Raw genomic sequence first — 72,089 nt, 5'->3', positions numbered from 1 at the left:
GTAAGGCAACATGCTGAAAGAAATGCTACCATGCTCACTTACCTGAGGGAGTTATTGAAGCTCTACTTAAAGGAACTAAATTATATTTAAATCTTTCTTATTAGAGACCAGTACCTAGAGAGAACTAGGTACTCTGGACCATATGCAAGCTCCCATATGGTCCAGATTCACAGGCATCCCAGTGCTAGCTCCAAATATCAACTTCCATTCTGCTCCCTCTCAGCCCTGGTGACCCTGGTTCAGTGCTGGTCTTGGCTGATGTCTGCGTAGAATTTGACCATTCCTGCCATGTTTTTCCTCCCACACCTCAAATACGTATGGGTTGGTAGTTCATTGACCATTGTCATTTGTCCCTGGTGTGCAGATGAGTGGTAGGAGAAGATGTGACTGGATATGGGATTAATGCTGGTTTGGTGTAAAAGAGTAGATTCAGAGAGCTGGTGCTAGTACAGTAGGATTGCGCCGGATGAGCAACAATGAAACAAGTCATTGACCATATTGGCATGATGTCCACTTGAACTCCTCACATCTTCCAACAGTTCAATCTAACAATGTTGCCTCCTGCTCTCCTATTTTTCTTCACGTGCGCCCTCTCCACCAGCCTTCCCATTATCTTAGAGTCTAAGGGAGAAACACACAAATGCACAACCATTCAGAGAGGATATCAAGTGCCTCATAGCATTCATTACACGATTTTCTGGAGGATTATAGCTTAGTAAAAGAACAGTAACAAACACATATACAACCAGTTAATTGGATAATCGTATTAAGGACACTGCTAGGTGCTCCTTCCTGCTACTGGGTGCAGTTAAAATGGGGCATACTGAATTGCAAAACGACAAGGCTTCGTGTTCTGCCAGCTTTCAGTAGATGTTCACTGTGTGATCTCAGACGTACTCAGCAATATCATACAGCTCAGTATATTCCCCATATGTGCCTGCTTGCCAGAGTTGCCTCGTTGGAGCTCAATTATTATATGTCATACCCAAGGCACTGCTGCACTTGAACATTTGGGAAGAAACCAACTCTTTTCATTCTAAGTAAATGTTACCCTCAGAAGCCTGTTAACATAGTTAACCATCAAGTTGTTCAACCTCAACTTATAAATAGTGCATCTTTACTTGTTAGCAAGTGTAGCATCCATGCCCCCAATATACCCCCATTCGCCTAGGGTGAACCACCGTTGCCCCGCCAATAGTGCAATACTTCGGTGTAAATATGGTGTAATGCCCCCCCAGTACATGCTTGCAACACAAATATCTGACAATACACCAAAGGTGAGTAAATAATTGCAACTTTATAGTTATTTCTTAGTGATGGGTTAGTAGAAACAGATAACCTAAAGGCACCAAATCAGTAAGTTTATCAATTTGTGCGCATAATATTTTAATACGTTGGAGCTCACGCCTCCGGTTCCATCCACATCGACCTTCCGAGCCTTCGGCCACATACCAAACCTCTGATATCCGGTATCTGCCGCCCTGGAACCGCTGTCCATTCCTCACACATCCGTCCTCCTCGCTTGCCTCCCGAAAAAGACTGCGAACTCCCACTCAGCTCACACATACAAGAGACAGCATAACAATTCTCCATTGGTTAGTTCCCCCCTTATCTGCAGTTATAACCCAAACATTCCAGCTACAGAAACCCATTACAGCATTAAGTAACATTACAGAGAAGCCATTTCATTGTAACAATACAGAGAAGCTATTTTGTTAGCCTGAATAGTTAACACCACAGTTAATGGTGCTGAGAGCCCTACACAAGATTTGCATGAATGATAATGCAAGCTTGAGAATGGAATCATACAGTGTCCATCCTAAGCAAGCAGTCAGCATGATGATTGGCCAAACACGTATTGATTGCAGTGGAATACCTAGGCCTCCTGCCCAACTACTGTAGGCTGAGACGTCCCCGCATTCTCCAGTGACTAACGAGGTCAGATCTCACTGATAATGCAAAACCACCTCTTGCTCACTCCAATTTCTCAACTACTCAGTTATTCCCTTTTTCTTCCGGTTGCCTCAGGCAGAAATTTGTTTAAGTTTGGGAATAGTAATGGTAATAACAAGGTAAATTGACAGCAATCAGAGCCAAGGTTTGGGACTTTATTTAATAAAGCATGTTGGAAACTCAGGATTGGAAGGATGAAAAATTATCTTTCTGTCATTCAAATTTTCTTCCCAAGGCATGCCATCTCAGATATCCTTGGACCACTTGTGTCCAGCATGCCAGACATTTGGAAATTGCTGCAGAATATTGTTTCTCTTTAACTCTTCTCAGGCTTCAAGCCAGGTACAGGCATCAATTACAACCGACATTTCGATGACAAACGTTATCGGAGATTATGCTTGGGTATGCCTAGTCCAGTGGTATTTATACCTCTGTATTCTGTCCCTCCTGATTGGTTAGTCCTCAACCAATCAGATTTCCATTCTCTCACCTTGTTTACAATCGAATTCTAGTTCTTACTTAGAGCAAGCCCTTTGTCTTTGTTAAAATTCTTTTCCTCTAGTTCTAATTCAATGATTCCTTTACCAGGCAGTCCCAAAAGCCATTGGCATGGCAAGGTAGTTTTGTGCTGTCGAAGTCAAACTTATGGCCATTGCGAATGCAGTGTTCTGCTACTGCCAATCTCTCCAGGAAACCCAAACAAATACACCTTCTGTGCTCCGCCGTGCGTCACGCATGGCTGATATACGCTGCTTCACATTCACAGAGAATCCTGCAAACGCCAGTCATCCTGAGTCCCAGGTCAACTTTGACCCGCATAAGGTGTGACTTGAGCTTCCTTGTAAGTTTGTGGATAGTATTAATCCAGTATTTCTTCAAGATCCTGGCCATCCTTTCAGAAACTGTGGAAATATGGGGAAGACAGGCAGCAGCGATATACTCCTATTGTTTTTGTTGTTAGGTTTCCTGATTCTTCGTCAGCTCTTTTGAAGGGCCCAATTGATTTCCTTCACCTTGTAGCCATTCTGTACGAAGGTCACGTGTAATCATCTTATTTCCTCGGGGAGACTCTCCAGGCCCAAAATAATTTTTGCACGGTTAGTCAAAATAGAAGGAACTGTTCTACATTGGGAAGTGTGATGGTAGCTGTTATTGTTGAGGTGTAAGTCTGTGTGAGTGGGTTTCCGATAGACGCCATGTCCAAAGCTGTGGTCCAGTTTCTGTCATATTAGAATGTCCAGGAACAGGAGGCAACCATTCTTCTCCATCTCCATTGTAAATTGAATGCTTGGATGTATGCTGTGCAGATGGGCTTGGAACTGTTGGAGTGCCTGGAGTCCATGAGGCCACGATATGAAGGTGTTATCAACGTATCTGAAGAAGCTTTTGGGGCGTAGGGGCGATGATCCCTGAGCCCTCTTCTCAAAGTCCACTATGTAGAAATTAGCAATAGTCGGGGACAAGGGTGATCCCACGGCTACTCTGTCCATTTGTTCATAGTAGTTCCCCTTATGAAGGAAGTACATCGATGCAAGGGTGTGTTCAAAAATATCAGTGGCACCTTTATCAAATCTTGACCCAGAGAGACCAAGCTGTCCTTAATGGGAACTCTCATGAACAGGGACACCACATCAAAACTGACCATTATGTCCTCCAGGTTCAGCTGGCTGTTGGTTATCATTTTAATGAAGTCAGTCGAATTTGTGAAGTGATGCGCACAGCCCCCAACAAAGGGTTATAATGGTCATTAAATGCTTAGCAACATAGTAAATCGGAGTATCTGTCCCACTGATGATAGATTCATTGTTTCTACTTATTAATTACGACACTTAATGAGATAATTTACCCTTTGGGATCCATGCCACCTCCAAGTAGAGCAATCCTATTAGTCCCATTCCCTCACTCTTAATATCCCTTTGCCCTCTGACTCCTTCCCTCTCACCTGTTCATCAAATCCTATTTGGTTTGTTTACACTTCGCTCCTGTAAGGATAACTTTAGCCTGGGGTGTAGGATGAAGCCAGCCCTTCCAAAGAGAGTTCATGCCATTATGGGAAAATGTGTAAACTCTATGCAGAGATAGGATGTTCCCAGTTACAAATGAAATACTTATCTCCAAGAGATGGATATCTTCGTATCTATTTCATTGTTCTTAGAAACTGCATCAGCCATTGAACAAGTAATGTCACAACAACAAACACCCGTTTCTATCTGTGTACTCAAGAAATACATCGCTGAAGTAAAAAGAACAATTCTCAGAGTTCAGTAGTTTAAAACCAGGTATTAAGACAAAGACGAACAATTATACTGTGCTGCTTAATTATCTCACAGGCAGTATACGAACTTCACACTGCCTGCTCATAATATTGATAATCTCCAGCTACACCTTACACCAATTGTTCTGCGATTGCTCTAGTTTCAATTACATCATAAAAACAAGGTTGAAACAGGCACAGGCAACTGTTTTGTGAGTGATTCTAGTCTAAAAAAATTCCAAAGAATGAGTCAACATGGGAGAAAGGCATCTCTACGTTTTGCAGATTGTGCACTGGATGTCTGAGACACAGGGATCCAAATTATAAAAGGAGTCATGGAACCACAAAATGTCAGAATGCCCTGTAGACCAAAGATCAAAAGATAGTGGGAATTAAAAATGATGCCAAGATCTTAAGACCTCTTGATCGAATGCAACAAGAAATTCTGTGACTTCACACATCTTCAAAAGCCATCTGTCATCAAGCACACTGCAATTCTGAGATGCAGCTCAGCTCATTGTACTCCCATCATTCAGCTACTAGCAATTAATCAGGACTCACAGGTTTTCGTACTGAGCAGTATGGTAGTATATTGGTTAGTGTGAAGCTTTACAGTACCAACACGGGTTTCCTCCCAGAGCTCTGGTTTTCTCCCACATTCCAAGGATGTATGGACAGGGTTAGGATTAGTAAGTTGTGGGCATACTGTTTGCCATATGGGACCCTTGCAGGCTGCCGAGCACAAACCTCGCTGATTTGATTTGATGCAAATAACTCATTTCACTGTACGTTTGATGAATATATAATAAATGAAAGCTCTTTACCGTTTTAAGATCATCTTTACCTTCACACACCTAGCGCTGCTGCAAGCCTCACTCCTGTATTCAGATCGTACACACACTGTTGGCAACAGCCATGTCATCTAGGATGCATGGAACTCTTCCTTCTCTCTTGCAGGACAAGCTGGTACAAAATAGGAGACAGGATGAAATAACTAGCGGTTCCAACATTTGTCCAATTGCTATGAAAGAGACAATGTTGACCATTATTGCAACAGTTATTGATGAAGCAATAGTCAAAGACAGGCCATAATTCTTTGAAAGTAATAATATTTTCTTACCTAATCCAGCTCATTTTCCATCTACCCCTCAATTTCTACTCCATCAGTACAAACAGAAGCTGAAACAAGAGGGTCCAGTACAGTTTGCTTTGTGTTGGTAAAATGGCCCACATTCAAAGAATCAGCATTCAGCCTAGGTACGTACATCATTACCATCATAGACTTGATCAACAAGGTGTGGAAAGATTGTACCAAAGACAATGACCTGGGTGTTCCCAAACTGGACACCATGCATGAACCAGGAGATCCACTCTGTACTGAAGTCCAGGACTGAGTCATTCAAAACAGGTGACCCTGACCTTTACAAGAAATCAAGATGGAACCTCCATAAAGCTATTAGAAAAGCCTACAAAGAGTGGTGGATACAGCTCAGCTCATCACATAAACAGCCCTTCCCACCACTGAACACATCAACAAAGAGCATTGCCACAAGCATTGCATCCATTATCAAGGACCCCCACCATCCAGGCCATGCTCTCTTCTCGTTGCTACCATCAGGAAAGTGGTACAGGGGCCTTAGGTCACACACCACCAGGCTCAGGAACATTTATTCTCCTTAAAACATCAGCCTCTGGAAACTGAGTGGACAACTTCACTCACCACATCAATGAACTGATCACTGATCACAACCTATGCACTCACCTTCAAGGACTCTACAACTCAATTTTTCAGTATTAAATATTTAGTTCAGGGGGCTCCCCCCCCCCCCAGTTTGTCTTTCTTTGCACTTCTGTTACATGTCAGTCTTTGTGTACAGTTTTTCAATTGTTCTTTGTTCTAATGTGAATGCTTGCAAGAAAATTAATCTTAAGGTAGCATTTGGTAACACATATGAACTATAAGAATCAATTTACTTTGAACTTTGAACTATCAGGGATGTCAGGAGACAATACCAACCCGGACCAGGCATCTGTTGAGATCAGGCAGCATCACTGACAGCTCTGCACTCTGGGCCTCGCAACCCAGGTTGTTCCTGGCTGTGTCCTGAGGTTCTGGGCAGATCAGCTGGCAGGGATATTTGCAGGCATTTTTAATCTATTCCTGCTTCTATATGAGGTTCTCACCTGTTTTAAGAAGACCTATAACATTCTGGTACCTAAGAAAAAAAAGGTAACAAGCCTTAATGACAACTCCCAGTGGTTCTGACATCCACCACCACAAAGTTCTTCTAAAAGCCGGTCACGGCACATATTAACTCCAGCCACCCAGACAACCTTTACACATTGCAATTCACCGAACAGTGAAACCGGTTACAGCAGAAGCCCCCGTGCCCCCCCCCCCCACCCCCCAGATCTACACTCTTCAACAGAGTGTCTGCGTAGAGAAGACCCCTACATCAGGAGTTTATTAACTACAGGTCCACCTTCAGTACTATAATCCAAGCAAACTCATCTCCAGATCAACTCCTCACTTTACAACTGAATTCTTGAGTTTCTAAACACAGACAGTAAGACAGGCAGCAACATTTCCACTATAATTATTCCCAACACTGGTGCCCAACAAGACTGTGTCTTCAGCTGCCTACCCTACTCCCTAAGCACTTCTGACTATGTGGTCAGACCATGCTCTTACTCAAGATGATACCACTGTCATCTTGGTGATAGGAGATAGAGAGCCTAGTGTAATGTTTCCCAAACTTTTTTAGCCCAACACCCCCCTAAGGTACTTTCATGCTTGCCAACACTTCTCTTAGGCACAATATACTTTCTGTTGTCCTCATACGCTAACATGAGAAAAATTATTCTGCTTTGAATTTTTATTTGTCTTTAAACCTAGCTTGCACAATACCTGTGCAGGGTACAGCAACTTAGATATCAATGTGATCCTTGAGCTTGATGGGTTTTAGCAAGAGTTGAAGTATCTGGTTCAAGTTGTGACAGCAAACTCCTTAAGTCCCCATGCATAACAATGTCCAAGCAGATTCTGGGTTTTATGAGAATGTGGTTCACTGGACTGAAGCCCTTTTCCATAAGGTGGGAAGATGGAAATCCAATGAAGACCAATTTGGCTCTTCTCCAAAGACCAGGAAACCTTGTATAATAGTGTAGCCACGAACAACAAAAGCCAACATTTTTGAAAAGCATTTTTGCTTTTTCATCAACTTGAATTTTAATCATTTCTCCTTGCAAACTCTCTTTCTGTTCTACAACCTTGCAAAGAAATGGGTTAGTTAACAAGTCTGGGATTTCCAGGTCATTCAGTGACTGTAGGTATAAACAGCACTAAATAAAAGTGGATACTGCACTTTTTGCCTGGATTAATTTGAAATTCTCACCTTGTAGTTTCATATTTAGAATGGTTTTTTTTGTTATGTGGATCAGATAGGTATGCAACATCTTCATGTAGACCTTCAATCTTGTTTCCCAAGCTCTTGTCAACTTTGAGTAAAGATTCAGCCTCAGTGTCAAGAAGATCAAAGAAACATTTTAAGCTGCAGCCTTTTGATAGCCAACACTCTTCAGTGTGAAGAAGCAAGCATTCAAACTCTTCATCATTCTCTTAGCATAACTGGCAAAATATTCTGCTATTTAATGGATGAGCTTTAGCAGATATTACAAGGGTCATGCTTAAGAAAGTCACTGAATGATGTTTTGGCTGTGAGACGTTGATGATGGATTGCAAACAGACTTGGAATTTCTTTTTTCATAAACATCATCAAACTAGCATGGCGGCCTTTCATATGGTGCTCCATCTTTCGCACAAGAAATCGTGTTCCTAATTGGAATAATTTTATCCTCAATATACATTTTGAGCTTGTTGTAGATTGATTCTCTTGATATTTGATTTGAACTTTTTTCAAAAGAGAATTTCTTCATAAACATTTCAATTTCTGATAAATCATGCATATGCCACTAGCAATGCCTTGTTGTCTCACACAGTTGACTCATCCAGTTGTATCCCAACATCTACTCTTTGTAGCTCTGTGCATAGTTGTTACTCATTTCATCAATATGATGAGCTGCAGAGTGATTGCTCCAAGGAATTGATTTTAAAGTATTGGTATCTATTTTGAGAACAGTGGTGAGCACTTCTGAAACTGCAGGCATCTTTCACCAATTGAATAAGATTTTCCACACTTTACTGTCATTTGGGAACTGTTATAAGAAGCAATGAGACCACTATCAAGGTCATTTTTAGCTTTTTTGGCAAATGATTAGTGTGCAATGCTTTTCAAATGCTTCTTTCATCTTCTGGAACTGAGTAATACTGCAAGTAGCCTTTTCAGGGTGTCTTTTACAAAGGTGCTCCTGCAATCTTGATGGTTTCATGACTTCATTGGACAGTACAGTAATATAAACAAGACACATGGGACTTTGCTGATCTGACGGGGATAGAATAAAACCATACTCTTTGTATGTAACATTGTTTTGATGCACTTTCTATGGTTTCTGTTTCTTAACAAGATTAGAATTCAAGGCTACACTGCCTTCAGAAATTTAGAGATTGCACTGTACACATTTATCCATAATTAATAGGGCTAAATTAAAATAAAAAATTAACGCAACCTGGGAATGCCTATCGGATGTTGATGACGGCAACAAGTTGATACGGTCAGTCAGGTCTTGTGCCTCAAGTTAGGGTGCCCCTTACACCCCTCCCAGCACCCTTTAATGACTTCTATTTTCCCCTAGTGCCCCTTAGGTCACGTAACTGCCCCCACTGGAAATCACTGGCCTCAAACTCCTGATGAAATATAGCCACTGCCTTGACTTGTTTATAGCTGCATTGATATGTTGGGACCAGGTTAGATCCTCAGAGATACTAACCAAGGAATTTGAAATTACTCACTCTCTCCACTTCTGATTCCTCTATGAGGACTGGTTTGTGCTCCCTCATCTTGCCCTTCCTGAAGATCACAATCAGCTTTTTGGTCTTACTGACAAAGAGTGCCAGGTTTTTGCTGCGACACTACTCCACTGTCTGGTATATCTCACTCCTGTACATGCCTTCGTCTCAGCAAATTTATAGATGGCATTTGAGCTATGCCTAGCCATACAATCATGGATATAGAGAGAGTAGAGCAGTTGACTAAGCGCACATCCCTGGTCATCAGTGAGGAGGAGATTTTATTGACAGTCCGCACAGATTGTGGTCTTTTGGTTAGGAAGTTGCGGATACAATGCAGAGGGAGGTACGGGGGCCCAGGATCTGTAGCTTGTTGATCTGGTTTGTAGAAATGATGGTGCTAAATGCTGAGATGTAGTCAATGAACAGCATAGGTGTTCGTATTGTCCAGGTGATCTAAGACCATGTGTAGAGCCATTGAGGTTGCATTTGCCATAGATCTATTCTGGTGTAGGCACATTGCAGGGGGCCCAGGTCCTTGCTGAGGCAGGAGCTGACTCTAGTCATGACCAACCTCTCAAAGCATTTCATCACCATAGATGTGTGAGTGCTACTGGGCAATAGTCATTAAGGCAGGTCACACTACTCTTCTTAGGCACTTGTATAATTATTGTCTTTTCGAAGCAAGTGGGAACTTCCACCTCTAGCAGTGAGAGGTTGAAGATATCCTTGAATACACCCACCAGTTGGTTGGCACATTTTCTGAGCCTTACCAGGTACTCCATTGGGGCCTTCCACCTTGTGAGAGTTTGCCCTCCTTCCTTTTTCAATATTTTTATTAATTTCTTACATAAAAGAATACAGAGTACAGTAAGATATATCATATATAAGATATATAATATATATTGATTAAAATATATTGAAATCACAGATGAAGTGCAATTACCCCATACCCATATAGATTAAATTTAAACATAAAATTGAAAAAAAGTAATTTTATTATACAAAATATCTAAACCCACTACCAGACTTTTAGCTGTTTAGTTAAAAAAAAGGAAAAAAATCTTTAACATATAGTAAAACACATTATTAGCCAACATCTGTGCTTAACAGCAAACCAAAGATTTTGAAGGTAATTCAAAAAAGGTCCCCACAATGTTAAAAAATCTTGTGTAGGTTCAGAAATTGAACAGCGAATCTTATCTAAATTTAAGCAGGACATAACATCATGTAACCAATGAGTATGAGTAGGCGGAGTGGCATCCTTCCACTTAAGCAACAATGCCCTCTTGGCTATAAGGGAAATAAAGACCAAAATATGCAAATTGTGTATCTCCAAAATAATATCATTTCCTCCAATAATACCAAATAAGGCAGTCAAAGGATTAGGTTTAAAATTTACTATAAAAAGCACCGAAAAAGTTTGAAATATTTTTCAAGACTCGGACAAGTCCGAAACATATGAATTAGTGAAGCTTCTCCATTATTACATCTATCACAACAGGGAGATAGATCTGAATAAAAAGGAGACAGCTTATCTTTAGACATATGGGCTCTATGAACCACTTTAAATTGTAGAAGGGAATGACAGGCACATTAACGATGAAGTATTAAACAATTTAAAAATTTCATTCCAAGTGTCCTCAGAAATCGAAATCTGTAAATCTTGTTCCCAAAGATTTAAAATTTTATTTAAAGGAATACTTCTCGTTCTCAACAACATTGCATAAATATTAGATATAGATGCATTATAGAAAGGTTTCAAATTAAAAATTAAATCAAATAAATTTTTATCTGGACTTTTAGGAAATGTCTGTAATTGAGAACGCAGAAGTCTGTAATTTGTAAATATCAAAAAAGTGAGTTCTCGGTAAACTATACTTGACTGATAGTTGTTCGAATGAAGAGAGGCTATTTCCAACAAACAAATCATTAAAACATTTAATACCCAATCTATTCCACTCTTTAAAAACTACATCAAACATAGAAGGTTTAGGGTTTGCCCTCCTGATTGACAGAAAGGAGGCGATAATGCTGGAGAGGGTGCAGAGGTGGTTTACTGGGATGTCGTCAGTGGTTGGAGAGACTGAAGAGGTTCAGATTGTATACTCTGGAGCAGAGGATGTTAAAAGGAATGTGGTTGAGATATATAAAATCATAGGGGGTAGAGATAAAGTAAATTGCGGGCAACTTTTCCCCATGTCATAAGTAAATAAAACTAGTGGACTTAAGTTTAAGGTGGCATCAGAGGGGATTTGAGGGATCCCTCTTTACCAAGAGAGTGGTATGTACCTGAAATGCACTGTCTGAGAGAGTGGTGAAAGCTGGGGTGCTGATACCATTTAAGAAGTGTTTAGATGAAATGCTTAGGTAACAGAGGTCTATAGATCACATGTTGGGTATTGGGATTTAGAGAGCCCATTGATCAGAAGTGATGAATCGGACTGAGTGGCCTGTTTCCACACTATACAATTCAATGATTTTATGTGAAGGGCTATTCTGTTGCCTGGCATGGATGGATGATGTAATGCTAAGTCTTTATAAGGCACTGATCAGATCACATTTGGAGTATTGTGAGCAGTTTTGGGCCCAATATGTAAAAACATGATGTGCTGGCATTGGAGAACATCCTGAGGAGGTTTACAAGAATAATCCCAGGAAAGAAAGGGTTAATGAATGAGGGGTGTTTAATGGCTCTGCACCTGCATTCTCTGGGATTTAGGAATATGTTGGGGGGGGGGGGGTAAGAATCCCAATACTGAATATTGAAAGGTCTATACAGAGTGAACATGAGGAGGTTGATTCCAGTAGCAGTAAAGTATTTGACCAGAAAGCACTTCCTCAGAATAGAAGGATGTTTCTTTAGAACTGAGGTAAGTGTGAATCTGTGGAAGTCATTGCCACAGACACCAGGTCACTGGGTACACTTAATGCAGATTGGCTTGTATGAGTATCAAAGGTTATAGAGAAATTCAAGATTCAAGATTTAAGATTCAGGCTGTTTATCACATCAAAATATACAGTGAAGGGCATCATTTGCAATAAGATAATGACATATCCAAGGACATACCAGGGCAGCCCTCAAGAGTCATCGCACATTCCAGCACCAAAATGTTTTGGCAGAACCACTTAAACCATAATGAGCAAAAAACAACAGCAGCAAAGCAAGGCCCACACCTTCCTCCCATTCATACACCTACACTGTCCTCTAACGCCAAGACTGCCCATGTTCTTCAGCCTCCAGCCTCCAAAGGACTCGGATACAAGTCAGACGCACAAACATTGGGCCTTTGACTACCCCAGCGGACTCACAGAGACTGAGGGCCTTGATTTCTAGACTTCCAATTCGATCCTCAGCATTGACCACAGGGACTACCAATCACAAAACATCCAAGCCTCAAACACCAGACTCATCACCGAAGGAACCTCAAATACTAGGCCTCTAACTCCAGTCTCACTGATTCATGAGTCTGGCGGGGGGGGGGCGGGGGGTGTTCATTGGGCTTCAACCCTCCTACCTGCATGGAACTTGGACTCCGGAGCACAGCGACAACTCGCTGACCCTAGAAAAGACTTCACCCATGCTGGTCCCAGAAGCTAAGAAAACAAACAACCATAATCAAATGGCCTAATTCTGCCCCTATATTGTAGATTTCAATCATTCTAGGGATACAGAAGCTATGTAACAGAATAAATTAGTGTTAAAAGTATTGCATTAATGCTTATTTGGGTTCTAGTTATTAAGGGTTTGCAGCCTCTGGACTGTTATGAGATGTGATATGACACTTCTATGATCTCCATATAATTTCTTGTGACAGAACGACAGCTGCTAGTTGCAGGGTATGTGTTGCTATGACTGATTAATGTTGACCTGAATCTTAAGCATAGTGTGCCTGCCATTCATTTCTACCATCTATCAGGTTTCATTGCACATCACATTCTTAAATCAACTGGATAATATGAGAAGCTGTGGGAGAAATGCCTAAATTAAAAGGCCAAATATTGTAATATATTTCTCCACTTTTCAAGGTGTGAAACTATCTAGAGCTATTCAGACATGTCCCAAGGTGACCCTTCCTTCACCTCCATTTAACACCCATATGCTTTGCATGAATTGCCAAGATTTTCCTGAACCCACCTCTGGATAAGGATCCCATGGATAAGGGCACAGCCAGATGGGAACGCTGCCACTGCACATTGTCCTTTAAGCCACACACCACATGAATGGGACATATCTTGTGTTGCGCCATTGTTGAAATCCTCTCTAACCTGATTTAACGGTGTTGTCGGAATACCCTCCCAATGCAGACGACAGAAATTCAATGTCTGAAAGAAAGTTGCTCTTGCTAATGATGAATGAATGACTGCAATCCGAACTGAAAGCACAGTGTTTTCTCTTTCCCTGCAGTGGGACTTATGTCAATTTGCAGCTGAAATTGATAAAACCAACACATAGAAGCCCACAGTGTTCCTTTACTCAGTAAGCTGTCACGATATTCATAAATACATAAGAAACTATGAAGTAGGGTCACACACGTGCCACAGAGCCCATCGTCCACTATTTATTAAGGTACCAAAGGTTTCAAAGGTACATTTAATGTCAGAGAAATGTATACAATGTACATCCTTAAATTCTTTTTCTTTGCATTCATGAAAGCAGAGGACTGCCCCAAAGAATGGATGACAGTTAAATGTTAGAACCCCAAAGCCCCCCAGATCCCCCCAGCTCTGCACAAGCAGCAGCAAAGCGGCGACCCCCCTCCCCCACCAGCAGAAAAGCATCACTGATCACTCAAGACACAGACTTGCAGTACCCCAAAGACTACTCACTCACCCAGTAATTCGACATAGCACAGGCTCTCTCTCTGTCCCTAATAGGGGAAAGGAGGCGTCCCTGTTTCAGTGCGAGGGGAGACAAAATAAACAACTCACTGATTTACAATGTTAAAAGTCTGTTGTGTTGCTTCTTCCAAGCTCTGTGCCCAAAGAACTCGGGTCTCTGGGCACACAGCCAGCAGCCAGCTTGCGGCTTTCGATTTTCTATCTCCCATGACACACCAACTTCCTGCGGCGGCACCGACCTCAAGTCCGTCTGCCTCCAGAGCCATGAGATCCCAGAACCCCGAAGGCAGGCTAGTCTTCTAGGCCACGTCCTTGGCATATCAAACAGCGGCCAGTCATGAGACACTGAGAGCAGGTCCCGTTCCGTAACGAAACAACTCCAGGTCAGGGTCTTCAAAAGAACCCTGAAAGGGAAAAATAGAGAAATTAAAGATAGAAATACCAGCCCATAAACCTTCATAATCTCAATATCCATTGATTCTTCTTCTATTCAAAAACACATCTGTGTTCAGTTCTGGTTGCTTCTTTATAGGAAGAATGTTGAATGTTTAAAGATGGTAGAGAGGAGACTGATAATGATACTGCCTGGAATAGAGAACATGACTTATGAGGAGAGGATGAGCTCGAGCTTTTCTCTTTGAAGAAAAGGAGAATGAGAGCTGACACGATAGAAGTATACAAGATGCTAACAGATACTGTACAGTCATCAGCCAGAATCATTTCCCAGGGTGGAAATGGCTAATATGAGTCAGCATGACTTTAAGGTGGATCAAGGAAAGTAGAAAAGGGGATGTCAGGGGTAGATTTTTTCCACACAATGAATGATAGGTGCCATGAACACATTGCCAGGGGTGGGGGTGGAGTCAGTTACATTAGGGACATTTACGACACTCTTAGATAGGCACATGGATGAAAGAAAAATTGTGTTAGACTGATCTTGGAACCAGTTAAAGAATCGGCACAACATTGAGAGCCGAAGGGCATGCACGTGTTGTACTGTTCTGTCTCAGTCTATGGAATCCCTAACTATTCAGCACTCACATCGACAGTGATGAAATGCTTCGAGAGGTTGGTTATAACTAGACTGAACTCCTTCCTCAGCAAGGACCTGGACCCATTGCAATTTGCCTATCACCACAATAAGTCAACAGTAGACACAATCTCAATGGCTCTTCACACGGCTTTAGACCACCTGGACAACACAAACAGCTACGTCAGGATGCTGTTCATCAACTGTAGCTCAGCATTTAGTACCATCATTCCCACAATCCTGATAGAGAAATTGCAGGACCTGGGCCTCTGTACCTCCCTCTGCAATCAGATCCTTAACTTCCTAACCAGAAAACCACAATCTGTGCAGATTGATGATAACTAACCTCACTGATTATCAACACTGGTGGACCTCAGGGGTGTGTGCTTAGCCCACTGCTCTACTCTCTCTATACCCATGACTGTGTGGCTAGGCATAGCTCAAATACTATCTATAAATTTGCTGATGATACAACCATTGTTGGTAGAATCTCAGGTGGTGATGAAAGGACGTACAGGGGTGAGATATGCCAACCAGTGGAGTGGTGCCCAAGCAACAACCTGGTACTCAATGTCAGTAAGACGAAAGAACTGATAGTGGACTTTAGGAAGGGTTAGATGAATGAACACATAACAATCATCATAGAGGGATCAGAAGTGGAAAGAGTGAGCAGCTTCAAGTTCTTGGCTGTCAAGATCTCTGAGGATCTAACTTGGTACCAACATATCGATGTAGTTATAAAGAAGGCAAGACAGCAGCTATACTTCATTGAGAGTTTGAAGAGATTTGGTATGTCAACAAATACGCTCAAAAACTTCTATAGATGTACTATGGAGAGCATTCTGATAGGCTGCATCACTTTCTGGTATGGGGCAGGGGGTATGTTCAGGACCAAAAGAAGCTGTGGAGGGTTGTAAATTTAGTTGGCTCCATCTTGGGTACTAGCCTACAAAGTACCAAGGACATCTTTAAGAAGCAGTGTCTTAGGAAGGCAGCATCCATTATTAAGGACTTCCAGTACCCAGGGCATGTCCTTTGCTCACTGTTATCTTCAGGTAGGAGGTACAGAAGCCTGAAGGCACACACTCAGTGATTCTGCCATACAATTCCTGAATGGAGATTGAACCCTTGAACACTAACTCACTTCTATAGTATATATTATTTCTGTTTTTTGCACGATTTTCTTCTATTCAATATATGTACACTGTAATTGATTTACTTATTAATTTATTATTATTTTTCCCTTCTATATTATGTATTGCATTGAACTGCTGCTGCTAAGTTAACAAATTTCACAACATGTGCCGGTGAAAATAAACCTGATTCTGATTCTATTTCCCCTAAATGAACAAATCTATATCCTCAGGCCATAATCTATCATTCTAGGTATTGCAAACAGAGGAACAAGCCACTGTGAATGTATCCCAGCACTCCCTCTCAGAATCACATCACTTATTCCCTTAAACTCTGAGTATGTTTGGGGTACTCAATATTCTTCAGTTAACAATTATTATTTATTATTGAGATACAGGACTGTACATTGTGGAACTGACCCTTTGAGCCAGGCTGACAAACAAGCTCGGATTTAACCCTAGCCTAATCATAGAACAACTAACAATGAACAAATAACCTACTAACCGGTTTGTCTTTGTCCTGTGGGAGGAAACCGGAGCACCTGGAGGAAACCCATACATTCCTCGGGGAGGACGTACAGATGACGTTGGAATTGAACTCCAAATTCCAATGCCCTGAAGTGTGGTAATATCTCATTAACTGCTACGTTACCATGGCTCCCACAACCCCCTCATATCAGGAATCAGTTGTTGAATCTGTGCAGTGGCATCTCCAAAACAAATATTTCTTTTCTTAGATATGGAGACATCCGCTATTTTTGGATTCTCTAAAGCCTGATATAACTGCAGAATGATTTTCTTATTTCAATCATCTTGCAATGAAAAGAAATGATTTTTTTTAGTTTCTTGATAACTTGCATTTTCCAGACTGCTAATCCTTTCACTTCAAGGGACCTCTTTAAGACTAGATTCTATTATGAAGGTATTTTAAAGACTGGGGTACTTTGAAAAATTTATTTTAGACTGAGGGTGATACAGCTCTGCACTCTGAGTTAAGTCAAGGATAACTCAAATATTAAGCTGACTGCTTGATAGCCAGAGAGAGATAAAGCACGAAGAAAGGTTCTTTGATGCACCAGGTTCATGCAGACCACCAGCCACCCAAGTTTACACTAATCTGATGCTCATCTATTTTATTCTGCTGCATTCCTATCAATTCCACCTCAAGTTCTGCCATTCATCTATAAACCAGGACAAGTTACAATGGCCAATTTTCCTATCTGCATATGGGAGGGAACTGGGGCACCTCAGGAAGGAGGCAGAAACTCCACTCAGACAGCACAGGAGGTAAAGAACAACCAAGGTCATTGCCAATGTGAGGCCAGGGCTCCACAACTGCGCCACTGGGTAAATGAACATATTGCTGCCAATCGTAACCATAAACTAACCTAAGTTCCCGGCATCAGAACTCACATGAGCTCTACCTTTGAAAACCTGGAGAACAAGTGCTAGCCTTGATCCATCGGTGTCTTGCACCACATTCAAATCCGGCCTCTATTCTACCCTCCAAAATATAGAATGTGTCAACAGACGAGAGGGCGAGAAAGCAGGAAGCTAATTGTAATCAGCGTCACATTCTGCTACTTGCTGCCTGGCCGGATTACAGTACCTGGATCTCTAAATTAGACAAGGAAAAATAATAATGTTGTTGTGGTGGAAGGGAAAGTAAGAGGCATTTTCTTACACCACCTACAGCTCATAAACTCTGAAGGGGTTACTTGTTTGTGATGTTGCTGCAAGGAAGCTTTTCTCTGCCCCGTATTGGTATTGATACGGGTTTATTACTGTTGCATGTATCACGATACAGTGAAAAGCTTGTCTGGTGCACTGTTCATACAGATCAAATCTTTGCACAGTACATCGAGCTAGAATAAGGTAAAACAAGAACAAATGCAAGGTAAAGTGTAAGAGCTACTGAAAAACTGCAGTGCAGGTAAATGAGAAAGTGCAAGATCATAATGAGGTGGATTGTCACCTAAAACACTCGTAAATGTCTACAGATGTACTCTGGAGAGCATTCTGACTGGCCGCAATGCCGTCCGGTATGGGGGGCTAGGGGTGGTACTGCACAGGGTCGAAGTAAGCTGCAGAAAGTTGTAAAATTAGTCAGCTCCATCATGAGTACTAGCCTCCGTAGTATCTAAGCATCTTCAAGGAGCAGCGCCTCAGAAAGGTGGCTTCCATTATTAAGGGTGCCCATCACCCAAGAGATACGCCCTCTTTTCATTGTTACCATCAGGAAGAAGGTACAGAGGCCTGAAGACACACACACTCAGCAATTCAGGAACAGCTTCTTCCCCTCTGCCATCCAATTTCTAAGTGGACATTGAACCCATGAAGACCATCTCACTTTTTAAAAATTATTTCTGAATTTTGTGGTATTTTTTTAATTTAACTGTTGTACAAAAACTTACAGATTTATTTATTTATTTATTTATTTATTTATTTCTATGTTATCATGGACTGCTGCTGCTAAGTTCTCAAATTTCACGACATATGCTGGTGCTATTAAACCTGACTCTGAATCGGATTCAGGCTGTAATCCAGAATTTATAGAGTTAGAGCATACTCTCCCTACTTCTATGTCACATCAAAAAAGCCAGAATCCCATTCCCCTTCCTAGCCACTTTACTTTACCTGTAACATGTACAAACACGCTGGAGGAACTCAGCAGGTCGGGCAGCACCCGTGGAAACGAGCAGTCAACGTTTCGGGCTGGGACCCTTCGTTATTTTACCTGTGTTGTTGGAAAAATCTATGGATTTGTACTCCCAAGTCCCCCTGTTCTTCAATACTCCTTAAGACTCCACCATTCATGGTGCATGTCCTAGTCTCATTACTACTCTCAAAACGTATTACCATCTGCCATTTATCAACAGATAGATCTGCAGCCTAGCAATATCTCCTACATTATCAACAACTCTGCCGTCTGTGAACTTGCTGACCAACCTTTGCACGCGCACATCCAAGTGGTTTTCATGCACTCAGGTACTTCCTGTGCCTAATGAAGTGCCCCATGTGTGTATGTTCGTGCTGTAGCCCATCCACTTGATGTGCTGATCTGTACACCACCGTTGTAATCTGAGAAAATCTGCAGAGGCTGGAAATGCAAGCAAGACGCACAAAATGCTGGAGGAACTCAGCAGGCCAGGCAGTTTTGATGGAAAAGATTACAGCTGATGTTTCAGGCCGAGATCCTTCATCAGGACTGGAGAGACAAAGATGAGGGGGGAATGGAGGAAGAAACAAAAGGTGATAGGTGAAACTGGGACCTGGGGTGTGAAGTAAAGATCTGGGAAGTTGATTGGTGAAAGAGATTCAGGGCTGGAGAAGAGGGAGTCTGATAGGAGAGGACCGAAGGCCGTGGAAGAAAGGAAAAGGGGAGCTGCAGCACAGGCAGGTGAAGGGTGGGCAAGGAGATAAGCTGAGAGAGGGAAATGGGAATGGTGAATGGTGAAGGGGGGGCATTACCAGAAATTTGCGACATCAATAAGGTTGGAGGCTACCCAAACAGAATACAAGGTGCTGCTCCTCCAACCTGAGAGTGGCCTCATCATGACAGTAGAGAGGCCATGGACTGATATGTCGGAATGGGAATGGGAAGTAGAATTAAAATGGGTAGCTACTAGTAGATCCTGTTTTACCTGGCAAACGGAGCGTAGGTGCTTGGCAAAGTGGTCTGCCGATGTATGCTGGGTCTCACCAAAATACAGGATTACTGTAGTAACACATAGTTTTTTGAGCTACTGTCACCTTCCTGTCAGCTGGAATCTATCCAACTATTCTCATCTGAACTCCCTCATTAGCAAAATGTTTTTGCCCACAGAACCACTGCTCATTGGACTTTCATTTGCACCATTCTCTATAAACTCAAGATGATGTTTTGTGTGTAAATCCCAGGAGATCAGCAGTTTCTTAAATATTCAAACCACCCCATCTGACACCAACAATTATTCTACAATCTAAGTCACTTAGATCACATTTCTTCTCCATCCTGATGTTTGGTCTGAACAACAGCTGGACCTCCTGGCCATGTCTGCATGCTTTTATACATTGAGTTGCTGTCACATGATTGTCTGATTCAATATTTCCATTAACAAGGTATACAGGTGTACATAATGAAGTGGTTACTGAATGTATGTTAAAAAGAACAGGGGTCCGAACACTAATCCTTATGAAAAACCCATAGCCACAGACATCCAATTGCAACTACATCCTCTGACATAATCTTACCTCATTGACAGGTATTACTAAGCCAGTTTGCCAGCTTGCCCTGGATCCTATGTGCCCTAACCTTTTGAACCACTCTCACATGCAGGATCATGTCAAGAGCTTTACCAAAGTCCATTGTTAATCACATCTACAACCCTGTCTTTATCAATATACTGTGTTACCTCTTCAAAGAATTCGATTCATTAGTCAGATAGGTTTTGCCTTTGACAAAGCCATGCTTTGACACAGCTCTCTGATTGATCACCACCTTTCCAAGTAAATGTTAGTCCTCTGCATCAGAATTTTTTCCATTTTTTCTCTATTACTGGTGTAGGCTCAATGGTCTATCGTGGCCAGTCAGCATCTACATCTGGAAAATGTAGCAAGGCAACAGGGAGGATCAGAAGATATTAGTCATGTCTTAAGAAATGGGTCTTGGGCAACTGGTAACTTTTGCAGGAAGGCTTTGTAACTGAGAAATGGCAAAGGAGTACACACTAAGGAAAGTTTAATGTTTCCCCAAAACCCTGGTGAAGCAGTCAATAGCTCAAAATCTTATTAGAAAATTAAAAGACAGATCATTTCTCCTGCTTGATGAAGTGAATTCTAGGATTAAAATCGAAGATAGTTGAAGGCATTGCTCTCAGTGAGGAGACCATTATAGAGAGCTAAGAGAGCTAATTTGACAGCAAAAACTGTTGTACAGCAGGAAAAGGCTATGGAAATGGTACAGAGCAAAGACACTCATGGATAAGTGGTCTATCGCTTCAAACATTAACTCTGTTTCTCTTTGCAAAGATACAGCTTGACCTGGTTCCATTTTATTTCAGATTTCTAGCATATGCAATTGCTTTGATTTTTGAAAACATTCAGAGAGTTGAACACAAGGATGGAAATATTTAAATTGAACAGTTATTTAAGACCATACGATATAGGAGCAGAATTAGGCCACTTGTCTCATCGAGTCTGCTCCACCATTTCATCATGGCTGATCCAATTTTCCTTACAGCCCCAATCACCTGTCTCATCCTTTCATGCCCTGACCAATCAAGAATCTATCAACCTCTGCCTTAAGTATTCATAAAGACTTGACCTCCACAGCTGCTTGTGGCTATGAATTCCACAGATTCTCCATTCTCTGGCTAAAGAAATTCCTTCTCATCTCTGTCCGAAAAGGATGCCCCTTAATTATTAGGCTGGGTGCTCTAGTCCTAAACTCTCCCACCATTGGAAACATCCTCTCCACATCCACTGTATCTGCACATTGTTTGGCTATCCATCTTTGCTTTGCTTCCCTCATTTCCCTCCGGATTTCCTTGTTGATTTTCCTGTATTCTGTTCTTCCCTCTGCTGTGTTTTTATCTTTTTAATTTCCTTCTTGTGTCACACATGTCCAGTATCTTGCTAGTGACCCATGGTTTAGACATGCCGCGGCTTTTCCCCAGAATCTTGCTTGCTGTTTCCGTCATCACTGTGTTAAAGTTATTTATGGTGGTCTCCGGGTCTTCATCAAGGTGGAGTATTGGTGCAAACTTCCCCCCAATTGCTGCCTGAAATTCTTCAGAGATGGCAGGGTCTTTCAGTTTTTCAAGGTCGAATCTCAGCTGGCTGTTTTTTGGATTTTTGCTTCTCCTCAAGCGCACTCTGATGTTCATCATGACGAGGTCATGGTCACTGCCCACGTCAGCTCCCGGGAATGTTCTGGTCTTCAGTCTGTCACACCAGATTTGTGCCATCTTTGCACCAGGATTAGTCAATCTGGTGATGTTGACCGTTGGGGGCATGCCAGGTCCACCTTCGGGATACTTGGTGTTCTCCAAGTGCATTCAGCAGCACCATGTTGTTATAACTGGCAAATTTCAACAAGCATAGTCCCCTGTCATTGGAGTTGTCATTGTATGAGAGGCTGATGAGAGCCCCCCAAACATCTTGTGCGTCTCTACCCACCTTGGCATTCCAGTCATCCTGAATGATCAAAGTATCTTTTTTGTCCACCTTGTTGATGACATCTTGTAGTTTCTTACAGAATTCTTCAATGTGTTTATCGTCATAGTCTGTTGTTAAGGTGTAGACTTGTGCCACTGCCTTACTCACAGGCGGATGTTGAATGGCCTTACTCACAGGCGGATGTTGAATGGCCTTACTCACAGGCGGATGTTGAATGGCCTTACTCACAGGCGGATGTTGAATGGCCTTACTCACAGGCGGATGTTGAATGGCCTTACTCACAGGCGGATGTTGAATGGCCTTACTCACAGGCGGATGTTGAATGGCCTTACTCACAGGCGAATGGTCATGAGCCTGCTTAACACTGGTTGGCATCCCAAGACAGTGTTCTTGATGGATTTGTTGACTAGGAACTAAAGGTACTACCTCTATCCAGAGCCCCCTATACCCCTGTGCAACAGATGGAGCACCATATATGACAGGCTGCTATGCTGGTTTAGTGGCATTTATGAAAAACGAAGCTCCAAGTCCGTTTGCAATCCATTGTGTAGTCCATCATCAATATCTCACAGCTAAAAACCTCAGCCAGCAACTTTTTCAAGCACAACTCTATCAACAAAATTAAAGTTCATCTATTAAATAGCAGACTATTTCACCAGCTATGCCGAGATAACAAAGAAGAGTTTAAACACTTGCTTCTTCACACTGAAATGCATTGGCTGTCAAAAGGCTGTTGATTAAAACATTTCTTTGATCTTTTTGACACTGTGGTTAAATTTTTGCTCAAAGTTGATTACAGCTTGGGAAACAAGATTGAATGTCTACATGGAGATGTGGCATACCTATAGCCATTCTGTATGACAAAATGAAAATTCAAAATATGAAATTGCAGAGTGAGAATTTCAGTTCAATCCAGGCAAAAAGTGCAGTGTCCACTTTCAATGGAAGTATATAGGCAAAGCATTGGGAGAAGAATGTCCTCACAGTTCCCCTGCATGAAAAGTATGGCACTCTCTTTCACAGATGGGGATTTGTAAGAGTACTGCTTATACCTGCAGTCACGGAAGTAAGCTTTTCAGAATCGAAAGATTTGAATGATTTGGAAATTCCAAACTGGGGAATTAACCCATTTCTTTGCAAGGTAGAAGAACAGGAAGAGAGCTTGCAAGAAGAAATTATTGAAATTCAGATTGATGAAGAAGCAAAAATGTTGGCTTTTGTGGTATGTGGCTACACCGTCAGACAAAGTTTCCTGGTCTTTGGAGAAGAGCCAAACTGGTCATCATTTCATTTCCATCCTCCCACCTTGTCAAAAGGGGCTTCAGTGTAGTGAACCACATACCAGAAACTGCTTGGACATTGACATCTGTGGGGATTTGAGGTTTTTGCTGTCACAGCTTGTAGCAGATATTTCAACTCTTGCTAAAAGCCATCAAGCTCAAGGACTCACATTGATATGGAAGCACAGATACTGTGTAAGCTAGGTTTAAAGATAAATAAAAAATTTAAAGCAGAATCATTTTTCTCACATCACCATATGATAGACATGTTTTACAATATGGGGACCCTGGAAAGTATATTGTGCCTAAGAGGAGTAATGGCAAATATGAAGGTGCTTTAGCAGTGCACTGGGCTAAAAGATGTCGCAAAATACTGCAATAGTCTGATTGCTACAGAGATACAAGAGACTGCAGATGCTGGAACCTGCAGCAACAAACAATCTGCTTGAGGAACTTTTGGGTTGAGCAGCATCTGTGGGGAGAAAAGTATTGCTGATATTTTGGGTTGAAACCCTGCATCAGGATAGAGAGTGGAAAGGAAGATAGATGGAAAAGAGAGGTGTGTGGTGAGGCAGGGACTAGTAGGTGATTAGCGCACCACAGAGGGGTGGAGGATGATGGGAAGATGAGCAAGTGGGTCGCAATTACATTGGTGGTCCTCCCATTTTATTTTTCTTTCCATACCCCTGTCCAGGTCCCCATTACACATTTCACCTCCTTTCCTGCTTCTAGCCACCATCTTCCACCTCTATGTCCATTATCTGTTGCATTTGCTCTTAAACCTACTCGTCATGTTTTCCATTGTCACATTCCCTCCTTATCAGATACCAGCCTTTGTGTTGCCACTAATCACTAATCCTCCCTTGGCTTCATCTGCCATTCTCTCTGTCTGTCTCCATCCGCCTCGGCCCTCCATCTCTAACTCTTGCTAGTCAACTTTCAGCACTCCATGGTTGCCAATCACCTACTGGTCCTTGTCTCACCATCCTCATTTCTCCTTTATACAGGCTATTTTTCCTTGCTCTTTCTTGATCACTTTGCTGGGATTTGAGTCCAAGCATTGACATTTCTTCTCACCAGTCAAATGCCGCTCAACTTGCTGAGTTCCTCTGGCTGATTGTAGGGTTGTTCACTGAGCCGGATAGTTACTTGGTCTCTTTCCCCTGCAGAGGAACTCACACCAATTCAGATAACAAGCATCCTCCCCCCACCATCCCAATGCAGAAGCTTTATGAGCAGCTGACAGTGAAGTGATTGGGAGCTCCAAATCCTTTCCAGCTGACCTCAAAATTTAGGTCATTGACAAATAGTAATTATTCACAGATTATATTATAGCGGAATACAACAAAATTATTTTCTAAAATTTGTGCCCATAAAAATATAAATATGGGTCATCACCGATCTACGAAATACTTCTTGGAGTTTAATTCCTCCTATCTCTGATATATAATAATAAAAGCAACCAAAAACTCACAAGTATGCTATCTCAGTGAATTTGATACCATTTCACCAAATTCTTCCTTCGCTTAAGATTATATTCAGAATATCAAGTAGGTTCACTTACTTGGATCTAGTTACATGTTGGAAAATACACGCTTTGGTTTATTTTTACCCCCTTTTGTCCATTTGTATGTATTCTTTGCTGTTTTAAATTTAAATATTTTATTGAAAATAAATCATTGGATATTAATGCATTTGCCAATAATTTTCTGTGGAGCTTTTGGAAATGAACGAATCAATTTTGTGAGGAAAGGTTGAAATATGCTGTTCAACAGCCCCTCAAACCAGCGAAAATGTAAAAACTTCTGTCAATTTCCTTCTAAAGTTACACAAGCCTATGCGGTACAGAACCTGAGCTGGATTATCTGTTCAACTTCCAGGGTTATAGAGTTCCATCTCAGCATGACACCACTTGTTCATTGAGTATTGAGCATTGTGACAGCTGGGAAAATCTCAACTATTTTGTTTATGAAAATGAATTTTAAATCACTATTACTTTTTAGGAAAGCTTCAGACAACTGCTGCTTGTATTAGCCAATTTAAAGGCCAATAGTATGCCTGGGCAACACGATTTTATTTGTCATATGTGTAAAGTGCCTGAGCCAGGTAAAGAGATTTTTATACTTGTGAGACTGTATGGGAAAACTGAAGAGGTCAAAAATAACCATGGAGATTCTGAGGTTCTAACGTCTGCTCATCTAGTTTCCCTTCTGTTGCCTGTCTAGCAGCTGGTCAAACTGACGGGCCAGTTCATGTGGAGAAGGGGGAGAGCAACAACAGAAGTCACAGGGGTTTCCTGAGGACAGGCACCCGCAGTGTGCAACATGATGGTGGAGAAAGGTCAGTCGGATCAAGTTCTGGAGTGCTGAGAATTCCTGAGAGTCCTGGTGGAAAAGGAGCATCACAGGAAAAGTGAGAAGTTTCTCAACTCCAACAAAGCCACAAAACGGCTGTCAGGTTTGAACTGGGCCTGAGTTAATGAGCTGAAGAAGTCACAGAGTTGTACAGCATAGAAATGGGCCCTCTGGTACGGACATCCATGTCGACTGCTTTGCTCAAATCTCATTTACCCCTGTTAGGAACATTTCCTTCTATGCTTCACCTATTTAAAATACCTCTTAAACATGGGAATTGTATCTAATTCCACCACCTCCTCCGGCAGCATGCTCCAAACCCCTACCACTCCCTGTACAAAGGAGCCTTTGGTGGCGGAGTGTCATGGTTGTGTACAGCACCAGCTATAAGACCATAAAAGCATAAGATATAGGAGCAGAATTAAGCCATTCAGCCCATCGAGTCTGCTCCGCTATTTCATTAAGGCTGATCCCGGTTCCCACTCAACCCCATACACCTGCCTTCTCGCCATATCCTTTGATGCCCTAAAAAATCAAATTCCACCTTTATATACCCACGGACTTGGCCTCCACTGCAGCCTGTGGCAGAACGTTCCACAGATTCACTACTCTCTGACAAAAATATTCCTCCTTACCTCTGTTCCAAAAGGTCATCTCTCAGTTTTGAGGCTGTGCCCTCTAGTTCTGGCTATCCCTACCATAGGAAACATCCTCTCCACATCCACCCCATTTAGCCCTTTCAACATTCAGTAGGTTTCAATGAGATCCCCTCACATTCTTCTAAATTCCAGTGAGTACAGGCCCAAAGCTACCAAACACTCCTCATATGTTAACTCCTTTGTTCGTCAACCTCCTCTGGACTCTCTCCAATGACAACACATCCTTTCCGAAATGCAGGGCTGAAAGCTGTTGATAATATTTTAAGTGCAGCCTGACTAGTGTCTTTTAAAGCCTCAGTATTATCTCCTTGCTTTTATATTCTATTCTCCTTGAAATAAATGCCAACATTGCATTTGCCTTCTTTACCACGGACTCAACCTGTAAGTTAACCTTCTGAGAGTCTTGCACGAGGACTCCTAAGTCCCTCTGCACCTCTGATGTTTGAATTTCTCCCCATTCAGATAATATTCTGCATTATTCCATTTACCAAAATGTATTATCATCCATTTCCCAACACTGTATTCCATCTGTCGATTTTTTGCCCATCCCTCCAATTTGTCTAAGTCCTGCTGCAATCACATTGTTTTCTCAGAACTACCTACCCCTCCACCTATCTTCGTATCTTCGGCGAACTTTGCCACAAAGCCATCAATTCCATTATCTAGATCATTGCCAAGCAATATGAAAAGTAGTGGTCCGAGTACTGACCCCTGTGGAACACCACTAGTCACTGACAGCCAACCAGAAAAGGCCCCCTTTATTCCCACTCGCTCCCTTCTGCCTGTCAGCCATTCGTCTATCCATGCCAGTATCTTTCCTGTAATGCCATAGGATTTTATCTTGTTAAGCAGCCTCATGAGTGGTACCTTATCAAATGCCTTCTGAAAATCCAAGTAAATGACATCCACTGCCTCTCCTTTGTTCACTCTGCTTGTTACTTCCTCGAAGAACTCTAACAGATTTGTCAGGCAAGATTTCCCTTTACAGAAACCATGCTGTCTTTGACTTATTTAATCATTAGTCTCCAAGTACCCCGAAACCTCATCCTTGATAATGGACTCCAACACTTTCCCAACCACTGAAGTTAGGCTAACTGGCCTATAATTTCCTTTCTTTTGCCTTCCTCCCTTCTTAAAGAGTGGAGTGACATTTGCAATCTTCCAGTCTTTCGGCATGACGTCACGATCAAGTGATTCTGCTTTATGTTATGTCTAGTTTGCCTTCATATTTAATCTTTTCCCTTTTTATAGCATTTTAGTTGTCTTTTGTTGAATTTTAAAAGCTTCTCAATCATCCAACTTCCCACTCATTTTTGCTACCTTATATGCCCTTTCTCTTATGCAGTCCTTAACTTCCCTTCTCAGCCATGGTTGCCTCCCCTTGTCATTTGAGAACTTCCTCTGGGACATATCTATCCTGCACATTATGAACTATTCCCGGAAACTTCAGCCACCTCTGGTCTGCTGTCATTCCTGCCAGTGTTCTCCTCCAATCCACCTGGGCAAGCTCTACTTATTCCATTGCAGTACTGATACATGTGACTTTTGCTTCTCCCTCTCAAATTGCAGTATGAATTCAATCATATTATGATCATTGACTCCTAAGGGTTCCTTTACATTAAGCTCCCTAATAAGATCTAATAAGCTCCCTAATAAGATCACACACCCAATCTAAGATAGCCTTTACCTGAGTAGGCTCAAGCACAAGCTGCTCTAAAAAACAATCTTGTAGGTATGCAACAAATTCCCTTTCTTGTGATCCGACACCAACCTGATTTTCCCAATCACCTTGCATTTGAAGTCCCCCATTACAATTACGACATTACCCTTATTGCATGTCTTTTCCAGCTCCCTATTGGCTATTATTTGGAGGTCTATATATGATTCCCATAATGGATTTTTCCCTTTGTAGTTTCTTAACTCCACTCACAAAGATTCAACATTCTCTGACCCTATGTCCTCTTTCTAAAGACATAATTCCATCTCTTACCAACAGGGCCACACCACAGCCTATACCTTCCTGCCTGTCCTTTTGATACAAAGTATATCCCTTGATGTTATCCTCTCAACTATGGCCTTCTTTCAGCGTCAGACTGACCAATCTCTAACTGAGCCATGAGTTCGCCCACGTTATTCCAAATGCTACTGGCATTTAAATACTGCACCTTCAGTCCTGCATTCTTTGCCCTTTGGACTTTGGTTCTGTGGTTCAATTGAACTCTGTTCGTTCTGCACTTGTACCCAATCATTGGCTTGTCCTTCCTTACATTCACGTTACCCCCATCATCTACTTGTAAACCTGCTGCCTCATCCTCAGCTCTGTCATTCTGGTTCCCATCCCCCTGCCATATTAGTTTAAACCACTCCCAACAGTTCTAGTAAACCTGCCTGCAAGAATATTGGTCCCCTTCGGATTCAAGTACAACCCGTCTCTTTTGTCCAGGTCCCACCTGACGCAGAAGAGATCCTAATTATCCAGAAACTTGAATCCCTGCTTCCTGCTTCAATTCTTCAGCCTTGAATTTATCTGCCACCTCATTCTATTCCTATCCTCACTGTCGTGTGACACAGGTAACAATCCTGAGATTATTACCCTTGAGGTTCTGCTTCCCAGCTTCCTTCCGAATGTCCCGTGTTTTGCTTTGAAGACCTCACCTGCCTACGTTGTTGCTACCAATATGCACCATGACTTCTGGCTGCTCACCTTCCTTTTTCAGGATATTGTGGATGCATCATGAACCCTAGCATCTGGGATACCAATTATCATCCATGCTTCTTTCTCACATCCACAGAATCACCTATCTTTCCCCCTAACTTTAAAGCCCCTATTAATGCTTCCATCCTCTTCCTTCCCTACCCTTCTGAGCCTCAGGGCCAGACTCAGTGCCAGAGGTGCAGCCACTGTTGCTTCCCCCAGGTAGGCCATTCCCCCCCCCAACAGTACTCAAAATGGAGTAATTATTGTTGAGGGGGATGGCCACAGGGGTGCTCTCTACTATCTGATGTTCTCCCTTCTCACTCCTCTCAGTCACCCATTTATCTGTCTCCTGTAGCCTTGGAGTGACTGCCTCCCTGTCGCTCCTGTCTATCAGCTCTTCACTTTCCCTAACACGCCGAAGGTGATCGAGCTGCAGTTCCAGTTTTATGGTTAGGGTCAGTGAGCTGTGGACAGTCTACGCTGGCACCAGAAGTACGGAGACAGCTGCAGACATCCCAGCACAGTCCTCGCTGACTTGATCTGACACGAACAATGCATTTCACTCTGTGTTTCGATATTTCAATGTGCATCTGACAAATAAAGCTGATTTTAGTTTATTATTGTCACATGCACCAAGATAAAATGGAAAGCTTGTTTGGCATAATGTTCAGAAAGAGCAAATCATTCCACTGTGTGCTAAGGTAGAAGGTAAAACAACACAAGGAGCAGAGCAGAGTGTAGCTGTTACAGAGGAACAACTTCGTGCAAGATATAATGAGGCAGATTGTCAGATACCATTCAGGTCCCCTTTAAAACTCCTTCCTCTCACCTTAACCTATGTCCTCTTATTTTTAATGCCCCTACCATGTAAGAGAGAGATTTTGAATCTGTACCCTATTTGTGGCTCTTCTGTTGGCTGCCTTCACTCCAAGGCTCAGCCTGTCTAATCTCTTCCCAAACTTGAAGTCCTCCAGTCTGGGCAAAATCCTGACGAAGATCTTCTGTGCTTTTTCCAGCACAATCGAATGTTTCCTACAGAGAGATCTCCAGAACGGTGCCCCACCACTTGGCAGAAAGTCCTTTAGATCCTACTAACCTCACAATTATAAAGCCCACAATGACTTTGCAGTAGATTTGGGGGAAAATCTTCATCATTTAATTTTTCAAATCTGCCTTCTCCCAAATCAAGTCATTATGTCAGGGCAAGAGAGTTATCATTTTTTGAGGCTCATAATGAGCCCATCTAAATCTTTAATTTAGGAGTCCTCAAATGCTTGAGAAAATCATCCAAAATGGAGCCAACCCCCTCAGAAAGACCAGTCATCTCCTGGATGGATGGATCCGCATGGATAGTGGATCACAAATGGTGTTGGTGAGAGGGTCTTCATTTCCACAGCTCACGTTGCTAAAATGAAAATCATTCCAGTTCTACCCTCCCTGCCATGATCACAATCAGCCTATTTCTGTATACGTAGATGTTGGTTGAGAATAGTACCTTGAAATGTACTGCAGATGTTTACCATGAAACATCAGAGAAGAATAAAAACCCCAGTCATGATGTATGACAAGGTTACATATGCCCATTGCACAATATCTTCAGGAGAAGGGCTGTTTTTATATTCTGGGCTATAGGAAATAAAAAAAAACATATAAGCCGTTATTGGCTGGTGCCATACGTTATATTGCATTAAAATCTTCAAATACTTTCTCCATGGACTACTGAGCAATTGATGTAGTCAGAATAATCCAATCAGGGTTAATTCCCTAATTGTTAATTTTCTCAGCTAACATTGTGATAAAGGTTTTGCACTTCTCCTTCCTCCATGGGAGGCTGCAACCTTAGTCAAACTCCTCAGCTTGGTTTACATGCAGTGAATTCCAAACCCTCAGAGTGAAGATAGCACAGAGAAACTATCTCAGTAGTCAATGCTGGATTATCCAAACCAGATTTCTTGTTTGATAGAAACAATATGTGCAAGCAATCAAAATTTATTTGGAGATATTGTGCTTCCAAGTAGTGTATCTAAGCTGTGTTATATGTTGTATGGCATCTTCCCATCTTCCATTTCATGCCAGAAAACAGCAGAAAATTTCCCCAGGAGAGATTCCAGACACATGGGGCAGCACCATGGTGCAATTGCCGAGCTACCTCACTGTTCCAATGACCCGTTTCGATTCTGACTTCCACTGTTACTCGTGTGACATTTGCATATTCACCCTGTAAATGTATGACTTTATAGAACACTCCTACAGCATAGAAAGAGGCCATTCAGAGCATCTAGTCCATGGCAGACTATTATCCTGCCTAGTCCCTTTGCTCTGCTCCCAGACCACTTCCATCCACTCACATCTCTTAAATGTTGAATTCAAACCCACAGCCACCAGCTCATTCCACACTCGCAACACTCTCTAAGTGAAGAAGTTCCTATAGATGCTGCCCGGCCTCCTGCGTGCCACCAGCATTTTGCTTGTTTTCCCCTTAAGTATTTCATCTTTCACCCTTAACACATGACTGTTCTGGACTCATCCATTCTCAGTGGGAAAAGCCTGCATGCATTTACCTTATCTATGCCCCTCAAAATTTTGTATATCTCCATTAAATCTTCCCTCAAACTCAAATGCGCAGGGAATAAAGTCCTAACCTATTAAACCTTTCCTTATAACACAGGTCATCAAGGTTCTTGTAAATTTTCTCTGCACTCTTTCAATCTTAGTGATTTCTTTCCTGCAAGTAAGTCACCAGAACTGCATACAATACTGCAAATTCGGCCTCGCCAACAACTTATACACCTTCAACATAACACTTCAACTCCTGTACTCAGTACTTTGACTTACGAAGGTTAATGGGAAAAAAGCTCTCTTTACAACCCTATTTACCCATGATGCCACTTTCAAGGAATTCTGGATCTGTTTTCCCAGAATTTTTCTTTGTGTGTTCCAAAGGTATGCTGTTCAGTAGCAAACTAGCCATTGTAAAATGCCCCTACCAGATTCTGTAATCTGAAGTACCTGGTTCTCTACTGCAATTATGTCTGTAAGCCATCAAACAACTTTAATTCTAATAACAAAGCATGTGCTTTGCATTCTGTACTTATTAATATAGTGCTTATGATATTGCCCAGTGGCTATTTCATTGGTATGGAAGAATATAGAAGAAGTTTAGCTGTTATAATATAACAGAAAATGAAAACAAGATTTACAGTACATCTGGGCAGCCTGCAATATTATAAAACCATGATTTAGAAATTCAAAGTTCACATAATGCCATATTCAGGTGGAAAATATGTGGAATTATCAAGGTATTAAATAGGAATACTTAAAAGCAAATTGCAAAGCTGTTTGATTGCAAACTGGAAAATAAGTAACATGAATCTAGTTGTTGAAAAGGTCAAACACATGGCCCTGGATACTACAGGCTGGTTAGTTTAATATTTGTACCGTGATAAAGTGGAACTGAATAATAATAGAAACAATTCAAGTGCATCTTTAAAAATTAATTTCAGTTTATCAAAGTTAATAGATTTATGAGGAAGTCATATTTAAACAAACGTGTTTATTGGAATTGTTCAAGGATATAATATGCAGAGGGTGAGAATAATTTAATTAAACTTGGACGCAGCAAATTTCATAATCCTCATGAAAAGGGGCAGCACGGTAATGTAGTGGTTATCACAACGCTCTACAGTACCAGTGACCCGGGTTCAGTTCCTGCTGCTGTCTCTAAGGAGTTTGTACGTTCACCCTGTTACAGCATGGGATTCCTCCATTTGCTCCTCATTCCTCCCACAGAGCAAAAGCATACTGGTTGGCGGTTTAATTGACCATTGTAAATGGTCCCGTGGCTAGGCTAGGGTGTGCTGTATTTCAATGAATTAAATAAACAAATAACCAAAATCCATTAAAAGACATGAAAATATAAAATGATATCTTGTGATATCAAGGAAGGTTATTTTTTCTTAATATTCATAGCAGAACACCCAAATCCTGTTGTTCGGAACATTAGGGTTGAAAAGATCAGGAAAGCAATTGGAATGATTAAAATGAACTGATCAGGAGCATGAAAAGAACTGTAAAAGATTGATCATCTCAAACACTAATGTCCATTCACACCTGCCTGCCCCCTTTGTGTTTAATGGCAGACTTTACTTATTTTGAAAATTCCAAATTTGTTCTAATTCTCTGTTTGTTGGATATCCCAGTATTAAGATGAGAGTGTTAAGTTAGTCTTGGCAGGATTGCTGGTAGAGAAGAGAACAGTCCAATTTTAAGAGATCAATTTATCCCTGACGATTTTGCTCCATCAGCCATCCTTACAATTTGCAATCTGATCATCTTGTTATCTCTCCACTCTTTAAAGTTAACATTGTGGGAAACAATCTGTTAATAGGGGGTTAACTTTAGGAAAAATGCTAGAGTCAGTTTACTTCAGGTTAATTGAAGCTTCCCATGTGCTCAATGAATATGCTGGAGTGAAGATGTAGGTAGAGTGGAGATGTAGAATATTACGGTACATTGTCACTCCTGTCGTTCTGCTGTTTTTCCAGTACACTTGTTTGGATTTCCTTTACACAGTGATTTTAGTAATAATCTGACCAACAACATTGTCCATACCTTACCTAATTGTATAGGATCAGGGAAGGTTCATTTAATGTTCTCATGCTCTTAAATTTTTCTTCTATGAGCACGACTGACTAATCATAGGAGATAACAATTAATGACCAAATAATAGTCAATTAAGTTTTAACCTCAATCCAGCAAGCAATACTATTGAAAATCAATATTATTGTTTTAAACCATACAGTTCATAATCAGTGGACATGCTGGTGTGAACTTCTATATTCTGCTTCTGACATGTACCCAGTACAATACCCTATCAATGAAATTATATCATTTTCTATGCAGAATGGGGATTGCATTAATCCAACAATGAGATAGTCACATAATCTGTGTGTTTCTGTGTAGGTTTATTGAAGGTTAAATACATTAACTTTTATACATTGTTCACTACTGGAACTAAGTCTTTCCATTTTCTCTTCCCCAAAATATTTATCCTGCTATACCAATGGATTATGAACTAAATAGGTCAAGTAATATGGATATTACCAGTTCTAGTTAAAGCTTTCAAATCCTCATGTTTTGTGTTTTCAATACAATAACTACACAATAAGTAATACTTCTTTTTCTTTTAATAGCTTAAATAACAATGTCAGGCTAATCATGTTGTCCACATGCCCAACACAAGACCCTGATACAGGCACTATTCTGAGTTCTCTCATAGGATAACATTACAAGGCAAACAGAGGAGAAGTTTGAAGCATGTGGCCAAGATTTCCCTGAAGAAAAGCAACATCTCTTCTGACACCTGGGAATGTCTGACCCATGACTGATTAAAACAAAGAAGGACCTTATTGACAGCTTCAAGGCCCCGCATCTGAAACCCCTGTATAAGTGGCAGAAACAGTGTGTCACCTCACAAATTACCACCCCACCACCTGACAATCTACAGAGGAGTCTGCAGTTCCCATGTGAGCCTCCCTTGGCCATCTGAAAACCAACAAAAGTGAAGTGAAGGTAGGTCATCCCCAATCCTAAGGAACTGTCTTAGAAAATGGAAGTGTTAACAATGGGTTGCAATACAATTTCCTACCTCAATGTTTCTGAGCAATTGAACAGTGGAGGACTATCTTCACCAGTCAAAAGACATGGAAGTTTGGAAAGTGAGGTATCTGGTTGACCCTGTGATTTCAATGAATGGAACCTCATCATTACATGCTGTCAAAGGCTGTTTGCAACAAAAGGAAAGCATTCAGTTACTCAATAGATAAAAGGATTATCAATAAAGCCCAAGGAATAAAATATTGAAGGAATGATCTACGTGATGCAATAAAATATTTATAATGTATGATTCAGTATAGTGCAGCATTCTGAGACTGCAAAGACGAGAACACCAAAATGCATGGCTCCATCAATAATGCAAATAGACAACAGACAATAGGTGCAGAAGTAGACCATTCTGCCCTTCAAGCCTGCACCGCCATTCTGAGATCGTGGCTGATCATCTACTATCAATACCCGGTTCCTGCCTTGTCCCCATATCCTTTGATTCCCCTATCCATAAGATACCTATCTAGCTCCTTCTTGAAAGCATCCCGAGAATTGGCCTCCACTGCCTTCTGAGGCAGTGCATTCCAGACCCCCACAACTCTCTGGGAGAAGAAGTTTTTCCTTAACTCTGTCCTAAATGACCTACCCCTTATTCTCAAACCATGCCCTCTGGTACTGGACTTTCCCAGCATCTGGAACATATTTCCGGCCTCTATCTTGTCCAATCCCTTAATAATCTTATATGTTGCAATCAGATCCCCTCTCAATCTCCTTAATTCCAGCGTGTACAAGCCCAGTCTCTCTAACCTCTCTGCATAAGACAGTCCGGACATCCCAGGAATTAACCTCGTGAATCTACGCTGCACTTCCTCTACAGCCAGGACGTCCTTCCTTAACCCTGGAGACCAAAACTGTACACAATACTCCAGGTGTGGTCACACCTGGGCCCTGTACAAATGCAAAAGGATTTCCTTGCTCTTGTCCTCAATTCCCTTTGTAATAAAGGCCAACATTCCATTAGCCTTCTTCACTGCCTGCTGCACTTGCTCATTCACCTTCAGTGACTGATGAACAAGGACTCCTAGATCTCTTTGTATTTCTCCCTTACCTAATTCTACACCATTCAGATAATAATCTGCCTTCCTGTTCTTACTCCCAAAGTGGATAACCTCACACTTATTCACATTAAACGTCATCTGCCAAGTACCTGCCCACTCACCCAGCCTATCCAAGTCACCCTGAATTCTCCTAACATCCTCATCACATGTCACACTGCCACCCAGTTTAGTATCATCAGCAAACTTGCTGATGTTATTCTCAATGCCTTCATCTAAATCGTTGATGTAAGTTGTAAACAGCTGTGGTCCCAATACCGAGCCCTGTGGCACCCCACTAGTCACCACCTGCCATTCCGAGAAACACCCATTCACCTCTACCGTTTGCTTTCTATCTGCCAACCAGTTTTCTATCCATGTCAATGTCTTCCCCCCGATGCCCTGAGCTTTGATTTTACCCACCAATCTCCTATGTGGGACCTTATCAAATGCCTTCTGAAAATCGAGGTACACTACATCCACTGGATCTCCCTTGTCTAACTTCCTGATTACATCCTTGAAAAACTCCAATAGATTAGTCAAGCATGATTTGCCCTTGGTAAATCCATGCTGGCTCAGCCCAATCCTATCACTGCTATCTAGATATGCCACTATTTCATCTTTCATAATGGACTCTAGCATCTTCCCCACTACTGATGTTAGGCTGACGGGTCGATAATTCTCTGTTTTCTCCCTCCCTCCTTTCTTAAAAAGTGGGACAACATTAGCCATTCTCCAATCCTCAGGAACTGATCCTGAATCTAAGGAACATTGTAAAATGATTACTAATGCATCTGCAATTTCCAGAGCCACCTCCTTTAGTACCCTATGATGCAGACCATCTGGATCTGGGGATTTGTCAGCCTTCAGTCCCATCAGTCTACTCATCACCGTTTCCTTCCTAATGTCAATCTGTTTCATTTCCTCTGTTACCCTATGACCCTGACCCATCCATAAATCTGGGAGATTGCTTGTGTCTTCCCTAGTGAAGACAGATCTAAAGTACTTATTAAATTCTTCTGCCATTTCTCTGTTTCCCATAATAATTTCACCTAATTCATTCTTCAAGGGCCCAACATTGTTCTTAACTAACTTCTTTCTCTTCACATACCTAAAAAAGCTTTTGCTATCCTCCTTTATATTCCTGATTCACTGACGTTCATTCCTAATGAATATAAATATTATACCACGTGCTTTGCTAACTTGACCTTTATCAATATTAATATGAATGAATATAAAGCAAAACTGCTGGTAACACCCATTGTATCTGGAAAGTCTCTGAAGAGACTTTGAAGACAGACATGTAATCAACATTGGAAAAGTGGGTATCTGAAATATAACCATGGAAATCTCCCGCCCTGAAAAATTACTGCACAGCTACAGCATTAAAATGACACTTTCCTTTTCACATTTCAGTTGATTTGTTACATATTTCCAGTACTTTTCACCTTTTCTAAATTCCAAGTTTCTTGTACTTCCATTTTTTTATTTTTATTTATCAACATAGACAACTTTAGAAGAAACATCAGGTGCATTTATTCATACAGTTACTAATTCACTAAATATTAAATCAATGAGTTACCGTCACCAAAATCACAGCAGTCAAAGACTGGGACAAAAGAGGTGACATTGCTAAAATTCGGTAATCTCATCTAATAACTACTTTAAATAGGTCTTTAGAGTTTCTTCCTGGTGAAATCATTAAACTAAGAGTTCAATTGCTTGCACACTCCAAGTGCCAAATTGCACATGGCTTTCTAAATCTCTTACTGGGAGCTGAGATCTCATCAAAAGATTAATTCACTATCAGAGTAAAATTTTAGAAGTGCTGTTCATAAAGAACTAAAGCTGCCTTGCTAAAGGCAGCACCTGTCCCATGGAACAAATACAGAAGCTCATTCTGGTACTTAGTAAGTGGAGAAACTGTTATTATTCTAGGCATTAAGTGCAAAGCGAGATGTGGAAGCAATGCATTCCTTGGCTAATGTGGCCACGTTCTAGACATTTCTTCACAATAAGTTATTCAGTGCACAGCTGCTCAAAGTCTGCTGCTGTATGTCACTGGCAGGGATTTAAAGTTTGCAATTAAAGAGCCAGCAGCAGGAAAAACTCACAACATTTTGCTTGTTCTTTAATAAAAGTTTCTCGGTGTAGCACTTGATTTCATTTAGGTCATCAATCAGGTGCATCATGGAAGACGATTCAGTGGCATTCTATTCTGGAAAATAATCATAATCTTAGCCATTCACTACTCCCCACAAACTGAAGCAACAACAAATTCATGTTGTGAACACAGTGTCACAGAGAAACTTCACGTTGGTTGTACTGACCAAAGCTTTGTCTAAAAGCACCATTAAGGCAGATGACAGGGATTTTAAGGGAAGAAAGAGAGACACGGGTTAGAGATTTAGAGACAGAACTTCAGAGTTTAACATCTTGGCAGATGAAAGCACAATCTCGCAAGCTGGAGCATTTAAGTTCAGGGATGATGAAAGACAGATACAACATCAACATTTAAAGGGAATTTGAATAGGTAAGTGTTTAGAAAAGGGGCAGAGGGAAGATGGCCTGCTGCAGGCAAATAGATAGGCCTCATGGTTGGCATGGATGAAGGAACCAAGTTCTGTGTTCCTAGGAGCACAGAGATTCTTTATCTTAGCTCTTCAGTACAATGAATTTACTAATCAAGTCATGTGAGATGCCATTAGGAAAGTTTTGTGCCTCCATCTGCCAAGGTGCTGAACTCTGAAGTTCTGTCTCTATATCTCTTGTCTCTTTTTCCTCTGTCCTCATGGCTAAATTGATAGATAGGAAACAGAACAGGAGACCAAAAGCCAAAATCGTTGACAATATTTCAAAAAGAACTTACTTAGAAATGTCTAAAACTTAACTTAAAAAGCCATACTTAGAGACAGGCTTGCCGAAACACCATCACTCATGTCAAGGTAAAAGCATTGCACAATTGCACAATCTCCTGATGAAGGGTTTCGGCCCGAAACGTCGTCACTACCTCCTCCCATAGATGCAGTCTGGCCTGCTGAGTTCTGCCAGCCTTTTGTGTTTTTCACAATTTTGTTGTTGTCTATGCCCCAAAAGCAACACATCATCAGTCCCTGCAGATGCCATTGCATATAATTAGAAATGAGACCCTAGCCTGGTCTCCTCTCTCTATCCAGACACTTTAAATCCTTTCCTAATTTGCTGCAGGTATCAGTTATATTATTACTGTCCAAATATAAAAGTATTAACTTAAATGGAAATTTTGACCAATTTTCATCATTTTCCATTTCTCTTTTCCAAAACTCTAAAAACCACAATGGCATAAGTGGCAAAATAAAAGATACAGAGTATTTTGTGCCTTTGCAAATTCATAGAAGTTCCAAGTCTTGAAAGATTTAATGTGCTTATTCTCCTAGTTAAATAGGTTTGTGAAATACACAGGAAGATGCGTTTTCAATCATTGTTTGAAACTTGCATTGTTCCTGCTCTCTCAAATAACCTTTTTGTTGTGACTTAATCAGGAGCATTTTTGCAGTGTACATAAGGTAGATTCCTTGACACCCAGTGCCATCAACAAGGCCTTACAGGCAGCCAGTACATGATGGAAGATGGCAGGTGCATGGTCCAGATACTCCTGTTCATTGGCTTCAACAGACAGAACCTGTGCAACATTCTTTGAGAGTCTCTGACTGTGAAAGGATTTCTGACTTTGAAGTCCTGTGTATCCTGTGTCTGGATAGAGAGAAGAAACCAGGCTGGGGTCTCAATCCTAATTATATGCAATGACATCCACAGGGACTGAAAGATGTGTTGCCTTTGGGACAGAGACAACAACAAAATTGTGCAATGCCTTTGAATGCTTTTACCTTAATTCCAGAGTGGTACTACTGCCTAGAAATCATATTGCGACAAACGATATGTTAATGCTTCCAAGGTGAAAAAATATTAGGAGCAGCAGATTTTAATAGGTATCAAGAGACTTTATATTAAGAGTTTTTTTGTAATTAGCTATTTCAATGTATGATAATATATTCACTAATTTTTGTTCAGACTGGCTGAAAAGCTAAAAATCTGAAATATGAACACAATCCATCTCAAAGGAGGTTTTGGGAGAGGTGGGAAGGCGGTGGCTAACAAGAGCACCCTTAAGGATTCAGGTTGGTAGTTTAATGAGAGTTCACAAATCAGTGTAACAATGTTATTTATTTAAATCATATAGATGATTTCCCTGACCTGAAAAAACCCAGCAGTACAAGGAAGCAAGAATGGTTAAATCATCAGCACTGACAGTGGATTACCAGTCATGAAGAGATGTGATAGGATGCTCTGAGCTGATTCATTGGCCATGAGTTTGTTTAACTCTGCCTCTACGGTAATATTTCTGCAGATGTAGTCCTGTACTGTATTGTGGTTCCAAGGGCCCATCATCAACATGTCCTTGTTGCCTTCACTCATCCATCGAACTGAAGAGGATGGCTGGTTCACTTTGCAGTTCCGATATACCAGTCAAATACTGGTCATTCCTGTTTTTCAACATTCAATATCCTAAACACTTTGTAATGATTCCTGTTATACATAACTAGCTTGGAATATGAAAACAATATTCTGCTCTAAATATTAAGGTATTAAAAAACTCTTGTTATTTTCCCAGTCCAGTAAGTGGGATTCGTCCTCAAAGGGCAGAAACTCCTGGAATTGAGCTCATGAAAATATTTATGTTAATCAGTAGTTATTAGATTCATTATTAATAAATAATGTATTACATTGTTAAAATCAGTATATATATAATTACAAATGAGACGTTCTGTTTTTTGTTCAACTAAACAGTCTGATGATGTTTGTGCATTACATTACACAGACAGATGTAAGCATAGCTACATAAATAATCTGAGTTTGCAAGTATCTAAGTGTAATCATCAGTAATTGGGGGTTAATGATGCAGTGGCTGGGCTTCTGGATCGCTGATTATGAGACCTTGACTAAGAATGCAATTTAAAATAATTCTAATCAATTCAAGTTTGCCATTTAAACGATCATTTAAGTGGAAAGTTGGTATTCCTGTATCACTACAGAACTCTGCTTGTACACTAATGTTTCTTAGAGGAGGATCTACTAACCTTACTCATTGTGAACTGTATATATCCCAGCAAGTGGACAAAGTGCTACACGTGTCTATTCACCTCCGTTCAGGGCCCCAAATGGTCCTTTCAGTGCAGGAACACTTGACCTGTGAATCTGTTGGGGTCATCTGTTGTATCTGATGCTCCTGGTGGGGCCTCCCCCACACTGCTGAGAGCTGTCATAAATTCAGGGGACCACTTTATCCAGCACCTCTACTCCAGCTGCCAAAAGGGGAATTTCCTGTTTTAATTCCTATTTTAATTCCCATTCCTATTCCCGTTCCAACATGTTAGTCCATGGCCTCCCGTTGTGCCAAGTTGAAGCCCTCTCAGGGTCAAGGACAAACATATTATATTCCTTCTAAGTAGCCTTCAACCTGATGGCATGAACTTCAATTCCTTCTCCCTCCTCCCACCTTCCCTCTTCCTCTATTCCCCACTCTGGCCTCCTCTTCTCACCTCCCCCTGGTGCCACTCTTTCTTCCTTTTCTACCATGGTCTTCCCTCCTCTCCTAAAAGATTCCTTCCTCACCAGCCCTTTACCATTTCCACCTACCCGGCTTCACCTAACACCTCGTAGCTCTCCGCCTTCCCCTCCTCCCACTTTGTGATGTGGCGCCCTCCTTTTCCCTTTCTGATCCTGAAGAAGAGTGTCGGCCTGTTTACTCATTTGCATAGCTGCTGCCCGACCTGCTGAGTGTGTGTCGCTTAGACATATTTTACTGTCACACTTCTAAGCCCCGGCTATTTCTCATATTTCTATATTTCAAAGATAGCAGGAAAGAAATAGAAAAGGGTCAATCTATTCATCAAAGTCAGATTGTAATGCAAACGATGTTGGACAGATTTGCAACTATCAGTCAATATATAGTTAGGATAAGATGCATCGTTGCCTTGACAAACAATATACTAAAGAAAGCCTGTTGTGATGAAATTTTGATTTATTATATAGCCACTAGCTACAATGTAAAATCATCTGATAATATGCTGAAAATAACACGGTGAAAAGCATCCTGTGCAAATGGAATTGTTTATAAGGTTGGATACACTGTGTGAATTCTAATGTTGGGGAAAGTGGGGGAAACTTAATTTTCAATTCCCTTTTAATTTTTCTCTGTCTCTCCATAACTGTACACCTGCAAGCTATTGACGTCAAGTTGAATGCATCAATAGTTGCTCCACCTTGAACGTGGGTAAAAAGAACAGCTGACTTAACTGAAGTTAGAAAATATCTACACGGAACAGGTTTCCTCACAGTATAAGCCCATAACACACAGTAGCAGAATTAGGCCATTCGGCTCATCAAACCTGCTCCTTCATTTGATGTTGTCCTGTTTCTAGAGCACACACATGATATTGTGGCTTTATCACTGAGCTGTTAATGAAATGTTGCTGATTCATTTACAGTGAAGTTGGCTTTGCAGAGCCCTGTAAATTTATTGTATGGAACATAAAAGTCTAAACATACAATTGCACCCAAACATTAGAAGAGGCAGATCAGCACGTACAAACAAGCTGAAGGAACTCAGCAGGTCGGACAGCATCTGTGGAAATGAGCAGTCAACGTTTCAGGCCGAGACCCTTCGTCAGGACTGAAGAGGGAGGGGGCAGGGCCCTATAAAGAAGGTGGGGGGGGGGAGGGTGGAAAACCAATCAGAGGAAAGATCAAGGGGTGGGGGAGGGGAAGCAGGGAGGGGATAGGCAGGAAAGGTGAAGAAGGAATCTAAGGGGAAAGCACTATGGGTAGTAGAAGAAGGCAGAGTCATGAGAGAGGTGATAGGCAGCTAGAAGAGGAGACAGAGTGAAAATGGGATGGGGGAAGGGAGAGGGAGGGAATTACTGGAAGTTGGAGAATTCGATGTTCATACCAAGGGGCTGGAGACTACCCAGACGGTATATGAGGTGTTACTCCTCCAACCTGAGCTTGGCCTCATCATGGCAGTAGAGGAGGCCATGTATAGACATATCTGAATGGGAATGTGAAGCAGAGTTGAAGTTTTGTGTTTACTATTAGAATGGACAGGCCTTCTGCTGGTTCCCTTTCTCAGCCTCTTCCCTCTTCCAAACAAATAGCTCACAAATAGAATCATAAAAAGGAAATTACTCATTGGGTCGAGGTCAATTACTATAGCAATTTCTTCAATCTATGTACTTCCTCCACAGCATATCTCTGGAGCCAATCCAATACTGTTGAAATCCCTGATTAACTCTATTCCCACCAACTCTTCATCAATAAGTTGCAGATCAAAAAAAAACTATCTGTATGTAAAAAATTCTTCATGCCTAGTCTGTGGAGTCTTCCACGTTGCTTTGAATCTGTGTCCCTTGATCTTTGAATCATCCATTACTGGTAACAGTATCTCTGCATTGATGTGATGTGTCCTCTTCTTGCATTCCACAGTTAGATCTCCACACAATTCCACCCACCCTTCTCATGGGCTGTTTGTCCAACTCTGATCAGGGAGGAGGAGGTTATGTAGTATCCACTTCAAGGCCACTACACTCAAAAACAGTTACTTTCCCCAAGCAGTGAGGCTGATCAAAACCTCTACCCACTAACTCCACTATTATGCTATTGTTTCCTGTCAGTCACCTTATGTACAACCTGGTGTCACTTTATGCACATTCAAACAATCTATATATCTCAGCTGACCTAAGTATTTATATTTATTGTGTTTTTTTTTATCTTATGTGATTTATTTTGTACTGCAATGGATCCAGAGTAACAATTATTTTGTTCTCCTTTGAACTTGTGTACAGTATAGGAAATGACATTAAGCAAACTTGAATCTTGATTTTCCCTAAGTGGAAGCCTCCAGATTTTCTTTTTAAATCCACCTGCTCGGAGTTCGCTCATCCTTGGGACCACACCAGCAGGTTTTTGTGAACTATTGTACAAAGTGTGGCAATTTCAATTGGGCAACAGGCTTCAGGCTTCAATTGGTTCTGTAACTTGCCATTTTACACCACTGTTCTTTCTCCCTGTACTCTGTCAGTTAACGAATACTGACTGTCCTCTAGCTGCCAAAAATATTGTTCCAGTCTTTTCTTTTGTAAATTTTACCTGCCATTTGTCTGCCCAACTTTGTCCTGTTGCAATATACCATTGAATTGAATTGACCATATTACTTACATCTTTTAGATACATGAGGAGTGAAAATCTTTACATTGCGTCACTCTAAATGTGCAATGTGCTATTTATAGTAATTTATAATAAATAGTATGTACAACAGGACAGTCAATATAGCATAGAAATACAATTGTATCTGTGTGAATTAATCAGTCTGATGGCCTGGTGGAAGAAGCTGTCCCAGAGCCTGTTGGACCTGGCTTTTATGCTGCGGTACCGTTTCCTGGATGGTAGCAGCTGGAACAGGTTGTGGTTGGGGGTGACTGGGGCCCCCTGTAATGCTTTGAGTCCTTTTTATGCACCTATCTCTGTAAATGTCCTGACTAGTGTGAAGTTCATGTCTACAGATGCACTGGGCTGTCCGCACCACTCTCTGCAGAGCCCTGCGATTGAAGGAAGTACAGCTCCCATTCCAATCGGGATGCTCTCAATTGTACCCCTGTAGAAAGTCCTTGGGATTTGGGGACTCATGCTGAACTTCTTCAGCCACCTGAGGTGAAAGAGGAGCTGTTGTGCTTTTTTCACCACACAGCTGGTATGTGCCGACCATGTGAGGTCCTCAGTGATGTTTATGTTGAGGAGCTTAAAGCTGTTCACCCTCTCAACCCAGAACCATTGATGTCAATAGGGGTTTGCCTGTCTCCATTCCTCCTGCAGTCCACAACCAGCTCCTTTGTTTTTGTGACATTGAAGGAAAGATTGTTTTCTTGACACCAATGTGTCAGGTTGATGACTTCTTTTCTGTAGACTGCCTCATTATTATTTGAGATTAGGCCAATCAGTGTAGTATCATTAGTAAATTTAATTAGCAGATTGAGGCTGTGGGTGGCGACACAGTCATGGGTATACAGAGAGTAAAGGAAGGGGCTTAGGGCACAACCCTGAGGGGCACCTGTGTTGCGGATCAGAGGGGCAGAGGTGAGGGAGCCCACTCTTACCACCTGCCAGCGATCTGACAGGAAGTCCAGGATTCAGCTGGACAAGGCAGGGTGCAGGCCAAAGTCTCTGAGCTTCTTGTCCAACCAGAAGGAAATCACGGTGTTGAATGCTGAACCGTGACCAAGAACAGCATTCTGACTTAAGCATTCCTCTTCTCCTGATGTGGAAGGACAGTGTGTAGAGCTGTGGCTATTGCCTCATCTGTTGATCGGCTATGTTGGGAGGTGAATTGTAGGGAGGAAGCATACTGCAGATGTAATCCTTGACCAGCCTCTCAAAGCATTTGTTTATTATTGAGGTGAGTGTGACAGGACACCAGTCATTCAGACATGTTACCTCGGTCTTTTTATGTACAGGGACAATGGTGGATAATTTGTAGCAGAGGGCACTCTACACTGGGAGAGGGAGAGATTAGAAATGTCTGTAAACACACCTGCCAGTTGTGCTGCACGTCCTGAGTACCCATCCTGGGATGCCGTCCGGTCCCACAGCCTTGCGACCGTCCACTCGTTGGAAACACCTGTGTACCTCAGCCTCAGAGATGACCGTGGTGCAGGTCTCCTCAGGGGCTCAGTGTTGGTGACATTGAACCGAGCGTAAAAAGGATTTAGCTCGTCTGGAGAGAGGCGGCAATGTTGGCAGCATCACTGTGTTTATCTCTGAAGACTGCGATGGTGTGCAGACCTTGCCAAGAGCTGCCTGTGTTGTTGGTAGAGAGTTGTGTCTGGATCTTGTCCCCGTATTGCTATTTCGCTGCCTTGATGACTTTGTGTAGATGGTATCTGCATTTCTCAGTTCCTGGTGACTACCTGCAACGTCTAAGTGCAGCACACACGGAACTGTCGATCCAGGGTTTCGGGTTAGATTAGACCCTGGCCAATTTTTGTGGGACAACATCTTCGATGCACTTCTGGATGAAGCTCGTGACCTCTTCCATGAATTCAGAGACATCTTCATCACGAAAGACATCCCATTTGATGTCATTAAAGTAGTCCTGTAGCATGGAGACTGATTGGTCGGACCAACAGTGGATGGTTTTAACTATGGCTGCTTCTGTCTGTACATGGAGGAGTGGTTTGACTTCTCAAATGGCAGGTGGAGAAGCACTTTGTAACGTTGCGGAAGGGAGGGTAGCAGTGGTGCTATTGCAGGATGCTATTTCTCTGTGTGATCACCTGGATGTGTTAGGAAAACTTCAGAGGGACTTCAGACAGTGATGTTCTATTAAAGTCTCTGGCAACGATGAAGGCGGCCTCTGGGCGTACGGTCTCCAGGGTGCTGATGGTCTCATATGTTTCCTTGAGCCAGGTCAGTGTCAGCCTGCAGTGATCTCCCTGGGCAGTCTGAAATGTAAACACAGCAACGCAAGATATTCCAGATTCTCCTATGTTTACCACACATCCAAGTTTGGTAGCATATGCAAACTTCAAAATCTTCCCTAATATCAACATCTACCAAAATACATCGAAGAAGCAGTGATTCTGGCACTGAGCCTTGGGAAACAACTACCACTCATCAGATTGGAATCAATACGCTGCCACAGCTCTGCTATTGAGCCAATCACTTTCCAGATGATGCTAACTTCTTCATGCCCTGCATTTCAACATTACAACACAGATTTCTATATGAAACTTTTATAGCTTCTCCTTTTCATTTTGAAGACCAAGGGTACTGCCCAGGGTCTTGCATCAAGAGTCCATGTGGTTGGACTGATGTCTGAATTTTGACATTTAGTTCAACCAACCAGTCTCAGCAGACAAACAAGTTGTGATAAGTTCTCAAACCAATTCTCCATCAAACCAATGACAATCAAATCTGCAAGCAATTGATGAGTCATAAAGTAGTGAATGTGGAGAGTTTTTGGACAGCTAATATGTTGAAGACATTGTTAGCTGAGATCCAGGCTAACAATATTGGCATTAAGTGTTTCACCCTGAATGATCTCAAGATTTGTGTAGATTCATTACAGAATTTGAAATAGCTGTACACATTGACAATCACAGCAAAATGGCAATCACAGCTGGACCCTACAAATGTGTAAAACACCACATTTTTATATGTGCATGTCAAGCCTTGATGAAGGATCTTGGCCCAAAATGCTGACTGCTTACTCCTCTTGATAGATGCTGCCTGATTTGCTGGGTTCCTCCAGCATTTTCTGTGCTATACTTTGTAAAACAAAGTTGCTTTTTAAAAAATCCTTCCATGTTAGCAACTGTAACAGTCAATTAGTAAGCACTACTACAATCAATTTCAGGGCCAAGTGATCTGACAGTTCTTTTCCAAAAATATATCCAATTCTCTCAATATCCAAGCAATGAAGATCTTTGTTGCCTAAGCATATGAAAAACTTTATTTAAGATGACATAAACTTTATGATTAGATTAAATTAAACCTCTCAGAAATTGGTTATTTGGCCCATGGTCACTTGTTATTTATGCTACACTAATTATTTTTTGTGGCCTTCCTCATTACAAAAAAATCACTTCCTTTCTCTCATTTACTAATCAGTATTCTGTGTAGATGTTAGCTCCCACAATGATTCCATAGGTAACTACGCTCCGTGGTTTCAGTCCTCTGTGGATAAAGAAATTTCTTCTAAATTTCCAATTTGACTTTTTGATCAATTTCTTATTATGAAATACAGTGGAAGTCTTTTCTTTACATTCCATCTAGACAGATCACCTCACCTACATATATGTTGAAGTAGTACAAAAGGGAAACAAAGTGAAGAATATAGTTTTATTGTTTCAGAGAAAGTGCAGTGCAGGTATTCAAAGTGCGGTCCATGACAAGATAGACTCAGAGATCGAGAGTTCATCTTTAGAACATGATACGTCCATTGAAGAGTTTTATAACAGGGGATAGAAGCTGGCCTTGAGCCTGCTGGTACATGTTGTTATAAGGATGTGACCAAGGATGAACCAAAGTGCAGGACACAGGCATGGAGACAGAGTCGAGAGGCACGAGCACAGTCATGAATGTGGAGCAGATACCCAGGAGAGTCTTTACTCGGAGGCAAGGTTCACGTAGAATATCCAGGGAATGATGCGGAGCAAGGAACTAACAGTCCTAAGGGATCAGGAAACGAGGTTTACACACACTAGAGTTGACCGACGAACTGGCAGCTCGTTGCTGTGATGCCAGGGCTCTTACCCTGCATTCACTGATGGAAACCAGGTGTACTGTAATTAATGGAACTGGGAACAATTGGAAATCAGACGAGAGGATTAAGGCCCAATCAAGGAGATAATAGCAAGATGGGAGATTGCCAGATGGGACCATGACACATGTTCTCTAGTTTTTGTATCTGCTCCCCAGTGAGACAGGGCAGGAGAGAGAATGACCAGGATGGGAGGTGTCTCTGACTATGTTGGCAGCTTTCTCAAGGTTGTGTGAAGTGTGGACCAAGTCAATGGAGGGGAGGTTGATTTTCATGGTAGACTGGGCCATGTTCACAACTCTCAGCAGTTTCTTACAGTCCTGGGCAGAGCAGTTGACGTATCAAGTTGCAATGCATCTGGATAGAATGCTTTGTATAACGCAATTGTAAAATTTATTCAGAGTCATCAGGGACATACAAAATTTCCTTGACCTTCAGAGAAAGTAGAGGTGCTGGTGTGTTTCATTGGCCATTTGTGTACATGTAGCTGGACCAAGCAACTTGTTTACATAGAGGAATTTGAAGCTCTCAACCATCTCCATTTCCACTATCATTGACAGGGTCTGCACTTCTCCCCACTTCCTGATGAAAATGAATAGCTCCTCTATTTTGTTAGTAAAACTTTTTTAAAGACCTCTATTGGATCCCCTCTATTTTCCCAAGGGAAAGATATTTAAGTTGCTAATCATTTCCTGACAACTGGTTCCTTCCAGTTTTGGCATTAGTGTGTAGCTCTCTTTTGTACTTTTTCACTGCAAGTGTGGATTAATGAGGAATGATGTAAGTTTAACTAGCCATAGGACTGCATAAATACGTAAATATTAGTTAACAAGGGTAGATAGAGGGAAGTGGCCACTAATATTGTTAACAATTAATTACAAAGGACAGCTTTCATAACTGCTGTGTTGCTCCTGCCTACTACCACAATGACTTCCTCAACAGGTTCAGTTAGTTTTGTTTGACATTACAATCCCGTCAGCTCCTTCCAGTTTACATTTCTTCTCCATTAAATTATCATTTTCTTGCGGGTTCAAAACAGAACATACAGAGGCCAGGTGAAACCTGAGAGTTTCAAAGTTGGAAATGGGGAAACTGTAGCAGGTTTGACCAAAGCTCACTAGAGGCAGATATAGGCTTTTTAAATTCAAAGGTTCATTTTTAGAAACGCTAATTACATTGTTTACGGTGCAAGAGATGTTAATAGGTCTACAATGTAATGGTTTCTCTGTCTTGGCTATCTTAATTACTAAAGCAACAACTGCAGCTTTGCAATCTAAACAGATTCTGCCTAAACAGAAGCTTTGAATGATGGCAGAATAGAAAACATATATCCTTTAGACCTTCGACTGTATTATGAAGAAGAAAAAATAACATTGTGGATTATTTCAACTATTTACATTTCTAATTAATGTGGCATTAATTTGTAGTTATAACTTTGCTCTGGGCGGCAGTGCCTGGCTGTATGGAGGAAAGGTGTGGGAGGGATTGACTAAAGACATGGATCTGAGTGTTTAAAACGCGACGTGTGGTCTTCTGTACTGCATATAAAGTATGGGTTTAGTATTGTCAGATGGCGTGCAAAGTGCACATTATGTGTTCAGGACAACGCCTGCCCCAACCCCGCAGTAACAGGGGACTGCTGTTGGCGTGAGCCGCCTCTGACTGATCCCAACACGTTCATTATTAATCGTGGCTACAATGGAGGCTTTGTGTTATTTTAAACATTCGCCATCATCCATCACTGTTTAACTCGACACCAGGCATCACAGGGATCTAATCCTCGGGCAGGAATGAATCGCAAAGGCTTTGAAAAAAAATTCGTGATTGGAGTGTATGAAGACCATCTTGGGTACGGCAGGGATGTGGAAATTCGATGCTGCCTCCGGAATAGTTTGGGGACTTTTTGCGAACGTTTACAAGGTGCGAAGGCTGTCGGTGAAAGTGAAAACGGCTTGCTTTGACCTTTTGCTGCCCGCATCCAGAGACACAAGTGTGGTCAACATGTCAAAGCACATCAACGTAAAGAGCGCTTCAGACTGAGCCGGGCTCCTGTCCAGCTATGCCACTCATTTACCCCTTGCATTGCCCCAAGCGTGTTGCAAATTAGAAAATGCATCCCCAATATGCCGATAGTGACGTCCTTCTTGGATCTCGAAACAAAGCTGGCACAGTTGGCTGAACAGTTTATGGTGCCGAGTTTCTGGGGGGGAAATGCAAGGCACTATCGCTTTAAGCATCGTATTAAGCGAAATAAACATTGTCATCCCGAGATAACACAATGAGTCAGGTTTTCCCACCTGATCCCGAGCAGCCTGCAGGTACCAGATCATAAAGAGGCTGCTCTCCTTATTCAAAGCAGCAGAACGAGTCCAACAGATTGTTACTTTATTCGCCATTTCACACCAAAACGACCCGGGCAACCTTCTGGCTGGTTGCGATCATTTTGGAAAACGTCTTTAATACCACAGTTTGGGTCCTGAGTTCCGGTGAGTTCTTCCACGCAGCCAACACTCCTGGGAATAGGTGGAATCAGGCTGAAATTTTGATGCACGTCGACAGCTAAGAGTTGGATAGAATTTCTGCGCTTTCTATATATATCCCGGTGATTTCATGCCAGAGGAGACTTTAAATGCCGCCTAACAGTTGGCGCAGCCATACTCTTGTGCAGTTGGTGCTAGAGATAACTCGAGAACGAAAAGAAAAGCCTCGCCGACAATGGAACTATTCGAAACCAACCCTTACTACTTTACAGACCAGCGGTTTTTCGACAATGAAAATCTCTTCTCTTCGCGCCTGCAAGGTTTTGAGCAGCCCGTGTACCAGGATCGGCTGGGGTCGGGGTTGGGCGCGGATGCCAGGTCGCTGGAAGGTGCTTTGGACGAACACGTGTACTCGGTATCGGAGTTGCAACTCCAGCAGCAACAACTCCAGCAGCAACAACAACAGCAGCAGCAGCAGGACTGCCACGGGCAGTGCTTGCTGTGGGCATGCAAGACCTGCAAGAGGAAATCCGTGACCCTGGACAGGAGAAAGGCGGCTACGCTGAGGGAGAAGAGGAGGCTGAAGAAAGTCAACGAGGCGTTCGAGGCTCTGAAGCGAAGTACTTTGCTGAATCCCAATCAGAGACTGCCCAAAGTGGAAATCCTTCGCAGCGCCATTCAGTATATAGAGAGGCTCCAGGCTCTGCTCAGCACTTTGAATCAACAGGAGAAATTGCACTACACTGGCAGCAACATGCGTCAGGGGGCAAGTATCCCGCGCAGCATGGGCAAAGAGCTCAGTCCGGGTGCCGTTTCAGCTAGCGTGGGCGACCTGAAAACCTCGACAGGGATCCGCCCAGAGCCTGGATACCTGAGCTGTGGTGTGGGCCCTCGCGTCCCCTCGCCCACCTTCCCCAGGATCGGGGGGGAACAATGAGCGTCTCTCAAAAATGAGAAGTTTTGGTCTCGCTGGGCGGTGTGGTTCTTCCATTGGCTGTTACAGCTTGTTTTCTGAAGTTGAGGCAAATTCGGTGCTAATTGCGCCAGAAGTCCCAGCGCATGACGTTTCTAATATTTGGTTTAAACCGTTTTCGTTGTTTTTATCAGGAAATTCCTGTGCAGCCGCTTCCATGGACCCAGTATAATCGTTCGCCATTGATAGTAGAAACTGCTCGTGACGTTATGTATTTAAATCAGTGTTCTTCATAACGGGGTCGTTAATATTAGTAACAAGTTGATATTTTGGAGTGATGTTAATGAAAGATTGATAGGTTTCAATCAAAGTTGAACATTATCTTCATAATTTGATGGGGCAAACTGAAATAGTCTAAATCAAAGTGGGACGAAAACACTTTGAAAACTGGAGTAAAATAAGGTGTTGATTTCAGGAAGCGGAGGGTAAAGGAGGGTAAATGATTTCCATGAACTTTGGCACTTGGGGAAATGCTCATCGCTCACTTTACTGAAAAGTAAAAGCACGTTTGTACAAAGCTAGGACGGAATGGGCCAGAGATTTATTTTCTTGGCAGATGGTAAATTGTCATTGGCCCTTGAGGCCCGATACGGGTACGGGGGAACGATCCCCAGTTAATTCCTCGTCCAAGCGAGAGGTGTCGCGGGGAGAACAGGTGCTTTGCGGAGTCTTTGGAATAACTAAAGAGAGAAAATAAAAAAACTTTGAACTGTTGTCGATCTGCACAGATTGTCGAAGCAGAGGCGGCTTGGACTTTGACTATAAATACCCTCTGTTAATACATTCTTGCTCATGTTTTCCTTTTGTAATTGTAGGTCGGCGTGGCGATTGAGTGCGGATCCATCAGCGCCTCGTGTAGTCCCGAATGGAGCAGCTCCTCTGATCAGTGTAACACTCCGTACAATACTCCCAGCGGTAGGTACCGGCCTGTCTGCACAGGACCGTTAGTAACTTGAGTTACCAACTTGCTTCAGTTCAGGAGAACCATTTCAACTTTAGTACCATTAAGATCCACCTTCCAGGGGGGAAATGCAACATCTTTGGGAAGAGAAGCATGGTTAATGTTTCAGGTGAAAGGGAGGATCTGGAATCGGAAACCTTCCTTCTATTTCTCTTCCCATAGATGCGGAATTATTTCCAGCACTTTCTACTCTTGGCTCAGATTTCCAGCAATAGAATTTCTTTACAATTCAAAGTGGAACAGAAGCCTTATTTTGCATACTTCTGTTACCTTGTTTAAAGCAATGAGTACATATTTATCAGCAAGGTAATAAAGCTGAAATGGAATTTCTACTTCTACTGAGGTGGGCCCTTGAAGATCGTTTTCCCCAATGACCAGCCATCTCACTGTCTTATCCAATTTTGTGCTTTAAACCTTTCACTAACACCTTTCAAAAAAATGGGCATAACACAATGTTTGAGAGGCAATAACGAAATTCTTGAACAGTACTCCATGAACCGTGTTCTGCCAGAAGCAGAATACATGCCAGTTCCTGGTCAATTGCACCCACAGCATCATTCCTTGGCTTGTCCGTCAGGGAGTAAACTTGCATGGACGGGGAAGTGAGCTGCTGCCAGGTCAGATATCATCTCTTCACGGTCTCTCTGGATCCGATCATTAAAGCTAAAGGAAGTTATGGTAAAGTCCATCAATAACTCAGCGGAATTTTAGACATGAAGAATGACATGTTTTGATATCAGTCTAGGAAGGAAGTGTTGTGGCAATTAGCATAACACAATCACAGCCCCAGCTCAATCCTACCATTGTCTGTAAGTGGTTCATGCATTCTTGCCATAACCACGTGGGTTTCCTCTGGGTGCTCCAGTTTCCTACCACAATCCAAAGATGTGCAGGCTAGTAGGTTAATTTGTAATGAGTGGCGTGATCTGGTAGGGTCTGTCTGTATTTGGATACAATAGGGTATCTTAAGAGACTCCTAGATAGGTACGTGGAGCTTCGAAAAATAGAGGGCTAGGGATAACCCTGCGTAATTTCTAAAGTAAGGACATGTTCGGCTCAGCTTTGTGGGTCAAAGGGCCTTTACTGAGCTGTAGGTTTTCTATGTTTCCATGTTTATATGCTTTCAGTCACTACATACAACTAAACAAACAAACAAACAAACAAATAAATAAATAAGCATGCACAGTTAATAGCACAGGCAGGTTTACCTGGAAAATAACACCGATATGATTGGTTTAATAAAATTCAATTTATAACGCAACTTATTTATCAGAGATTTTCTGTATTATTGATCTTGGCTGAACATAATTCAAAGGGCAGTGTGAGTGATTGACGTATTGAGAACCAAACAATTGTATGGAAGAGAGAGGTCTTGACAATGGGTGACAGATGTAGTAAATGAATAGATTAGGAAGATGACTGTAACATCTGTGGTGGTGCAGAGGATGGTAGAATTTCAATAAATTACAGGGTGCTATGGGGGGAAGAGTTTAAGACCAGAGGACACAGCCTCAGAATAGAGGGGTGTCCCTTTAGAACAGAAATGACGAGGAATTTTTTTACCCAGAGAGTGGTGAATCTGTGGAATTCTTTGCCACAGGCAGCTGTGGGGGCTTAGTCTTTATGTTTATTTAAGGCAAAGATTGATAGATTCTTGATTGGTCAGGGCATGAAGGGATACGGGGAGAAGGCAGGAGACTGGGGCTGAGAGGAAAGTTGGATCAGCCCTGATGAACTGGCCCAGTAGACTCGATGGGCAAGTGGCCTAATTCTGCCCCTATGTCATATAGTCTAAATGCTCGGAAGATGAGAGATGGAAGTGGGAATGAGGCTGGGAGTTTGGCTCTATATTGTGTAACACTGTCAATGGGCTAGATATGAGGTTTGAAATTGAACTTGAGCAGTCGGCACTTTCCTAGTGGTTTACAACAGTGTGAATTGTCATCATTATATTGCTGTTAGTGGATACCTATGGTATAATGATCCAGATTTAGACCTACAAAGTATGCTTTTTGGATCTAGCTGGTGAAACATCTGTGCCATTCAATACAAAGACAGACAGTTAGTCATCCTGGGGAGGTTCAAGGATGATAGAAAGAGACTACATGTTTTTACTAAAAATTCCAGCATCTACAGCCTCCAAGAAAGCAAGATGACGCCAGCAACTCACAGCGACATCTTACAGACAGCCTAAAAAACTACTAGATCCTTTTCTTCTTCTAAAAATACTTCTGAACTGCGACCATTGTAGCTTGTAATTTCCATTTTAAGGATGTATCTTGAGCCAACTAAATGATCCGGTGCTTTTGCAAATTCCTGACGGAGTTGGCAAGAATGAGAGGGAAGAGAAGAATGCAGGGTGGCCATTGCTGCAGCAGCTGATTCGATTCTCAATGGCGGAACATGAACCCATAGTCAGCTTCGTTACTCTGCACTAGTTAAAGATTCATGCCAGGTTAAAATCATCAAGGAGGAGAGAAGAAGATGAACAGCTGCTCAGCATTATCGGCCAGCATTTGACTGGTCTTGCTGCAGCTGATGGAAGGTATTTGGGTCCCATGCTACAAGATTTGGAAGCAGCCATCGGTCTTCACACACCTCAGCGCTGAATTCCCTTCTCAATTGTGGACTCACTTTCGGAGATTGCAGTTTACGTTTACCTTTTTTGTGACTATTGCAGAACTTGATCAAGGGGCTTCAGCGCTGTGGTCTGCCACCATTGACACGGCGCTGAACTGACTTGGTGGCTGTGGCCTGCAGCCGTTGGAATCCTGTGCTGGCTTCACTCGCCTCAGCAACCCCGAGGCTCTGGACTCACTTTCGGGGACTCTGTGGCTTGATGTTTAACGTTCTCTGTTATTGGTTCACTTGTTATTGCTTGCACAATTTGCTCTTTTATCGCACTTGGGGTGTTTGATGGTCTTCGTTGTGTGGGGTTTTTCCTTAAATGGGGTCTACTGTGTTTCTTTGTTTTGAAAATGCCTGCAAGAAGATGGATCTGCATACTGTATAAATAATTTGATAATAAATATACTTTGAACCATTTTCAATGACTTTCATCCATTTGGCAGTAAGTATGTGATCTCTGAGATGGCCTTTATTCTTATACAAGCCAGGCATTCAATTCTTATGATCTATCATTTCAAATTATTGAACCTTAACTGTATTGTCTCATTGATTCATTATCTGTGCTGTTTTCTCTTAGAGCACTTACTATCTGTGAATGAGGGCCAGTCCACTGGAAGTGCCAGCTTACGCTCTCTCTCCTCTATAGTGGATAACATTACTCCAGAGAGTTCACCGAGCAGCTATTTGGAGAGCAACACCCCAAACTGAATGGACGTTGCTGTTCTTTCCACGCATCTTTTCTAATAGGAAGCTTTTTTATTTTTATACACTTTTGTGTGTGTTGTGCATAAGGTTTGCTGACTCAAAGGGTTGTTTAATTAGAGAAAAAAAATCATTCCTAATTCTTAAAACTGTTTAAAAAGGCCAATGCATTTTTATAAAGATTTATGACCAATGTGTGTTTTTGCAACTAATGTGCCAAAAGTAATTGATGTAAATATAAATATTTTTTACTGTTCATTTTTGAGTGAGTTTGATATTTGGATGTTTTGCTAACTTATTTTGCTTTTTACAATAAAGTTATTATAAAATACATCAATGATTGCATCAATAAAACTATGCAACTAAATTATAGACATTTACTACAGTCAGTTCCAGTACAAGTTGATAAGTTGTAGAGGTTGATAATATTGTTTTTATCCATTGTTAAAATCAGAAAATGGTTTAAAACAAACATGAAGTCCATTTATAACAAGCTCAAATAACAAGCCCTGGAAGCCTCATGGATCATTCCCTTTACAAGCATTCTGATGACATTATGCAGATAACTTATTGCAAATTGTAAATCTTACAGCAATAAAGTATGTTGAGGCTGAGTAGGTATCTCATTATATTGATCACCACCTGAATGCTGATGACATTTGAAGATTGTGTAATTCAAGATGTCTTAATGTCATTTCGAGTGCACAAGTATAAGGGAGAACAAAATATTTGTTACTCTGATTCTGAGACAGTACAAAATAAAGCAAAATAAGATGAAGAACACAATAATAGGTAAAAACACAATACATACTGTATAAAAACATAAGATAGCTTTTATATATAGGTATTGATTGTATGTGCATAAAGTAATGTTCGATGCAGGAATATCTGTACATAAGGTGACTGACAAGAATGATAACATAGTAGTGGCTGGGGGTTTGGAGGGGTGGGTTAATAGTGGAGGTGTTGATCAGCCTTACTGTTTGGGAAAGAAACTGTTTTTGAGTCTGGTGGTCCTACATAGCTTTTCCCCTGATGAGCAGGTTGGATGGGATCCTTCATGATGCTGCAAGTTTGGACACTCTCTACTGTGCTTCTATAGAATCATGCGAGTATAGATGTGCATAGTCCAACTTTCTTCAGCCTCCTCAGAAAGTAGAGGCATTGCTGAGCTTTTCTGATTGTGTAGGTGTTCATAGACCATGAGCAATTGTGCAAGATGAGGACTCCCAAGTGTTTGAAAGAGCTTGCATTTTCCCCTGGTGTGAATGGTGCAAATCCTGAAGTCAGTCACCACCTCCTTTGTCTTGTTGACATTGACAAAGGGGTTATTTATCCAGCACCAGGCCTCAAGCTGTTCCACCTCCTCTCTGTAGGTCATCTCATCATTGTTAGTGATGAGCTCCACACCATCGGCAAACTTGACAGTGAGATTACTCGAGCATTTGGCCTTACAGTCGTGAGTGAGTAGAGTGTACAGCAATGGCCTCAGTGTGCAGCTCTGGGGGCGCCCATGTTGAGCATTTTGGTTAGTGTCCAATGTGGCAGGAATGGAGCTTTTGATATTTGTTATCACTGCTCAAAGCACTTCATGATGATTATCATCAATTGATATTTGTCATTTAGCTCTGAAGAGAGTCTTAAAATTTCTTTAAATTTTAACTTGCAAATAAAGTTGTCCTTTGAACTTTACATTGGTGAGTGTCTAGAAGAGAGGTGCTATCAGTTCCCAACTACCTCTGCAGAAATGTTTGATGATAAACTTCAATAAAAAATAAATTACAAAAAAAGAGATATTTGGACATAAATGATTTAAACTATTTCCTTGATCAAACACTAAAACCTTTGATAAATTAATTTAGATTTCAATTTCTTCTATCTCTCTGTGCTGAAGTAAAGAATAGTTTCCAACTGTAAGTCATTGTTTGATGGAACCTGAAAACTCCTTAATGTCCGGTCTTTACTTCCTCAAACAATCTATAAAGTTTAATGATACGTTACCTCTTTGTAATCTTGGTAGCAGTGAGTGTGTGGAATGGGCTGCCGGCGGTGGTGGTGGAGGCAGAAACAATAGGGTCTTTTAAGAGATTCCTGGATGGCCACATGTAGCTTATAAAAATAGAGGACTATGGGTAAGTCCAGGTAGTTCTAAGGTAAGGACATGTTCGGCACAGCTTTGTGGGCGGAAGGGCCTGTATTGTGCTGTAGGCTTTCTATGTTTCTATATTTGTATCATGACTATCGACCTTGGACTTCACCTTACCGACCCTGACCTTTACATTGGTTACTCAGTTTATACAAGGTTGTTACATATTGAGAGTGGCAAAGCCTCTATTCAAAGGGGAAACAATGAGCAATGCAGCAATTAGAATGTCAAGATTTCTTCCCTTATTAAAAGCTCTTCAAAGTACATATATATATATATATATATATATATATATATATATATATATATCAGCACATACAACATTGAGATTCATTTTCTTGTGGGGATACACAATACATCCAATATCCATAATAGAGTCAATGACAACATGGCAGAGAACCAGTTTGCAAAAAACAACAAACAGTGCAAATGTAAAAGACAAACAAAAGAAATAATTATGATAAATAAATAAACAATAAATATCAACAACTTTTGATGAAGTTACTTTAAAAGTGAGTCCATAGGTTATGGGAACAATTCAATGAAGGGGTAAGTGAAGTTGAGTGAAGTTCCACCCTTTGGTTCAAGAGCCTGATGTTTGAAGAGTAATAACTGTTCATAAACCTGGTGGCTCCTGTAACTTTTTCCTGATGGCAGCAGCGAGTGAGAGCATGACCTGGGTGGTGGGGCACCCTGCTGGTGGATGCTGCTTTCCTGTGATAACAGTCCATAAAGAATGTGCTGGATGGTGAGGAGGCACATACCTGTGATATAGTGGGCCATATCCATTACTTTTTGTCAGGTTTTCCATGGGAGTTTCCATACCAGCCAGTGATCCACCCTCTTCCACACATCTACAGAAGCCTGTCAAAGTTTTAGATATCATGCCAAGTCTTCACAAACTGAAGTGGAGGCACTGCCGTACTTTCTTTGTAATTTCACTTACTTGTTGGGCCCAGGACAGGTCCGCTGAAGTGATGACACTGTGGAATTTAAAGTTGCTGATCCTCCATCTCTGATCCTCAAATGAGGAATGGCTCATGGACCTCGGGTTTCCTCCTCCTGAAGTCTTGCTGTTGTGGCACCACTCAGCCAGACTTTCAGCTGGTTCACTAGCACATGATTCGGCCAGTAACAGTGGTGCCATCTGCAATCTGAACTGACTGAGGATCCAGTTGCTATTGTGGCCCAGGTCCTGAAGTTTATTGATTATTTTTGGGGGGTTGATAGTATTGAATGATGAGCTGTAGTCCATAAAGAGCAAATTGGCTGTCCAGGGTTCAGTGAAGAGACAATGAAGTGGTATCTGCTGTGAACCTGTTGTGCCAGTCGGCAAATTGGAATGGATCCAACTTGGTTCTCAGGCAGGAATTGATATGTTCCATCACCAACCTCTAAAAAGACTTCATCACTGTGGAAATGGCCTAATCTGTATCTCACAGTGAGCCTTCCCTGACTTCAGTGATGAAATGCTTTGGGAGGTTGGTCATGACTAGACTGAACTCCTGCCTCAGCAAGGACCTGGACCCACTGCAATTTGCCTTTTTCCACAATAGGTCAATGGCAGATACGATCTCAATGGCTCTTCACACAGCTTTAAATCACCTGAGCAGCACAAACACCTACGTCAGGATGCTGTGCATCAACTGTAGCTGCAATTTAATACCATCATTCCCACAATCCTGATTGAGAAGTTGCAGAACCTGAGCCTCTGGACCTCCCTCTGCAATTGGATCCTCGACTTCCTAACCAGGAGTCTTCCTAACTGTGTGGATTGGTGATAATATATCCTCCTCACTGATGATCAACACTGGCACACCTCAGGGGTGTGTGCTTAGCCCACTGCTCTACTCTCTACATACACATGACTGTGTGGCTAGGCATAGCTCAAATACTATCTATAAATTTGCTGATTGTTGGTAGAATCTCAGGTGGTGATGACAGGACGTACAGGAGTGGGATATGCCAACTAGTGGAGTGGTGTCACAGCAATAACTTGGCATTTAACGTCAGTAAGATGAAAAGAGCTGATTGTAGACTTCAGGAAGGGTAAGATGAAGGAACACATACCAATCGTCATAGAGGGATCAGAAGTGGAGAGAGTGAGCAGTTTCAAGTTCCTGGGTGTCAAGATCTCTGAGGATCTAACCTGGTCCTGTTATGAAGGATGAACAACTCTGATGGGCAGAAGGGTGCAGAGTCGCCCATGGAGAATTGCAAATCGCTACTATTTCGATGCTGTTATCAAGGAAGTAAGAGAGACAAAGGAAATCTACCAGGGCAGTTGTTATTGATAACAGTTCATGAAAGTTAATGAGAGAGAGACAGCTAAAGAGTTACCCAGGGTGGATGGTCTCCTACTAACAAAAGAGGAGCGGAACCATTGATTACTGCTATTGTCTTTTGGAGAAGGATTGTGTACTTGGTACTGTTCTATTCATTGAAACCCCTCAGGGGGCAACCAGAGTGGGCTGGTTTGCTGGGTTACATCATCCCAACCTGATTGACACCTGAGACCCCGTGAGTGGGGATAAAAGTGAGGTCTGGGGTAACACCCCTCAGACACACTAGGAGGAAAGCTAGTGAGCATCAGAAACCCCACGAGACAGGGTGGGACATCGAAGACCGAACGAAGGGTCGGAAAATTTTAACTCACAGTGTTTTGTAGCAAGGCCAGTGGGGGCTTGTGTGTGTGTCCACCCTTGCCTGGGTGATGAGTCCACCACAGAAGAACGCTCTAGCTAAAGGACGGAGGGGTCATAACTGAATGGCCACAACAACAAGGCATTGACGGATCAAAATCGTAAAGGAAGGTTGGCAAGATAATAGTTGTTACTGTTCACGTTTTCTCTCTCTCTCTCCAACAATTGCAACACATTGACAGACAATTACCGCAGCCTGAATGAACTGAACTGAACTTTATATTTCCATCTGACAATTCATTATCCCCTAGACAACGATAGAGCTTGTTTCATTAGTGATTATTATTATACCCGCACTTCTAGGTTTAGTATTGCTAATGTATATTCTCTGTATATTCGCATTGATATTATTTTGTATATTTTTGCTAATAAATATTGTTGAAAATAGTATCACCAGACTCCAACGGACACTTCTATCTTTGCTGGTAAGACACCCAGTTACGGGGTACGTAACAGTTCCAACATATCGATGTAGTTATAAAGAAGGCAATACAGCGGCTATACCTCATTAGGAGTTTGAAGAGATTTGGCATGTCAACAAATATACTCAAAAACTTCTATAGTTGTACCGTGGAGAGCATTCTGACAGGCTGCATCACTGTCTGGTATGGAGGGGCTACTGCACAGGACTGAAAGAAGCTGCAGAAGGTTGTAAATCTAGTCAGTTCCATCTTGGGTACGAGCCTACAAAATACCCAGAACATCTTGAGGGAGCGGTGTCTCAGAAAGGCAGTGTCCATTATTAAAGTCCTCCAGTACCCAGGGCATGCCCTTTTCTCACTGTTACCATCAGGTAGGAGGTACAGAAGCCTGAAGGCACACACTCAGCGATTCAGGAACAGCTTCTTTCCCTCTGCCATCCGATTTATAAATGGACATTGAAGCTTTGGACACTACCTCACTTTTTTTTAATATACGGTATTTCTGTTTTTGTATGGTTTTTAAAAAATCTATTCAATATACATAATTGATTTACCTGTTTATTCATTATTATTATTTTTATTTTATTTATTTTTCTCTCTCTGCTAGATTATGTATTGCATTCAAATGCTGCTGCTAAGTTAACAAATTTCACATCACATGCCGGTGATAATAAACCTGATTCTGATTCAGATATTCCTGGTGGAATACATAATTTAAAACTGGTCTTTCAAGGGCATGATTTTATTTTGGGTGTCCAGCCTAGATCCATGCGTCCTTTACCACAGTCCAAAAGCCAGCTGACAATCAAGGAGTGACTTGATAGTTAAAGACAACTTGAAAAACAATCACACTAAGAAACACTCGGGGTTTCAAAATAGAGGAAATCAATTTTCCAATAAATTCAATGTTTCCACAGTGTGGTACCCTAATACCACACCAAGTGCATTGTCCAATCTAAACCAGTTTTCAGATAATCACCATAAAACCAGAGCCTGAAGCTTGAAGCTTGTCTCTCCATGGTTATGGGAATAGTCAGGGCTTCAAAGGCAGCTACTAAAAAGCTGCACAAGGACGCAATCTTTGCCAAGAAAGAAGTAGTTAAATAGTTACTCTTAAGTATTCCTTTGCTGAGTATGGATTAAGATCTAGGGAAATATCGGTTGGTGAATTGGATCCACATAATATAACCCCATTAAAAATAAACATTTGAAAGCTTCCTATTTGTTGTGATAGTTTCTTCATTTGTATTTGAGAAAATAAAATGTTTCAAACAGTGATCAGATATTCCTACAGTTTAAGATATTATCCTTTTATGTGATTAAATCTCAGAAAAGTACCAATAAATCATATTGTCACTTTGATATCAAAATTTTGAAACAAAATCATTTCATTTTCCAATATACTAAATCAAATTATTCAAGGTACCTAGTTAATAGTTAACTAGTGAAAATCACATCCTGGCAGGTATTTTCACATGAGACAAAATATTAACAGGTATTAAACAAGGCCATTCTGAAATCCAAATCTTTTTCCCCTTTTATGCTAATTCAAAGTATCATTCATTAAAATATAATGGTTTTAAAATAAGAAAAAAAGTAAAGAAATGGGAAAAAAGTTAAATCTTTGGGAACAGCCTTATTGCCAACCATTAATAAACATGTGAATAATCACAAATTTAGTAAGTATAAGTTTTCTTTCCGATGATAGTTGGGGAGTGGCTCACAGCCTTTGGTCTCTGAAGCTTCTCCACCAAAGATGTTGTTGCCTCCAGACTCTCAGATGTTTTCAATCTTTCCTGCAGGCATCAAGGCAATGTGAATTTCCTTCCCATGTACTTAATTTTATTCCCTAGTCCTTAACAATCATTTACCCAATGTCCATACGTGATCTGCAACAGAATTTCTTGACTTTCATCGGCTAAAATGTTCAAGAATGTAGCTGCAACTTAAACCTCCTTTTGTTCTTTTAGCTTTCTCCCGTTCAACACATCATGGCAATTCAGTTATTGTTCATCATTATCTTCCTTACTTAGATATTTCCCTTCAGTTATTAAATGTCACAAAAATCACAATCTCAGCCTTGATTCAAGTCTCCTGTTTTACCATTATTCCATTAACAGCTCTTTCTTATGCCATCCTTGCCTGGAAATCCCAAACTCATGAGAAATTGCTCTTACGTTCCTCAATCCACCAATCAGATGATCATGCAGGTTTGGTTCATATTGATTTTTCCAAATAACCCACAGGAAACAATTGCGCTAACAGTTATCGCTTTGAAAGACTATTTTCATGAAGAGTTATTTCCAAATGTTCTCAGTTTTGCAGCATCTCCTAAGTAATTAAGAACCTTAAGATCCTGATCACAGTTACAAGTACCAGCAAGTACAGCAAGTACATAGTAGCTGCACAATATGAGCCCTTCAGTGTGTCTGAGGTCCTTGAGCTCTGAATCCTCATCCCTATCCACTATGAGAGAATGAGAGTGAGAGTGAGTGAGTGAGAGAGAGAGAGAGAGAGAGAGAGAGAGAGAGAGAGAGAGAGAGAGAGAGAGAGAGAGAAGAGGAGAGGGAGAAAATAGTTTAGATTTTTGACTTTTAAATCTAAAATATTAACTTCTCTCTCAATAGATGTTGATCTATTTGGTGACTACCTCCAGTACCTTCTATTTCTAACTTAATTTTCCAGCATCTGCTGTACCTTGTATTTGCACAATATTTGCGCAATCTTTGGACTATCTTTACTGTGCCCATAGTCCGTTTTTTATCAATTATGCTATTGTTTGCACTGTTGTAACTAAATGTTGTAATTATGTGGTTTTTTTGCAGGTCTTGTAGCTTTAGTTTTTGGTCTTGTTTTGTCTGGTGGTTTGGAGCTCCTTTCCGGGGAACACGCTAAGATGGTAGTGCGATATTAATACGCAGCAGTCTCTCCGGACTCTGGATTGGGGATTGCCAAACGTTATGCGGATTTTCTGGGTTAGTCTGTTTTGTCGTTTGCTTTTGTGATATCATTCTGGGGGAACGTTGTCTCATTTTTTAACTGCATTGCATTTGTGGTTTCTAAATGACAATAAACTGAATCTGAATCTGGATATTGTGGGCACATCTGTTACGTACCCTGTAATGGGTTAAAAAGAACCAGCAGAAACAGACACACCTGGAGTCTGAGTCTTCCGTTATAAACTCTATTTTATCAGTAACCACATGAATAAACTAATATAAAACAAGATAAGATAACCAGGTTAGCAGAGTATATGCATATATATAGGTGAGTAGATAAGGTTCCCAAGCTCCCCCAGCTCAGGAGATTGGGTGATACTGTCTTACGGTGGTATGGTAAGTTATCAGTTCAGTTCTGGAATTTGTTTTGAGTAGAGTTGGAGATAGAGAGATAGAGGGTTGATTTGTCTTCCGATGCCAATCCTCCACGATGTCCTCCTGCTCCCAAAACTTACCATCACCACCTTGTGACCACAGAAAGGGGACCATTTCCACGGTAACGCTATCAACCCAGGCCAGGGTTAAACACACCGATAGCGTTCCACCGGTCACCCCTTTGTCCACACAGTGAGCAAAAACCCCACCCTTGTTGCGGGCACACAAAGCTCACCAGTGTCCTCCTTGCCTCTGGAGTCGTGTGTCTCCTGTGTGTCTCTCGTGTGCCTGATTAACAAGTCGACTGACCTTGCATATATCTCCAAGTGTTGAACACGAGCTGTCCATCCGCCTTTCAGTTTCCAGGGCAACTCACAGATTTCTCTCTCCCTGCTGCTGAATTAGCACACAACATGTTCGTTACTGCTCTCTCTCTCTTTTAAAGGAACAGTCCACTTGAGAATAACCCTTCAGATATCGTCACGACATCCTTCCAGACATGTTCTGACCAGTGAAGGACGGTGCGTAGGTAAAGTTTCATTACACATACGGCAATAGCATTACTGGTCCGAAGTCCAACAGCAGAAAATAAATACATATTTGTGAGCCAAATTGAAAACTTGTGCATCTTAGTAAGTAAGAGAATCAACAATTATAAAATGGACAATACAAGGGGAAGAAATATAGTCCTGGTAAAACATGGTGACGTGATGCAGGCAGTTTGCAAAACTTCTAAGTATACTTCTGATCTACTCTTACTGAAATCTGCAGCCTGTAATTTCCCTTTAAGTAACATACCTCTGGACTGTCTTAGCGAACTAGTGATTTCACAATCTCCAGAAGGACTTAGTGGACCTAGCACTCAAGCATGCAGGTATAGCTCCAATAAACAGACTAAGCTCCATCCTTACGGCCAAAATAGAGAGAAGAAGGATGAATCCAAGCTACTAAAATGCCAGGGCGTGAAACTTCCTCAACTCAGTATCTTGTTAGCAAATGCACAGTCGCTGGAGAACGAGGTTGAGGCCCCAAGGGCAAGATTGCTGTTTCAGAGGGAAATGACGAATTGCTGCATCTTGTGTTTCACAAAGACATGGCTCAGTCCTGCCACGCTAAATAAGTCGGTAAGACCGGAGGGCATCTTGATACATTGAAAGGATCGAATTACTGATTTGGAGAAGGCAAAATATTGGGTCAATAATTTGGACGCAGCAGTCTTGCTACACTCTTGTTTCCTGACTGGGAACATCTAATTAATAAGTGCCAACCATTCTACTTCCCAAGATAGTTCTCCTCCATAAACTTTACCGCAGTTTACATACCGTTAAAGGCCGATGTTGAACAGGTACTCGAGTGCTGGCCTCAGCAAACAAAAATTGGCTAACCCTGGCGCCTTTCAAATCATTGTCAGGAACTTCAATCAGGTTTGTTTGCAGAAATCTCTGCCCAGCTATCATCAGCCTATCACCTGCAGCAGCATGAGGTGCACCAATACATTCTACCACAGCTCTACTACAATTAAGGATGCCTACTCTTCCATGACCAGACCACATTTCAGTAGATATGATCACTTGGGTGCCCTCCTACCTGCATTCAGGCAGAGGCTAAAAGGCAAAACTCCTGAAGTAAGAAATCAAAGAGGTGGTCATGGATAACAGCAGAGTGGCTACAGAATTGTTTTGAGTCAGTGGACTGGAATCATCGAAGGACCTTAACATATACATCGTGGTTGTCACAGACCTCATAAAAACAGTTGTGGATAAATGTGTCCCCACAAAATCATTTAGAGTCTTTCTCAATCAGAAGCCCTGGATGAATCATGAGATCTGCAATCTGCTGAGGGCCAGATCAGAGGCATTCAAGTCTGGTGACGAAGAAAGTTACAAGAGGTCCAGGTGCTATCTCCAGAGAGCCATGATATGGGCAAAGTGGCAATTTTGACTGAACTTGAATCAAGGATGGATGCTGGACAGTTGTGGCAGGGCTTGAATAAAGGCAAATCAACATAGATGACAGGAGAAGAATCTGTTCCTGAATCACTGAGGGTGTGGCTTCAGGCTTCCGTACCTCCTTCCTGATGGTGACAATGAGAACAAGGCATGGCCTTGGTGATTCCTTAATGATGGATGCTGCCTTATTGAGGCTCCTTGAAGATGCCCTGGATAATACAGAGGTACAGAGGCTAGTGGCCATGGTGGAGCTAACTGAGTTTACAGCTTATTATGATCCTGTGCCCCCCCCCCCGCCCAAACCAGATGATATGGGCAAAGTACATTCTCTCTAAGCAATATACTTGTAAATCAACTTAATGTCAACAAATTTCATGATCTTATGAAAGACTCAGCAGACTTAACTCTCAAATAAGCAGGTACAGCAACTTTGAGCAGATGAAGGTTCATTGCCATGGCCTGAAGTGAGAAAGGAGGGTGGGAATATAAACCATGCTGAAACATCAAGGAATGAGGCTCCTCTACTCAACACTTTGTTAGCAAATGTGCTGTTGCTAGAGAACAAAACTGAGGTCCTGAGGGCATGAGGGCATCCATCATTAAGGACCCCCATCACCAAGGCCATTGAAGGGAAATGAGAGATTGTTATGTCCTATGTTTGAATGAGATGTGGCTTACTCCCAGTATGGCAGAAGTGGCAATCTCGAAGGCTTCTCAAGTCACAGGATGGACTGAATAACTGTTACAGAAAAGGCAAAAGGTGGAGATGTATGTTTCGTTATAAACTCTCGGTGGCGCTCCAACGTGGCGGTTTTGTCGAACTTCTGTTCCCTCAACCTTGAACACCTAATGTCAAATGCGATCCGTTCTGTTCACTTAGTGAGTTAGTTCTGCTCCATAATCCTGACTGCAGTGGCCGTGGGAAGCAGAGGCTGGGCAATCAGATTGCTTCACATCAGTGGACTGGGCCATGTTCAATGACTCATCTGTGGATCTGAAAGAACACACCATGGTTGACGTGAACTTTATAAAAACAGTCATAGATGAGTGCGTCCACACAAAATCATTTAGAGTTCCCCCAACTAGATGAATCCTAGATGAATCATGAGATTCGCAATCTGCTGAGGGCCAGATCAGCAGCATTCAGGTCTGTCGACAACAAGAGCTCTAGGTACGATCTATAGGAAGCCTTCTCACATGCAAAGTTGCAATTTGGGATCAAACTTGAATCACTGAAGAATGTTTGACAGCTGTGGCAGAGCTTCAATGCAATCAGCTCCTACAAAGTGAAACCAATTGTCATAGGTCACAACAAAGCATTGCTCCAAGATGAACTCAATGCATTTTATGCTTGCTTTAACCATCAAAATATGAAACATAGAAACATAGAAAACCTACAGCATAGTCCTACAGCATTGGCCCATGATGCAGTGCCGAACATGTACTTATTTTAGAAATTACCTAGGGTTACCCATAGCCCTATATTTTTCTAAGCTCCATGTACCTATCCAGGAGTCTCTTAAAAGACCTTATCATATCCACCTCCACCACCATTGCCAGCAGCTCATTCCACACTCTCACCACCTTCTGCATAAAAAACTTGCCGCTGACATCTTCTCTGTACCTACTTTCAGGCACCTTAAAACTCTGCCCTCTCGTGTTAGCCATTTCAGCCCAGGAAAAAGCCTCTGACATGAAGACGTGTTTATGAACTCCCAAGGCCCCTGACGATTTTGATTTCAGTCCCTGAGGTCAACATGAGAGCATTTTTCAGGAGAGTGACCCCACAGAAAGCACCTAGCCCAGACAGGGTACCTGGCCATGTTCTAAAGACCTGTGGTAACCTGCCTCAATGATTATTGTCCAGTAGCGCTTAGATCACAGTGATGAAGTACTTTGAGGGGTTGACGATGAAACATATTAATTCCTGCCTGAGAAGATTCACATCAATTTGCCTACAGTCAAACAGGACCACAGCAGATGTCATTTCAGTGGCTCTCCACTCAGCCTGGGAATATCTGGACAGCAAAGATGTAAACATCAGGATACTCTGCATTGACTACAGTTTGGGTTTCAATACAATCATTTTCTCAAAACTAATCAATAAGCTACAAGATTCTGGCCACAATACTTTCTCATGCAAATGGATTGTCAATTACCTCACTTGTAGACCCCAAGTCATTTCAGATTGACAAGAACATCTCCTTCACAATCGCCATCAGCACATGTGCAACACAAAACTATATGCTTAGCCCCCTTTTCTACTCACTTTGTACTTATGACTGTGAGGCTAAGCACAACTCCAATGCCATATTTAACTTTGTTGATTACACCACTATCATTGGCCATATCAAAGATGGTGATGAATCAGCATAGAGGAGAGAGACTGAAAATCTGGTTAAGTGGTGCCACAACAACAACATAGAAACATAGAAATCCTACAGCTCCATACAAGCCCTTCGGCCCACAAACTTGTGCCGAACACATCCCTACCTTAGAAATTACCAGGCTTACCTATAGCCCTCTACTTTACTAAGTTCCATGTGCCTATCTAAAAGCCTCTTAAAAGACCCTGTCATATCCTCTTCCACAACCATTGCCAGCAGCCCAGTCCAGGCACTCAACACTCTCTCAGTAAAAAAACTTAGCCCTGACATCTCCTCTGTACCTACTCCCCAGCACCTTAAACCTGTGTCCTCTTGTGGATAGTATGGAAAAAGACTATCCACATGATCAATGCCTCTTGTCATCTTGTACTCCTCTATCAGGTCACCTCTCATCGTCCTTCGCTCCAAGGAGAAAAGGCCGTGTTCACTCAAGCTATTCTCATATGGCATGCTCCCCATTCCAGACAACATCCTTGTAAATCTCCTCTGCACCCTTTCTATGGCTTCCACATCCTTCCTGTAGTGAGGCGGCCAGAACTCAGCACAGTGCTCTAAGTGGGGTCTGATCAGGGTCCTATCTAACTGCAACGATACCTCTCAGTTCCTAAATTCAATTCCACGATTGATGAAGGCCAATACACCATACACTTTCTTAACCACAGAGTCAACCTGCGGAGCTGCTTTGAGCGTCCTATGGACTTGGACCCCAAGATCCCTCTGATCCTCCACATTGCCAAGAGTTTTACCATTGATAGTATATTTTTCCATCATATTTGACATACCAAAATGAACCACTTCACACTTATCTGGGTTGAACTCCACCTGCCACTTCTCAGCCCAGTTTGCATCCTATCAATGTCCTACTGTAACCTCTGACAGCCCTCCACACTATCCACAACACACCCAACCTTTGTGTCATCAGCAAACTTACTAACCCATCTTTCCACTTCCTCATCCAGGTCATTTATAAAATTCACGAAGAGTAAGGGTCCCAGAACAGATCCCTGAGGCACTCCACTGGTGACCGACCTCCATGCAGAATATGACCTGTCTACAGCCACTCATTGTCTTCCGTGGGAAAGCCAGTTCTGGATCCACAAAACAATGTCCCCTTGGATCCCATGCCTCCTTACTTTCTCAATAAACCTTGCATGGGGTACCTTATCAAATGCCTTGCTGAAATCCATATACACTACATCTACTGCTCTTCCTTCATCAATGTGTTTAGTCACATCCTCAAAAATTTCAGTCAGGCTCGTAAGGCACAACCTGCCCTTTACAAAGCCATGCTGACCACTCCTAATCATATTATACCTCCCCAAATGTTCATAAATCCTGCCTCTCAGGATCTTCTCCATCAATTTACTAACCACTGAAGTAAGACTCACTGGTCTATAATTTCCTGGGCTATCTCTACTCCCTTTCTTGAATAAAGGAACAACATCTGCAAACATCCGATCGTATGGAACCTCTCCCGTTCCCATTGATGATGCAAAGATCATCACCAGAGGCTCAGCAATCTCCTACCTCGCCTCCCACAGAAGCTCGGGGTACATTTTGTCTGATCCCGGCAACTTATCCAACATAATGCTTTCTAAAAGCTCCAGCACATCCTGATTCTTAAAATCTACATGCTCAAGATTTTCGGTCTGCTGCAAGTCATCACTACAATCACTAAGATCCTTTTCTATAGTGAATACTGAATTCATTAAGTATTCATTAAGTACCTCTGCTCTTTCCTCTGGTTCCATACACACTTTCCCACTGTCACATTTGATAGGTCCAATTCTTTCACATCTTATCCTCTTGCTCTTCACATACTTGTAGAATGGCTTGGGGTTTTCCTTAATTGTGCCCGCCAAGGCCTTCTCATGGCCTCTTCTGGCTCTCCTAATCTCCTTCTTAAGCTCCTTCCTAGTAGTCTTATAATCCTCTAGATCTCTAACATTACCCAGCTTTCTGAACCTTTTCTTTTCTTCTTGATTTATTACAGCCTTTGTACACCATGGTTCCTGTACCCTACCATAACTTCTCTGTCTCATTGGAACATACCTATACAGAACTCCACATAAATATCCCTTGAATATTTGCCACATTTCTTCCGTAGTTTTCCCTGAGAACATCCGTTTCCAATTTAAGCCTCCAATTTCCTGCCTGATAGTGTCATAATTCCCCTTACTACAATTAAAATTGTTGAAATCGTGGACACATTGGTAATCATTTTCCAATGTTCTTTAGATTCAGGAACAGTTCCTGCTGATTGGAGGGTGGCTAATGTTGTCCCACTTTTCAAGAAAGGAGGGAGAGAGAAAACAGGGAATTATAGACCAGTTAGCCTGACGTCAGTGGTGGGAAAGATGCTGGAGTCAATTATAAAAGAGGAAATTAGGACACATTTGGATAGCAATAGAAGGATCAGTCCGAGTCAGCATGGATTTATGAAGGGAGAATCATGCTTGACTAATCTTCTGGAGTTCTTTGAGGATGTAACTATGAAAATGGACAAGGGAGAGCCAGTGGATGTAGTGTACCTGGACTTCCAGAAAGCTTTTGATAAAGTCCCACATAGGAGATTAGTGGGCAAAATTAGGGCACATGGTATTGGGGGCAGAGTACTGACATGGATTGAAAATTGGCTGGCTGACAGGAAACCAAGAATAGCGATTAACGGGTCCCTTTCGGAATGGCAGGCTGCGACCAGTGGGGTACCACAAGGTTCGGTGCTGGGACCGCAGCTGTTTACAATATACATTAATGATTTAGATGAAGGGATTAAAAGTAACATTAGCAAATTTGCCGATGACACAAAGCTGGATGGCAGTGTGAAATGTCAGGAGGATGTCATGAGAATGCAGGGTGACTTGGACAGGTTGGGTGAGTGGGCAAATGTATGGCAGATGCAGTTTAATGTGGATAAATGTGAAGTGACAATGCAAGAACAGGAAGGCAGATTACTATCTAAATGGAGTCAAGTTAGGAAAAGGGGAAGTACAATGAGATCTAGGTGTTCTTGTACATCAGTCAACGAAAGCAAGCATGCAGCTACA

At 41.8% G+C, this 72,089-nt stretch overlaps 1 protein-coding gene across 1 annotated transcript; it reads left to right on the top strand.

Moving 5' to 3' along the window:
- Positions 1-51,033: 51,033 nt before the first annotated feature.
- Positions 51,034-56,068, top strand: myog (myogenin). Its single transcript, XM_059950688.1, has 3 exons — positions 51,034-51,564; positions 52,587-52,686; positions 55,938-56,068. Exons 1-3 carry the CDS (start codon positions 51,034-51,036, stop codon positions 56,066-56,068), a joined length of 762 nt encoding a protein of 253 aa, XP_059806671.1.
- Positions 56,069-72,089: the final 16,021 nt, after the last annotated feature.

Source organism: Hypanus sabinus, chromosome 25 (genome assembly GCF_030144855.1).
Source record: "Hypanus sabinus isolate sHypSab1 chromosome 25, sHypSab1.hap1, whole genome shotgun sequence".
In the NCBI taxonomy this organism is placed as follows: Eukaryota; Metazoa; Chordata; class Chondrichthyes; order Myliobatiformes; family Dasyatidae; genus Hypanus; species Hypanus sabinus.
Note: the sequence above shows the minus strand (reverse complement) of the source record. Positions and strands in the feature narration are given on the sequence as shown.

What these genes read in the sequence shown, in the direction of transcription:
- myog (XM_059950688.1), top strand. Translation starts at nt 51,034, where the DNA reads ATGGAACTATTCGAAACCAACCCTTACTACTTTACAGACCAGCGGTTT. An exon ending in GCAGCAACATGCGTCAGGGG is followed by an intron (nt 51,565 to 52,586) that starts GCAAGTATCCCG and finishes TTGTAATTGTAG; the next exon opens with GTCGGCGTGGCGATTGAGTG. An exon ending in TCCGTACAATACTCCCAGCG is followed by an intron (nt 52,687 to 55,937) that starts GTAGGTACCGGC and finishes GTTTTCTCTTAG; the next exon opens with AGCACTTACTATCTGTGAAT.